The 72,089-nt window shown below is 46.1% G+C and overlaps 1 long non-coding RNA gene across 1 annotated transcript; it reads left to right on the forward strand.

Annotated features, from left to right (window-relative positions):
- The first annotated feature begins 10,740 nt into the window (after positions 1–10,740).
- On the forward strand, positions 10,741–30,327 carry LOC149324428 (uncharacterized). The gene is made up of 4 exons (XR_016286845.1): positions 10,741–10,807; positions 21,380–21,587; positions 22,153–22,189; positions 29,294–30,327. It is a non-coding gene; the product is annotated as an uncharacterized LOC149324428 (long non-coding RNA).
- The last annotated feature ends 41,762 nt before the right edge of the window (positions 30,328–72,089 follow it).

Raw genomic sequence — 72,089 nt, forward strand, 5'->3', positions numbered from 1 at the left:
GAAACAACCACGCAAGAATGGAAGGCTCATTCGGGCTGAAACTAGAATCAGACGTTAACGAACCGACCACCCAGTGGGGAACTGCTTTGAATTTGGTTTTCTCTGACTTCGTTGGAAGAGGGCGATTTCGTCTTGGGCCGAATAAGTTACGTACCTAACTACTTCACTGACCACAGGACGGTGTTTGTGCTAATTAAGAAGAGCCCAGAAGAAGAATGTGGATCCATGGATGAGGACGAAAGTGTTATAGAAGAAGACAGTTCGTCTAACCAATGAAGTGAAGAATTTGATGAAGATGTCAGTGAAGATGTTAAGCAGTGATTTGTATGATAGTAGGTTGCAATATGCACAAGTGAAATTTTTGTGAGTGTGTTTATATATGGGGAAATGAACGTACAAATTCGTATTCCCATTGGTGTACCTCCCTTTAATCTCATTCTTATCAATTCTAGTGAACCAACCAGCTAACGCTTGTTACTTGGACGTCTTCCAGGCGGTGGCAGCCTTTTTTGTTTTTAAACTGTGTTCATTTTGCTCTTCCTTTAAAAAATTTGTCCATTTGGCCTATATATATGCAGCCAAACTTATTTACAGCAAATACATCCCGTTTAGCCAGCAATCTGGGAACCGATTTACATCTTTAGTGGCACGTGGTATGATGCTTGAATATTTTACCAGTACGCGTGCCTTTAATAGCTTGCATGCGATTGAGAACACCATGCTAACTACAAACATCGTCGCTAAATTTTTGAACACTGCGTAATACTTTATCAGGAAAGAAGGGGAGCTTGTTTCAGTCTGCACGCTTATTTCAGCATTTTTAACAGTATTAGTTTCTTTTTCGCCACCCTTCAAACACACTCCCATTGAAACGCAGAGGTACACTGCAAAACGCACGCACTCGAGCTGGCACTGTATGCTTTTTAGAGAATTCGTACTCAGCGGAGTTTTTCAGGGCCGACATAATACACCCCGAAATAACGCATTTTTTTCACTGCTTAGAAGGGGAACTCATGTAGAAAGGAAGCGCTTGCTTGCATCTGAGAGTGAGGGACTAGATAATTCTCAGTTCTTTTGAAACCAACGGCCAGTCCAGAAGCTGAAGGTGTTCGTCCCTTGGAAACTAACTGACGGCATGGACGCCCCAGGAAACAGATGAAAAATGCTTAGAATCTCAAGGAGAGTTAAAAAAAATCTTGCGCTTTAAAGTGCATTCAAGAATACCGTCTAATAGTAGACACATCACAGACACGTGCACTACTCGTACTTTTAAGGCCATGATGCAGATAGTTGTCGAAAAGAGGCAGAAGAAGGTTGCTTGACACTAGACCTATGTGTAACCGACGTCTTCCTTTGAGTATAATACTCGCCGTTTAAGTAGATACTTCTGAATTTCTTGCAAATATATGAGAGCTTTAGCACTTTGTAGAGGCCAAGTGCATTCCGGAACCTCAGTTGCCCGCAAAAGCTGGCGTTTTTCCTGACGAGGGCGAAAATTCCTTCGCCTGGAATGGTATATGTTACGTATTCAATATCAACGAATAAGGCTGTGGCAATAATTAATAGCGCCTTCGAAAGCATTTATCTAACTTCTTTAGATTTTCATAGAAAAACACTTTTCTTCTACTAAGGACGTGTTCAAATTCTTCTTGAGAAATTTGTGACCTTTAAGGGCCATGTGACCGTTCCAGAGAAAATGAAGCAGAAAACATAATTATCTTTCCGCGCTTTTGTTGTGAGGAACACTCAAAAGTCTAAGTTTACTTTTCTCTAAGGCCCCTTTCAGCTGAAACAGCATAAACGCCATTAAAAGCTCCGAGTTTTTTTTTAAAGTTCATCGGTCTCCACTGGCTTGATGTTAATCGCGTGAATCCCCAGCGGTTTGCTTTTAGCTATGGACACAGCCACGCGACAAGCGACAAAGGACGAGGACAAGCGCTTAACGACTGAAAGTTTATTGAAAAAGACATGGATGATGTACACTCAATCTACAACAACGGAACATGCGCGTCCCCAACAAGATACAGAATGCGCTACTGATGAAAATCTCGATACATAATTTCGCAGTCATGGATAAGAAGAGATGGAGTGCTCACGCACGTGTCTTCCTTCCTAAGCGCTTGTCCTCCTTAATTTCTTGACGCGGCGCTGTGTTTGTAGTTAAACAGTGCACCAACTAGCTGAAGTTTTTGTTTGACTACCTTCCTTTTGGTCAGACTCTGCGGCAACGGCACATGGCATCCTTTTTAGTGTGACTAGATTTCAGTGAGGTTATGTCCTTCAGAAAAATGACAACCTTCCCGACAAATTCCTTAGAAGTGGCGCTGTGATTAAAAGCCGGCTGAGGCAGCAGACCGCTTCCCGCACGCTTCGTTCCTCTTTCTTGTTGCATCACTGTCTCACTATTGCGGGCACAACCCAGAGCAAATAAGATGGCTAGCTTCGTCGTTCTTAGCATTGCTTGCGGTCTTTTTTGAAAATATTTAGAAAATACACTGGAATGCTGGCTTCCCCGTAAGTCGTGACTAAAAGTGAAGTTTTTATCGGCGTCTTGTGAACGGGTGTGCAACATAATTTGCTTTCACGGAATTCCTATGCCTACCGAACAAAAAATTATAGAAGCTCACTATCTTCTCCTCGAAATTCATAGTTCGCAGCGTATTTTTAACCTTTCAGGTATCATTACATTCATCGCATACAATGAAATCGGTACCCACTGCTCTAAAACCATTGTGAAGAGTTTACAAGCAAATATATCACGAGTTCCCGGTGGCCTCACTTCTTTAACGTACAGAGGCTACACAGCAGCTCTGCTCACAGATATCATTGTCGTGTCAAAGATGCATTGTAAAAATCGAATGTTGCTCTGCTGCTGATCACCATTTGTTTGGGAGGGAAGGGGGGCGGGAGCAGGTGTTTTATTATCCAAGAATTCTTCCACGAGCCTATGCTGCGTCTTCGAGCAGTGCTCATTGGTGCTCCTTTGCCGTGCGCCCGGCAGATGTAGGGGACCGTTGAATACGAAGACTTTTTTCGCCGCCCAAGGTGTCTCTACGCAAGTGTAGGCCGAAACGGCGAATAACATCATTTTCAAGGGCTGTTACTTAGATGCTGCAGAAGCTGTCCCTCTATTTTATGGCTTTTATTTTTGTCGTCGCGCTACAACGCTATTGTTTCTACTACGCCTAATCAGTAAGTAGACAACATGATTGCAAGTAGCTTGTGAGATTTTATAGAAACATCATTCCCGTTGCGAATAATAGTTGCAGCACCTTTGCCGCTAGCTGTTACAATTTTACCTTTGTATTCATGTCTTTCCGGCGTTTTTAACGGTGCTTGGAACTAGTGCACTGCACGGGCTCGGGCCAGCCCGAAAGCCCGGGCCCGGCCCGGCCCGCGGGCCGGGCCGGGCCGGGACATGAGTTTTTTGCCGGGCCTGGGCCGGGCCCGGGCCTGAAGTTGCGGGGCCGGGCCGGGCTCGGGCTTAAAGTTGCGGGCCCGCGCCGGGCTTGGGTTCGTACAGAAACGGTTGGTGTCCGACTTTTCATTCACTATTGCAGAGTGAAGTACACAACTGCGGCATTAAGCAGCGACACGGATGAGCTATGGGTTATAGTACACGCTGAGAAAAAAACTAAGCTTTATTCATTGACTTATTTATTTTCTTATTTCCACTCCGCGGTGCAGTAAGAGTAAAATTCAACCGGCCTTAATTGGCCATTGATCGTTCGTCATCCCAAAACATACCTATACACTATTAGAAATGTATTCGGGAAGAACATACTAGTTTAGGACGCTTATAGTCTTCAAACACACACCGTGAAATACTCAAGCCTTTTAGCTTTTCGTTTCTGCTGAAAGGCGACCAGTTCGGCTATGAGTTCTACCTGTGAGATCGCGAATCATCCCATTGCGTAAAAAAATATCATCCCACTGCTTGCTAGGCAGCTTTAATGTTTATACTTTGCGGGTGGCAAAATATAACTGATTAAAATCATGGGGGAATGCAAAGTAGCCTATTACGCGTGTATGCAGCCCTTTTTGTTTGGCTCTCGGAACTTCCAAGTTTATTTTTGCACACGCACACGAGATCACTATCCAAAAGACGGGCCTGGCGAGCACTACTCTCAATCACTTCCTTCTGGGTTAAAAAGGATCAACTTTCTGCAAGCCAAACTGTGGTTTCAGAACCTTTGTCGGCCAGTTTCTTATCGGTCTAGTAGCGGTCTACTTGCTCAGAGTGAGCAGTATACCTCAAGCGTTACTGTGAAACGGGCCGGGCCGGGCCCGGGCTGGGCTTCACTCCGGGATTCACGGGCCGGGCCGGGCTCGCTAGCGCGATAGCTTAGCGGGCCCGGGCCGGGCCCGGGCTTGAAGCCGCGGGCCTGGGCCGGGCTCGGGCTTCAGGTCTCGGGCCCGGGCCGGGCTCGGGCCTCAGATTAAGGCCCGTGCAGTGCTCTACTTGGAACACCAGGCACAAAATTGATTCCTCATAATTGCCAGCTGTTGGGGTTTTTCTTTATATTTATCACTTATTGCATTGCTTCTAAAAGGGCCGGCTGCCAATTCTATAATGCTTCTCGCTAAATATTTTCAATCTTTCTGACGCATGCGTAAATAGTTAGTGCCGTTGTTTCCCAATCAGAATTTTCAAAAAAATTATCTTGCTTTGGTAATCGCACGTCTCTACTGCATCTGCAGTCGAAGAGATTTGCCTGACCCACTGAAGAGACTCGACTGTCATTTATTTTGCAGGAGTTCAGCTCCTACACGAGTTAGTTTTCATTAGCATCTGAAATATTGTACTGGTTTGTTTATTCCTTTATGTTGAAAAGCCTATATAACACTTCAGAATTTTTTTGTGAAATATTTGTTGCTCATTACGTATTCAGCTCGTAAAATAATACTGGCTTCCTTCACTCCAAAGCAGAAACCGGACTCTACATTTATCCTGTAGACCCAATTTTCTTTTCTCTAGTCTCATTTGTAAGGAGTCATACGCTATTTTCATTTGTCTGTTAATCAAATCCGTAGGCTGATTTCCAACTGTTCCTCATAATCTACTTTCTCGCACACTATGGCGGCCTTCATTTCTTGGTAGGGATTTCACGCTTTTACGCGTGTTGTGTTTCGTCGGAAGGTCTGTTACCCGAAATTGTAATTTGAATTTTCTAAGCATGCTTCTGAGTGCTTTTTGGCTACATGCTGTTATAATTTGTCGGTTGCCTAAATTAGCTTTTTATTCGCAAAACATCCGCCGTTTTCCTTTCCGTGGAAACGCACCTCGCCTACACGCTGTTTAATACCCCTGTCACACGGCCAGTTTCAATGACCGTTGAGCCGAGAGCCTTCGAGATACTCAGCCGCTATCGAACTGAAAGCAGTTTTGTTGCTGCTGGGCTGCCACAATCGCTACTTTAGACTGTTGCGCAAATCATAGAAATATTTTTATATATCTAAACTAACTTTTGAAACGCACTTTTTGAAGTCAGTGGAGGTTTTTAGTTATTATTAAAAGTTAGTTGCGTTGTCTTGAAAGACACTGCCTTTTGTAGGATTTTCTGTTTCTGTTTTGTAACGCTGTGGCAACACTGATACCGTTGGCGTTACCGTCTTTTGTGATGAAGAGTATGAAATGAATGCAGTTTAAACCATTCAGATACAATTTATAAATTATTGTACAGACTAACATTTTACTGGTTGCAATAAAGTTTAGGAGTACAATCTTTGTTCTCGCTTATGTACAATGCACAAAATGGCGTGTTGGCTCCGCTCGAAGCACCACTAGACACCTTGGACAACGCTCGAAGGCCCTCGAAATCTAGATGGAGTTCCGCGCTGCTCCGTTGACTCGATAGATTATTGACTCGATGGTCATTGAAACTGCCCATGTAGCAGCGCTCAATAGCCTTTGATTCGTTAGACTATCGGTTGAGGGCCTTCGTAATGCTCATCTGAGAGGGGTATAAGATGGGCGTCGGGTAGGCACCTTATGAATGAACTGTAGGACTGTTGGTTCAAAGGGGATTTCAATGAGTGCGCCTTATCCACTGCTGACGTCTAGGAGATACGAGCACGCGTGCCCTGCTTGTTCTTCGCTGGTATGCAATGAAGACGAGTAGAAAAATTCAATACGCTTCTAGGCGCCACAGACCAGCCCAGAAAATGATGCCTTGTCCGCGCCAAAATTAGTTAATCCATTATCTATTAAAGATGGTTCGGGGAGCATGCGAAGTCCCGTGGTGTCAGTCGGCGAACCAAAAGGCTTCAGAATGTTGTTGTTTGGATAAATACTGATACTTCAGGCGCTTGTTCTAACTGAAGTAGATTTTAAGTCGATCACCTAAGTCCACAAATCAGTACTCGGTAATATTGGCGTTCGTGACGGGGGAAGGAGCGTCGCCCTCCAGGAAAATTCGCAAAATTCTCGATTGCAGTGCGACCACTGTTTACATGGATCATTTGGCTCTATTTCTCTCAGAACTCGCTCCAGCGGCTCAAGGCCCAGAAAAAACAACAACGGTGAGCTTTGGTTGCTTTGCTCCTGGTCTTTCTGGAAAGGCACCGACAACGACAGAGGTTAAAGCATATCCTATATCTTTGTATTTCCTGTGCATTGTCTTGATTGTTTCACGGAATTGCTTCAAGTTACTTCCAACATCAGAAAATATTTATCAGCTTAAGCCTGCAACGTACTAGCGATATGAGTTTGTCTCCAAAACTGCAGTCTTTATTCGCATTTCCTTTGATTAGGTGCTCACATGTTTCATGAAGCAACTTTACGGAATAATTTGTGCACCTATTAGAGCCCTCATTGTGATATGCATCGCCTCGGTACTTTGTTTTCTTTGTGCGATATGCTTATATACATATAAGTATTACAGTAGGAGGTCTTAAAATAGACATTCTGTGGAACGTCCTATACAAAAAATCGAAGTTTAGCGGTTAACTTTCGAGGAAAATAAATAACAGCAGAGCACACCAGAGTACAAAACCGAAAACATATAAAACATTGGTAACGAGAACAAAAAGCATATATTAAAAATGCAGAATACACAAACATCAGGACGAAGAAAAAAAACGAAAAGCTAGGAAAACGCACCAGTTGCGAGAGCGCCACATCGAAGAAAAGTATTTATTGAGTGTTGAAATGAGCGCAGATTATGATGCGATCTGATTTCTGATGGCAATGAATTGCACACTAAGATTGATAAGTATGCAGTTTGTTTTCGAGAATTAGTCTTGGCCGTCACTAATAGCAAGTTCTGTTGTACAGCGAATCTAGTGTTGTTGCTATACAGCTTTAAGGAACTGAAAATTCTATGAGAAATATGATTATTACGCACTCCAAAACTATTTGATGCCAAGCTAAGATGAAGCTGCAGCAATAATGGGAAGTATTAAGGGCAGTAAAAATTAAAACAGATAAGCGGTAATCGTTCATAAACAACGCTTTCATTCTTGGACCAGTTCATATCCGTTTCGCATTCGGCCTTACTTTATGAACATACTTTTTCCAGAAAGCTAAGATTAAAAAAAATTTTTGACAGGGCTAACTTTGCAGTACTTTTTTGGTGTTTTGTTTCCTAACTGCGCTTCCGCACTGTCAGCGAAGCAACCTTGTTGTTGCTGTTGCCTTGGTAGCGTGGCACACACCAAGGCAACAACAACCTTCACCGGAGTCCTTAAACCTTGCGAACAGCTATTTGACAATAAAGAATCGCGTGCATATTACTTTCTCTCATTCTGCGGCTAATACCAATGCCGCTTTCATGAAAAGCTGTTTCTACCTCATATCCCTTGTTTACTGTTGTTGATCCAAATCACATCGGATGCCTTCCAAGCAGATTTTTAGTTTTGAGGCTTCTGCGTGCATTCCTAATTGCTACGATGGATCAGTTCAGAATCTAGTCACCAATTTAGCTTCGGTATTAGCTGCAGCTAGTGCTTGTGCGCGCTAATCATTTCAGTTATTTTGAAGTGTGTGCAACTTTAGTAACCACACTGCTGCCTCTCGAAGACCTGAACACTCTCTATGCAGGTTACGCTAATATATGACCGATTTTTCTCGCGTGATGAAGAGGAAGGTCGAGATCAGTGTGGCCATAACGGGACCCTATTTCTTTGTGTAGAAGCATGCGCGTCCAGTACGCGTCCTTTTCTTGCCACATGTGCATTCAAACAGACACACATGCAATACTGGCAGGTTCTTCGACCAGAGCAGTTAGTAGACACCGGATGATTGCGGCGGCTGCTGGCACCATGAAGCGAGTTCGATAGAGTTTCGCAGTTAGGCAACAGTATAATAGTGGTGCAGTTGTCCTGTTTCTGCCCATCGTGGTTACTGCAGCACCCGGATCGGAGCAGAACTCTAGCTCTGTGAAAGCGGGCCCCTGCTGAAAAGAAGTTTTACTGTGCAATAACAATAATTAGTTTATTTCCCTCAGATCAAATACAAGTTGATGGAGGAGAGGAGAAAAAAAGCGGCATTCCGCTTGACAGAGTTCTCATTTCCTGTTCAGTCGGCAGTGACATGGACGAGAAACATAACTGTTAAGGAAATTTTTCAGTATAACAGTCAGGCTCAACATGCAGCGGTATACAGTCAAGAAAGCCTTATAACCTCGCAAGGCTCGTCATAAAAATGGCACACAATTTGTATCATACTGTGTGACCTCTTTGACAAAAGTGCAATTTTCCAAAACTGAATTGTATTTGTATGGTATTTGCATCATAATTGTACGGCATTTGTATGAAAAACTGCCCGCAGTTTTTCATCATACAACTTTGATCATTTGATCAGTACAGTGGAGGAAGCCGCGCCGAGCCGGCAGTCGAACATTTACGCAGCATCCGGCGGTGCAACGTAGACGAAAAGCCAGTAAGGAGTTGCAGTTCAGTGCTGCGTTTGTCCCATTCTTTCATTGTCTCTCCTAAAGTTTCGTGCTCAACGCCATCGATTATGAACCACCAACTCGCACAATAGATTCGCTTTGCGCGAGGCATAAAACACACTAGAGCCGAATCGGCCATCATTGCCTGCTCCTTGGGCCTCACTGACATTCTGTTGCATTGAGCTGCGATTTGAGCAACGCTGTTTTGTTCAAACCACCGCAGTGTTTACTCCTCCCCCATCCTCTCTGTATAGTAGTTTTGCCTTTAAAGAAATTATGTCGCTGGCACGACGCCGGGTAGGTAAAGCACTGGGTTGTGTTCCGTTTTGAATTCCTACATTCGTTACCTGGCGCTTTTGAGCACGCGCCACGATGACCTCGCGGCATGAATGTTTTGAATGCAACAGACGTCCGTTTGGTGTGCGGTGTCGGTGCAGGTGTAAAGCCCCGAGGTTGTAAAAACTAATCCGGCACCTTCCAGTATAGTCCCTGTCTTAGCACATGACAACTTTCACAAGGTTAAACATGATGTAAAATAAACTACGTACCGATCATTTGAACGAATTTTGATGGCCCAAAAACCACCTCATTTTAGCTTTCGTCTGTGATGGCGGTGACGATGATGATCGTCTATGACGGTTGGAGGAGAGACCTGGGCTCGCGAGCCACAATGCTTTTAAGAGACGTGGAATTCAGTTTTTAGTGTGCCCCGGAGGAACTGAAGCGTTTTTGACTGAAAAAGACCGTGTTTTTACAAAATTCCAAGTGAAATTTGGTATACAGCAACAGAAGAATCTAAGAAAATCAGACACTTCTTCTAGTAAAGAACGTGTTTCATTAAATCAATCAATCTTCTGCCAACCATTTTCAATAAATATTTCATGTAAAACGGATGTAGAAACCTTACGTCGTAATGAGCTTAAAATGTATTTTGTAAGGCAGACATGTAGAGTTCCAAATCTATAAATATTTATCTTTTTTTTACTGCAAGTGCAAGACTAGTATTGATTTATTGTATAAAAATGTGTTAGGCTTGTAGTTCAAAGTATGTCTAGTTTGTGCTCGTGCTTAGCGGTCTCGTGCCATACTACGTGCTGTACACATATGTGGTCTCAGACAAACTGAAGTTGCTGCTCATAGTTGTTTGTCCCAGCGTTTTTTTCTTGAAACGTAATGGTAATAAAGCTTTCGTTATAACTGAGAATATTATTTTCCCCTTCCCCCGTGCTGTGTCGCCGTTCATTGTACGGCTGAGAAAATCGCTGACTAGGTTTTATGCTCTCTGCACTGAAAAACAAATTATCCACCGAACCGGTTTTAGATTGATTCCGAGAGTTTTAGCTTTATTGAACCCCTTTGAGAATTTTGCTTATACCTATACACCTGCATATACAATATCATGTATAGCCGGCTGTTTACAAGGAAAATGACAGCTTAATAAAGAAAAAAACAGCTTTCTAATAAACTATCAATCTGTTGTTTGCTCCGACGGACGGCAAAGTAAAATGCAAAATTATCGGTGCGCTTTTTTGCCGAAACAGTCTCGAGAGGGCCTCGATAAAGCAAAAGGAGCGGAAAACAAGCCGTATGTTAGATTCACACCACTAGGGACCTACGCGCTGCTTGTCCTGGCAGCCTATTGTGCGCTTAAGCTCTTGATGCGGCCTCTGTGTTTCTGAGCGTCACAGAGTCGTCCGTACCGGGCTGCACACGGAGATCCGCTAGAATATTTGCTGCGGCCTGATATCTTGCTGCCGTTTTTTTTTTTGCTGTGAAGAAACCAAAAGTGTCCACGTGAAGCTGGCAACCTGTAATTGATAGCAAGATCATCACCACGGGAATCATACATCCATCCGGCCTGGCCGCACACATCGCTCAACACTCATCGTGAGCGTTCTCTATCAGAAGCAATGGTGAGGAGGACAAAGTGAAATTAAGAAATCGTAACAATAATCCAAAATAATTTTGGCAATGTCTGCGTCAGTTAACAGAGCGAGCATACAGCGCCGACATGTAGCCTCTGCCAAATGAATATATATATATATATATATATATATATATATATATATATATATATATATATAAGGGAAGGGGTATGAGGGTTATAAATATGAGGGAAGCCAACAGCCCCAGAAAGGAAGAGGCACAGGGGTTTTTTACTTAATTTCTTTATTTTGTGGTGTTGATCAATTTATAATATAACCAAATATGTTATCTCTTAAAGCTAATTGATTAGAAAAGGAGAAGAAAAAACAACCACATGCCGCCGGTGGGATCCGAACCCACGACCTCCTAATTACGCGTCCGGTGCTCTACCGCTGATCTACGGCGACGGCTGTTTAACCTTCTGCTTTCGGGGGTATAGTTATTTGTAAACATAAATACCCCCGAAAGCAGAAGGTTAGAAAGCCGTCACCGTTGCTCAGCGGTAGAGCACCGTAGCTCAGCGGTAGAGCACAGGGGATCTTTAAATAATTTCTTTATTTTGTGGATTTGATCAATTTATCATATAACCAAATATGTTATCGCTTAAAGCTAATTGATTAGAAAAACAGAAGAAAAAACAACCACATGCCGCCGGTGGGATCCGAATCCACGACCTCCGAGTTACGCCCCTTGAATTCTGTGCCTGTTAACTTCTCTCATATATATATATATATATATATATATATATATATATATATATATATATATATATATATATATATATATATATATATATATATATATATATATATGTGTGACAGAAACCAAGGGGCACAGGGGATTTTTTTATATATATATATATATACGATTTTTAAATGCAAGAATGCTGCGCAATTTTATTCTGCGAGTTGCTAAAGAGTAAAGTACGAAAAGAAGACCACTGAAGAACAAGGATCTAAATGATTTCGCGTTTCTTTCTATCTGGAAGCAGGGCACATGTTTAGATGGTCAGATCCGACGTCAAGTGCCTGACGGATGCTACCAGACAAGGTCTACCTACGTGACTGCAATATAACAAATAACTAACTTCATAAATGTTTGGGAAAAACTCAATCTGCACTCCGCTTGTTACGTAGTCGAATGGCTCTCGGCGGACAGAAGCCATGAATAATTGCTGGCAGACCACTTCCTCAAGTGGTAGTCACACTTTTAGAGTTTTCAAAAACGTCTGTTTAGGATATTTTGGGGTGTGTTAATGCCACCAATTAGTGGTGTTTACTGACATATAAACGGGTAATATGGAGTGGATCTAGGTTATACACGTGCATTAAGGCACAAATATATTGCACGTTCTTAGACGTTGAAAATGAGCAAAACCTTTTAAATATAGCGGGAATACATGGGTATAGGAAGGATTTGAGGACAAACAGCGGCTGATTTCTCTCTTGTCTTATGTGTTTCGGCTGTTTTTCTGGTCATGAAAACTGTACCAACCTGCCCAAATTTCTGCTTTACAACAGTTAATTGCTAGTTGTCGGGGCCCTTTGTTAAACAGTGGCTCCAGGTTAAGAGCAAATCGATCGTCGAACTAAATCTGCACTTTCCTCTCACTTGCAGAAGAAATATTGCGGAAGTATTTCAGTGACTACTGCCCACTCTCACGGTCTCCTTCTCATGGTCTTTTTATTTTTGTTTATTAGTTATAGTAAGTATAAATTTTTACATTTCGATTACGAAGTTGTGTGCTAAGCTAGACATCGCTATTAAATATTTTTTGCTTCTTGGAATGCAACTAATAGTTAAAAGTTTGAATTTAAATTATTTTATCCAAACTATAGCCTCTAACCTTATCTTTTCTTAAATGCTTATGTCATTACAATGAATACAGCAGCTGGGGAGATATCTGCCGGTAGCGCTCGAGGGATAAAAACACACACATAGGGGTGGCTGCTTAAGTTTAGCACCTCATTGCCACAGTTGCGCAACTTTAGCTGCTGTGTTCCCATCCTAAATCTATGCCAGGTCTTCCCTAGTATGTTACGTGCCACCACTATACTTGCTACCACCAACTCTCCCAGAATCCAGGTTTACTCGATGGAGCATCTTCGATTATGCACTTCTGTGTTCGTCGAAAAGTTCACCAGGGCACTGTCGGTTATTTTGGCAACAGTCACTCTCAAATTTCTAGGACAACATGCTTCAAACTATGGCCCATAGGTGTCGGGAGCTGTACTGATCAGTGATCAGCTTTGGACAAGAAGACAACCGAAACATATGTAACATAGGTGAACCAACAACTGATTGCTGCGCACCGAAATGTTAATTCAGCTCAAGGGAATTGCCCCTGTCGGAAGTGCTCACTGACACCAGCCCCACTACAGATGCGGGAGGTACATCAATTTGCATAGAAACTGCATTTCAATTCCCGGACGCGGTTGCGTTCATATATGCGGACCCTGGCAGCAAGCAGAGTGAGCGCGCTAAGCTGACGCTAAGCTGATGTCGCATGCGTATTGCGTACTACCGGCAACAAACCAAATGAGAGCACCGCCAGGCATTTTTGTTCCTAGCGGGTAGAGCGATATGCGTGTGATACCAGCTTAAAAAAGTAAATCCTCCGAGGCGCCTTTCAGGCAGTTGCGTCAAAGACGCGTCTTTCTTTCTAACGTTTACGTTAAAGGAAGAATAATGTGCGCGGTTTTTTGCGGCACTCACGCGCTGATTCCGATCACATAGCGGCTTCGTAAACACTTCGATTAGAGCTAGCTTTTGATTGGGATTCCCTAACTTCTTCATATGGGTAATCACCGAATATAGGAGAGGTATTACAATGAAACTTGTACAACTTTTTCTTGCCCACACGAGCTTGTATATTTGAGTACTGCTCTGGAGAGCGCTAGGAGCGGACCGATTAGGGCTGCCACTCCGCTGAAACAGAATTCATTTGCTGCTAAATGGTTAAACATTGCAGAAAAATCGTCGAACAATGAGTAGGGGGCCTGGCACCACCGCACTCTGAAGCCGCGACTTAACCAAGAGGCGGTGTAAAACTGAGCTTCGAAAATAGAAAAAAAACAAGATCCGGAGAATAAGAAATATAGCAATAAAGTGGGAAAAGCCAGTGTCGTGGAAACATCAGGTTTATTTAACGAACTCATATGGCGCCTTGAAAATAGAAAGCGACTGTGGCGCTGTCTGTTTCAATTCATAATAAATAGTTTTTAGCGGTAAACCATTTTTAGCGCTACACAACAAAGACGACAACACGGGACAAGCGCCCGTGTTGTCGTCTTTCTTGTGTTGTGTCCCCGGTGCGCTAAAAATCCTTTGTCTGAAAACCAACTAGCTCAGCAGTTAACCCTCTTAAAGTATACTCGCAATTCGTTATGCGAAAAGAGTTTTGTTAAGCGGCCTTGTGCCTCACTAATTACTGAACCTTCTTAATGTTAAAATTAGTCGTAGCTAGCTCCAGTGTCGTTCCTGGCGTGTAATGCCAGCGCGTTACCGTAGTCTGTGAAACTACTTCTGAAATGTCTTAGGCTAGCGACTGAATCCGCGATTTACACCGATCAATGTCGTGTAAAAGCCTGTGCCTATAAAATCTTTTTGTGGACAGTTGTGGCTCGATCAAGAGATTAGATGTGCTGGATTTGCCAAAAATAAGTTTCCAGAACCATCACTTTAAACATTCTACGTCGATCATCCGTTCTGTTTAACACGGCTTCGTTCTTGAACACTTTTCGCGGTCGTGAATTATACGTTGTTACTGGAGGGTTCATGCCTAGTTACCGTGTCACGGGGTCTCTGATTAGTTGATTTTTGTCTTGAGCTGAAGTTAGTCAAACATTCTTGCTTGAGAAAGAAACACGAATACAGCGTTTGAGATGCGGAAAGTATAACTTCCGGTGCTGTTTCGAAACCTTTAGCCCACATCGCGGTCATTCTGTCGTGTTTGAAGTAGTTTGCCAAAATGTTTTGAAACTTCTATATTTTTCGCAGTGGCTAGCTTGTAAAAATGATCAATATGTAATATTTTGCCTAAATTCGATTCAGAACTCTCTACAAAATCTATTCTAAAATGGTGTTATGAAAAAAGGTTAAAAATCATGCATAAATCAGTCGCAGTGTTCCACGTCTACTCAGAATAGAACATTCGCTTGTAACATTCCGGGCGTAAGAAGTTTGGTCTCCGCAAAATAAATGCGCTCTCATGTAGATACTTTTTTTTGCCCGTTTGAGACGAGCATTCAAAGCGATATCCGATATATCTGTAAAGAATGGTTTATAGAAGCTGCCTTGATTGTTTGGCACTATGTAGGCCGTACTTTGCAGGCTCTCGTTGGAGCATTGCAGGAAATCAATGTGGGTAGATATGAGCGGACAAGGTAGGCCCTGAAAAAGGTGGCAGTTTGGGCTTGTCGGTAACACATGTCAACAAAAATAGCGCAGGAACAGAACAAGGACAAGCAAGGGCACACACACGAGTGCTATGTGTGTGTCCTTATATAGCGCTTATATAGCGCTATAGCGCTCGTGTGTGTCCTTGCTTGTCCTTGGTCTGTTCCTGCGCTATTTTTGATGGCCTGAAAAGGCTCTCGTGCGAGTTGAATTTCAAACTGATTTATATCGCCCGCGTGGATTGACCAAATAAGTACAATTTAGAACCGGGACCGCATTGGGGTCATTGGGAAGGGTGGTGTTTGCCCACGTGATGTCTAGTTGGTGCTCAAGCCGTAGTGAGCATACTGACAACAAACAAAGGCTGTTCTTGAGCTTCTTATTTGTTGAGGCTGCGGTCTTTTCAGTAGGCTGCATAATAGATTCCAATGCTGGCTGCAGTTGTCATTCTATACATGCGCTCTAGCCATTATTACTTTGGTACACTGGTTGATTACGTGCAAAATTCGAACTTCGGCAGTGAATTGATGACGTTAAAATTGAATCTCTGCGCATTAATAAATTTACAACAGCCCCATATTAGATTTCTTTTATGCGCACAGAAAGACGACACAATAAGACAAGGTAGACAGGACAGAGCGCAACTTTCAACTGATTTTATTGTGTCTTATTGTGTCGTCTTTCTGTGCGCACAAAAGAAATCTGAGTATGAACCAACTAGCCCCACAACGCATATTACTGGAGCCCCATATTACCATGCATTTTGCAGGTTGCCGAATGCGAACAACACATATTTAATGGAAATATAGATGGAACTTTATTTTTGTGCTGCTGGTACCTTTGGGATCTGCTCACCCCAATTCTTATTTTCACCCTTTCTTCCCGCTTTACACACTTAAAGCTCTATCAAAACCTCTGCATCCCAAATGGTACATCAAGATGGTCAGCTGCGAAACTCCAATTATGGAAACTGTTGGTGAATGCACTGTAATTATACTGAAGTACTTCTTCAACAAGACATCACAAATGTGCGAAAGCTTTTTATGGAATGGCTGTTTAACAGAAGGTGTCTTTGATACTCGGCTAGACTGCATGTTAAACTGCAATCCCGGTAAGTACATCGTTATCGTATGATTTTGTACATCGTAAGCTATTTACTGAAATAAAATGTTCATTATTAGCCTATAACACTACTTGGAAGTTACCAGCAAAAATTTTCTAGTCGATAATTCTAATCTATAGCTCGACCGTAAGCATAAAATTCACTGCTGGGAGAATACAACACACTGTACGACGGCTCACATATGTTGGTGGCCGCACTCGCTTATAATCCGGGATAAGTGGTCGCTGACGATAACCCGATTTCACTTTGCATCAGTTTTTTTAGCTAAGCAGCGCGCCTGGTCACCATGGCTGCTATTGCGGCTTGAGGACCCGCTGCGTACGGCTGCTCCTGCTTTTTATGCTCGGCTGGGCACACACTATCCCTGGCCTAAAATAACTCACAGCCCAGGTTCTGGACGTCGATCAATATCTCCTAAGCGCAGTCGGAATACCACCGTCGACTCATCCACATGTGACGCCAGCAACGCAACCGGACAACCCGCTGAAGAATACCTGCGCTCAGGCTTGAAGCAGAGCGCGACGTGGTACCGCTGAACCGGAAGCACGTGACCATCACGCTCATTCCAAAGGCAGGCAAGCCCCATTTCCTCAGGAACTTGCAGCCGGTTTCCTTTACGTCGCCATCATCCACGTGTTGGGTCTATGGACTCAGACTTTGGTCTGCGACCAGGAGCAGGGATGAAAATACATTGTTTTCTCTCCGTCGCCTTCGGCAAACACATGCAATCTGCAATCAAGAAACGAATGGCGCAATTGGAGCGCGTGTACCAGTTCCTGCCACACATGTGTGTGGTTTGTGGGAGAAACACACTACCCAAATTTCCTCCCCCAACTCGAGTATGATGTTGTAGACAGTCATAGGGTAGCACAGGGAAATATCATACTCGCTCCAGACTTAAAATATGCCTTCGACGGCGTTACGCACGAGCAGTCCTTGACAGCCTCAAAGCTACAAACTGTGAACAGCACGTGCACTACTACGTCTTCTTTTATCTGCGCGACCCCTCTGCAGCAAGTCAGTTCGGAGACAAATGCTCGAATGTCTTTCAGCCTTCCAGGCCCGGCACGACGCAAGACGCGGTGATCTCGCCCTTGCTCTTCAGCATAGCAATGGCGGGCCTGACTGGCAATCTCAATACCATCGAGAGAACTCGTAATACCTCTTGATACACAAAAACCTGAGCGGCCGGCAAGCCAAACGGTACACCTGAATGGATAACCAATCCCCCTAAACGATCGGATCCGTATTCACCAACTATATAGTTTGCACAACAGCAAAGCACAATTCACGTTGGAGTTCCTGAAGAACAAAATCCACACCGAACAGAAAATGTGGATTGGGAGTGACGGACATCCTTCGAAACAAGCATTCCTCACTTACCAGCTCCCGCACCACCGCCTCATTAACAACAAAAAGCACAAGATGAGAGTGGGGGTCTCAAGAGAACGAAGACTGCGCTACGTCTCCCGATTCACACTGTTACCGTGGAACGTGCAGACGGGAAGCCAAAAACAGCGCCTACGTGCGACCCCTTAGTGCTGATATGTCCTCGCGCCTCTTCGATTAGCCGGTGATCGACACTACCGTTAAACACAGAGCACAACTCACTCGTGATTAGCCCGATTGGATTCCTGTCATACCTGTACTGCTTAATCTTAATTGCAGCCAGACAGATATGAAGACCGATGAACCCTCCGTGCACGCTAGATTGCGCAATGCGTCAGACGGACGCTAACACGTAGTATGCACTGACAGATCTCTGCTGCCTTGAGGCTGGGCAGGAACCACTGCGGGATCCGAAAGCAATGGTTCTGGTAGTTGTGGCTATTGAAATTTACGTCAGCACCGCTCCGGACCGCTTGGAGCTCGCCTTGGCTAGAGTACAATTGTTGCATAATACAGACCAGCCGATATTACCGGCCAGTCAGTTCTAATGCTCACAGATTTCCAGGAAACATGTACACGCTTCAAGCAGGGAAGGCTCAATCACACCGCAGCACCAGTAACGAGTCGCGCACTGATTGCGTCTGCCTGCTGCTAATAGACCGTCTAGGACCCTAGGCGCTAGGTTGCCCGTGGGAACGAGTGTGCACATGCTGTCACTTCCGTGTAATATAACCCTGGTTCCTCCCTTTACCGTTAAGGGTTCTGCTTTGAATTCGTGGAAGATTTCGAGCTTGAATTTTTATTTGTCATCATCATTGCCATCAGTCTGCCTATGTTAACTGCAGGAGAAAGGTCTCCCCATATGGCCTCTCAGAAGGGACTGCCCGGTTGGACGTCTGACAGGACCGCTTTGGCGTTTCTACGTTCACGCGCATACTCGGACTTCTTTCACTTCAGGCCTTCGGTTCGACCTTCTTACAGGCACAATTTATGTGTTCCAAGTTAGACACAAACGCTCACTGAGGTTACTGATGCAGAAGCCGTCGTTGCTACAACGCCGTGCTTTCACTATTCAGTACACAATTCAAGCTAGCCGGGATGGCTAGCACATGGTAGGGCGAGATCGCATTGATCAACAACTTAAGAGGAGAACAGTGTTGTTCATATGTTTCGGGAAATCCCGCAAGGTGTAGTAGATTTGTAATAAGAGAATAATTACTTATTAGCATCCACCAAAGCGCAGCCATACGGCTACAGAGGAAAGCTATAGAGCTTTACACCGAAATTTCATAGTAAAATAAAAAGTCCTTCTTCGGAGTTCCAAACCGGAACCACCGCTTTATCTAAACAGTCGCTCTACCAACTGAGCTAGCCGGGACGGCTAGCATCTGGTAGAGCGAGAGCGAATTGATCTATTGCTCGAAGTGGGAACATTGTTTGTGAGATGTTAAAGGGAATCGCCAAAGGTGGAGTAGATTCTTAATGATGAAGTAATTACAAATTGAGATCCACCCAAGAGCCGCTATACGGCTACAAAGGAAAGCTATGCAGCTTCCAAAGAAAAATTCGTCCTGGTACCCGAATCCATTGACAGCGTCTTGAGAGGGGCTTGTACTGCGAAGACAAGATAGCCGAGCGTTGTCTAGGGTGAGATAATTGATTTTAAGTGAGAGTGAGCATCGCAGCTGGCGGCTGGAAGTCGGGTGGGCAGATGAAGTTAAGAAGTTTACGGGGACAACGGGTCCGGACCAGAGGACACGTTGAAATGGAAGGATATGGGAGACGCCTTTGTTCATCGGTGGAGGTAGTTAGGTTTATGGCAATGATTAGGATGGTTTTTAACGGCTTTGCACCTGCCCCTTATACACTGTGATTTAGCAATGGCTGCATTATTGATTTTGTTTCACTGAGTAAATGCTTGTTCAAAACCTAGGAAGACTGTATAAAGAAATTCGTTGTATTCTGAACTTTCCTTTGCTTGTGTGAGATCTAAGGTTGTTCGAATTATCTCAGCGATTCGCTCCGTTGCATCAAATTTAGCGTATGCTTGATCCTCAGCAGAAAACCTGTTTATGTGCATTACCTTGCGCTTATTGATTAGCCTAGGCAGTTCGGCCTGTTTTTCTATAATGGGGTGCAACGTTTTTATGCTTCTGGTGCGGTCCATGCACAGCTTGTTTGCTGTGCATGGACAACAAGAAGCTGTATTACAACTGTTTAAAATATATAATTTTTGTAAAAAAATTAAAAATTCTGAGTCTTAGAATTATCTAATACTGTCTGTTTCTCCTGAAACAACCAGTGCCTGATGCAATAGGCCGGGAGAAGAGAAGTTTCAAATGACACATCGAGATACTCACAATACCTTACTTTGGCATTTCATAGTTTGCTGCCTAATGTCAGCAACTTTATTTTTAATTTAGACTACCTTCTATATGGCGTCATAAAAGGCTGTAAGTATCTAGAGTAGGTCGTCGAGGCTATTCTCTTCTAGATGCCTGAGCAGGCTCTGACTCTTAGCGTTTTCCGATAGCCATAAGAGGAGATGTTTCTCTCTTCTAGCTGTAAGTCGAACCTCCAGTAATAATGACTTACGGCTGCAAGGAACGAGTTATCAGTATATAGGAAGTAGAGAATTTAAGAACTTTCAGATTTCTTTCCCTGCGCGATTATCAAGCACTATAATATAATTACCTGCTACACACGGCAAGTCTTTTTTCAAGTGTTACATAGAACGCGTCTTAGGAAATCTCTTGGTTTTCTGGAGAGAGAGAGAGTTTGCTTAATATTTTTATGTCTACAATTATTTGCCGATTTTTCTCGCCTGGCAATACGATGTCACATAGGAGTGACGTATTTATTCCCCATCTGGTTCCGTAACCTATTGTTATTACTATCTGCAGTACCTTCGAATGGGAAAATTTTGAATTCCCTGCACTGATATAAAAAACGCGATGACTGCGAAGTGAAGCGCGTGTTCTTTTGTAAGGCAACATAAGATGTTCTAGAATTCGATGAGTTTAAAAGAGCCGAATATGTGAAAATGCCGTTAAAGCTTGGGAAATAGTTTTGCCCCTATCATATGAAATGGCGGTGCAATCACCCAATAAAGAGGCGTCGGCGTTGAGGCCTCTCTGTAGCGCACAGCGACGGGCAGAGGTGCAAATAATGACCTCACACAGCGACGTGCAGAGGACGTCACATGCGGCGCTTCGTTTCCAGTGAAGAAACGGTTGTTTCATGGAAGAAAACCAACGTCATAAAAGGTTAACCTCACAAAGCATTGTCTGGCGGCATCGGATGACGCAGTGAGCAGAAGCCTGAATTTCGCCGCGATTTTAAACGATGATTGCGTCACTACTTTAAATGCTTGTGTAAAAATACTTTGCATGCTTTTTCTTGGAGCTCTGTTGGTTCGAATGCTTGAATAACCTCGAATTTTCAGAAAACCATTTCAGCTTCCCTTTAAGCAAGATCGCACATTGACACATTCGATGGCAGAACACTTCTTTTATTTGGTCGCTGCAATGGGAGCTTTCACTTGCGAAACTCAATGCTATGATTCTTTATCATCTATTACCTCTCATGCTGCTTCTGAAATAAAACTGAATTATTTCCTACTGTGCCAATTCTTTATCAACATCCGAAGGTGAACAACCAGGAGTGTGTGCCAAGCAACGGCCAGACAGCTGTGATGAACGAAAGAAAAAAAGAGAAGTGGTGCCACCCTCCGATATGGATGCATACTATTACGACATAAACAAGACGACATGCGAGAAGTTTAAGTTCTGTGGACCATCCGCAGCATCGAATACAAATTTATTTACAACGTTAACAACATGCATCATGCAATGCAGGTGCGTCTGAAATACTTCTTTGGCAGGAATCCACTTATCCGGTACAAAATTATGTCACTAAGCAAAGAAAATATTCGCATTGCAAACAGGGGGTTCATTAACGCACTTCCATTCGTTATATTAGGCGCTTTTAAAGGTTTTTGGGAAGTTATTTATTAATTCCTATGGAACGTTCTTACTCTGGTTCTCTTCAAGCAAAACAAAGTATATACGAGGCTTGCGCAAGGATTCATAGAGCAAAATTTTGTAACTAATATCTGCCTATGTGCAAGGTACGCATCAATCATAACCGCAAAGCTTCTGGAGAATCCGTTTGCAATTTCACTTCAAAAGGAATATCCACTTGTCTGCAAAATTGCATCCTTATTTCATTAAATGTCTCAGCTACAGTATCTGCAAGAGCGTCTATCCAGTACAACTGTAGTCACAAATTTAAAACCATGAACGATACCGTAGCAAGCGGCACTAAATCATAAGACATAAAAATTCTAGGAAATTGATCAGCTGAGACCGTCGTCCTAAATTTTTCAAATTCGTTCATTTGCACAGCCTGGCTTCTTTTCAGGGGATTTTCAAGGTCCAGGCAAAATGGTTCTGAATAGGTAAGTATTGTTGCGGAGTTTCGCTACGCGTTTGCAATTTTTAAGGTTCACAAAGATGGTTTTGCACCGAAATATTGAGAATTAAAAACTGAGTTCTCCTAAAGAATGCGTTATATTTCTCAGCCGATTCTTTTTGTTCGAAGCTAAACATTGTTTTTCATGAAGCTTAATACATATCACGTATAATACAGACGCTGAAGAATATATCCAATGGTTGTGAAGGAAATACCTTTTACATTAGTAACGAGTGTTTTCATCTTCGCCGCACTCTGTAGTTTAACTTTACTTCCTTTTGAGCATAGCTCTTGGTATGAATAAACAGAATAAACAATAAGCAGTTGTAATGGACGTAGTATTTTTCTTGAAGTGCACTATAAAAATTACGAAAATCTATGATGCATCAGGGAGTTATGTCTTCGTCTAAAAACAGGCTCTTGCTTAAGAGAGGGAATAAAAATGCAAAAAACAACGGCTTCCACACATGGCTCTTTAAGTGTATGGCAGGGACTACTGAGATATCACAATTGATGTGATGTACATGTACATATACATCAACATTTTTCAGAGTACTGCCGAAATAAAATTCGTTTTTCTCGCGATTTTTTTTTTTTGTGTTAAGTGTGCACCACTGTCTTCCGGAAATAGAGCTCCGCGGGTTTTGGGACTTCATTTGTAAATGCTACTGCACCTCTTTTAGCTTGTGTTCCGTAAAGCGTCCCTCCGAGCCACGTTGCCCAAGATGCCATGCGTCGCTGGGAGGAGTTGTGATAGTTGTTTGGGATCGCGATCCTGACACCTTCGGCAAGACATCTGCGCATTTCCTCGTCTACAATACTATATCTCTGTTCCCTTGGAAGAACACCAGCATCGCGTAAAGTATGCATGTGTGTACTGATTACTTTATCTGGGGTTTGTTCTTGTGACATTTAAGAGCGCCGTGCGTCTGTGTAGAAGTGCTTCGTGATCATTTACTGCATGGGGCTGCAGGCGCGTTCAGAGAACAACCGAGTGCGTCCGTTAGATGCTGGATTTGGCTTCTCTGTTCTTTACCTCACTTGCGCGTCTTCAAAATTCTGCTTATCTGCGCCTTCTACTCGCCATTACAGAGTTTATATCACTCTTTTTACGTGACAATGTATACAGCTGGTTTGGTCGAAAAGCCGCCGGCGTAGTCAGCACCTCAGCACCGCGTGTCGAAAATAATTGGGGGCTGCCTAAAAACTGATCGTGTCATGCCAACCGCTTGCCGCAGAATGTTCCGGATAGGGACATACAGTTCAGCGCTTCGTGCAGCATAAACTTACTTGATAAGTTGGAGCCTAGCTCGTCGCTGGGATTCGAATCGGAGACATATATTTAGGGGCTGCATAAAAAACCTTATCATGGTAATTTGTGGTTCCTGTAATCGATGATTGATTGCTGTGTGACAGGCGTTGATGAGTTAATGAAATCCTTGTAATTAATTATTTAAGGAAATCAAACATGAAAAAATAGAAAAAGTGGGTTCGAAGGCGTTAAAATGATCAGTTTGAAAGCCAAAGCTTAGTGATGCTAATTTTTAAAATTTAGAGTGTGTAATTGATCAAGTATTGAATTGAAATAATTGAAAAAAGTGCGTTCATTCGTGTAAAACAGCTGATAATAAAAAGTCTAATCGACTACGCTATCGCATCATACGCTTAAGGCGGAGCTTACGTATCTTCTCCAAATTTTGTTGATGTTTTGGTAGTTGTTTCTTCTGCCTACTTTCTGATAGGTCCCATTTCTCTGCTTCTCCGAAAAATTCCTCTCGATCTAATCAAATGATTTCATTACAAAAAGGAAAAAGTACAATGCAAATAAATGGATGACAGCAGTGTATAAGAAAATGACTGAGCTGTGCCGCTTTCGACGTAGGTCTGTACGTCGTACTAAGCGAGCATACAGCTCGCGGCCGTTGTAAAGTTTCTCTCGACGGGACAGCCATTAGGGCAAGGCTCTCACATTCCCAAAGGCCACGCTTCCGCAGTTCCAGGAGACAAATGCGATGTCGAAGAGTCTGCTCCTCGGTCCGCAGTGTTAACGATCCATTTATGCAGGTACGCTTGGAAATTACTATAGATGGCTCCGAGTTTGTTAAGGAAAGGAACGACCAAACTCAGACACATAACAGACGCGTGGGGTGGCTCGCAGTAGGCACTTGAAGTTCCGTGCACTAAATGATCAACAAAAACTGTATACGAAGACGCACGGTGCACCCTAATGACACAAGGACAAAACTGAAACAAGAAATGAGTACGCGCATGGACACTTTACACGAAGGCAGAGTTGATTCAAAGAAAGAAACATATAGTAAGACGGGCGAGGAACGCGTGGGCCATCTTTTCAAAGGAACGCGTGCTGCTGACCCTACAAGAAAAGCTCACCGAGGGAAAGCACGGCACCACGACAGCATGGCTCGGACGGGAACGTTACGAAACGCGAGCACAAAAAGGCTTACAACTATTTTCACATGACGCCCCTACAGTTGGCAAGCCTGTAGAACTTTACAATAAGAACAATTAGAAAAAATAGTTGGTGGTTAACGTAGTTTAACCAAACAGACCTGTGAAAGCAGGTGTTATTCTTCAATTGGAGGGGCACTTCAGCTCTGCCTTAAAGGGTATGACGCGATATATTTAGAGCGTTCATGCCCATATATGCATAATTGATCATTCTCTACTCAACATTCATAGATGGCGGAGAGTCCTGATACAAATACCAGCGCCATGGCGCAGTAATGAAGCGATGCGCAATTCTACTGGCAGGTGGCTGTCTCTATCACAGCCACCGGTATGGATTATATGACCAATGTTGCTTTTCCCAAGGAACCTCGCGCGCAGCTGGCGCGACGCTACCCCGAAAATGCCCGAGCTCACCCCAGTTACCACACGAGCTTACTCGAGAGAGTCGGGTAAGCTCGGTTTGTAACTCCGGTTGTTCGGCAAATGCACAAGATCGCACGTACAAACTACGTATGTACAGTCTTTGTCAAAAGTAACCAGGCTCCATGGTTTGCTTCTCATTCGTATAACAGAGCCCGCACGGCTTCCCTAAAGATCAAAAAGTTCTTTGAAGGTGTGAACAGGGGTTCTTCTTACCGTACAGAGATTTAGAGCTTCAGGGCTGGCATAATAGCTTGAATATACGACTGAGAAAAAAAAAAAAACGTGCAGCCTGGTTACTTTTGACAAGGACTGTACATACGGTGGAGTTCAAAAATACGTACAGTGACAAGATTCTTCGTCGTGTTCGTGAGCGTATGAATGCTTTCGAACTAAAACGCAAGTAATTTTTTCATATAATCTTGGTTAACGTTGGACCTGTTGAACACATCCGAAAATTTATAACTGTGAGTGAACAGTATTGGTTCTATTCGCATGCGTGAAAATGTCACCCGTCTGGAAAGTGGGCAGTGTAGAATCGTGGTGTGTGTTCCTGACTGCAGTTGTTTCCGCAGTAGGGCTGCAAAACCATATGTACAGTAATGATAAAAGGTAACAGCCCCTCCTCGTACCGAACCCCGTCATGTTGCGAAGCTTGCTGCCCTGCACGGGCACGCTATCTGACGAAGCCCTCCTGCTGTCAAGACCTGTCAAATGCGCACGTCTCGACAGCAGATGGGCTTCGTCGGGTGGCGTCCCCATGCGGTGCGGGAAGCTTCGGAACACGAGTAAGAAAATCCGCTCTTCAATTTCCTATATTTCACTTTTCATTGCTTAGTTTTCGTCAGTCGGAATGCAACCGCAGTTTCTTGTTTTGATAAATTATTAGAAAAATGTGTTTATCTATATTGTGTTCTAATTTAATTAATCGGTGGTATTAGGTTGGTGACTGCTAGAGTCATTTATATGCCTTGTAGATATCTAGACTGCTCTGTATGGTTGTGATCTGTGTACTACTGTTAGTTCCCTCCTCCAAATGCGCTGTTATAGCGCGCATGGCAACACAAAATCAAGCCATAGTTTGATGTATATGTGCTGATAACGAACTGTGAAGCAGTTTGGGAATACCTTGCAAGATACCTTGCGTCCACTGTTTTAAGGGTCGCAGCCGGAGAACAAGACTAACTGGAAGGATATGGGAGAGGCCTTTGTCCTACAGTGAACTAGTTACATTGTTGTTGCTTATTAACAAGCTGTTATATTACTACTAGAAGACGTTGGAGTGTCTAAGAAAAGGGAATTCCATATCTCCAATTGTTTGGCAAAAACTCCAGATATCTATTAAGTATTTGGGCGTTATAATGAAGGCGTCTTGGTGGCCTTTCAAAGATACATAGATGCCTGAAAGAAGTTGTATTGGCGTGTAGTCAAAGCTATTTTACTTGCTTTCTTATGAGCGCTGTGTGTAGCGAAATTTACGAAACCTCTTACGCAGCTTATGATGAGCAAGCTGCGGCTTGCCTTGATGGCTTCAAATATGTTAAATTCAGTACAAGTTCCTAGGTTTTTTTTTTGCAAAAGACTTTTTAGTTACCTGGTATCCTTATATTAGGCCTCTTTTATTAGCTTGGTGCCTTTTTAGAGTGTAGTAAACAACCGAAAAATACAGAAATGTGTTTCAAATTTTTCTCCCTCAATTTCAGAAACTTTCACACAAGCGCAAGTGTGACTGAAGAAGCCACACGAGTGTCTGAATGATTTCGTTTACACTGCTGTAGTGCTTATCTCGGATTCAGATAACATTTTTTTAAATCTTAGATAAATTAAACATAGATTTTTTTACACACTTCTTAATTTTTATCAGTCACTTTTTGGAATACCACTTTGTGCTTTATAATAATGTGAAACGACTTTGCAAAATTCCTCCTCATGTCTTCAAGCAAAAAAAAAATAAACATACCATTTTTACCCGCAAAGCAGAGCCATTGCTTCCAAAAAAATCTGTGAGAATTTGAGTGCGGTTTCATTAGGCGAAGGAAATATTCGAGGAAAATTTAAGCGCTAATATTAGGACAAAAACACTGTGCTTTAATAATTGAAATACTTTATTCGGTACGACTCAGCTACAAGGTAAAACAAAATGCAGTCTTGAGTACTCTTACTGTTCTCCAGAGCACAATCCATAACTCAGGAGTTAAACCAGCGCATACTGTATAAGCGCAAAGCGGGTCATCATGGTGTGTATAGCAAGCACAGCTAGACAAGTACAATTCACTTTAGCACAACATATGCCATTCAGTGCGTATGCCAGCAGCAAGTAGCTATGCTACAATTTATGTTATCTCAGATCAGACTGAAACACCTTTCTTCAGATTGCACATTTATGGGTCCTTTTTGCAGCAGAGTGAGATACCGCAGTGATGAAGTTAGACAAATGGCGCATTATATTTTGGCGTAGTTGTTCTGGCGGTCAGAACAGGGCAGCTGCTAGCATCACTATCATCAGCAGCAGACGCCTTGCGAAAAGGATGGGGTGTGTCTATTAAGTAAGAAAAAAAAAATAATTTTACACATTCATAGTGGGGGATGTAGTTTATTATGCGAGTAAATGCAGCATTAGCTGTCAAAGGGGCGCACTACCCACCTCACTGTAAGTGGGCACCTAACTCCGCTCTGTAGGAAGAGATGCATCGAGTAAACAAGGTTAATGAGAAGGAAATCCAGAATCAAGTGTCCAAACCTTTTCTGCTTATGAGTAAGGTGTCGCGACTCACTTCTAAATGTGTGCCCGCGAGACACCCCGGTAGCCACCTTCCTCTCCATATGCCCGAAACCTGTTACTTGCGTGTTCTTATTGGTACTGCTTTGCTGATTCCGTTGTTTTATTTGTGGAGGTTTCCAAACAAACATCGTCACTATTTTTTCATCCTGTGTGCGCCACATGTTCATCAAGATTTTGTTGTTGGCTAGTAGGTTCATTGTTTCATTGTTATCAAAAAGTAATCCAGCGTGAAGGAACAAAATACATGCGAGACCCAACACAGGAGGGACGCTATCCTGTGCGGTGTTTGTTTCGTGTCCTCAAACCTTCGCGCTGGATAAATCTTATGATCAATACCCTTGTCAACAGTATTCTTTTCGTTTCAAACTGTGAATACTACCGAACCACTAAAAAGTATAAAGCGGTACCTAGACTGGAAATTTCGTGCAGTTTCACAAAATGCAATGCACGGACATATTCTTGTATTATCGGTGTCAAATACGCGCCACCATCAGGGCGACTATGACTAACCTCACAGTATAAATACTAGCACTGTTACCTCAGCAGATGTCGGAATATGAGCAGTAGCCCTGTACGTCTGAAGGACGACTGCTACAGAAGCTACACGCTGGAATGAACCGCCTAGATTTCTTCATTCGCGATCACGAGCTACAACCGGCACCTGGTACTTGAGATTTTCTTTGGCTTTATTGGGTCAGGAAACATCCACTCATCGGAGTGGAAAATGTGCGCACTGAGAACCTTGCTGTGCGCTCTTAATTCACAGGACTTCAAATGCTTTGAAGCAGACTACTACGTGTAGGAAGTGCACACGTAAACTGAGCAGTGGAGGACATCGGACAAGTGACAACGAGCGTGTTACTGTTACTGAAGTTATCAGTCAAACTAAAATACATGTTTACTTAGCAATTCTTACTTATGCATTAATTATGGCTCAGTGGTACAGAGAGCGACAACACAAACAAACAAAAGAAACATATTTCTACACTTTATGTGTGCAATATCGCATATTCCCATCAATGCACGAGATAGTATTTCCTAAAATAGAACCTTCTTTCAGTTTGCCAGACTTAGAAGAAAACGGCTGAAACCTGTGTCCACAAACTTGTTAAAAAACAGGAAGGCTTTTCAAGACACATGTTGGGTAAAAGAGAATGATAGTTTACGGCACGTGAAATACGACGCGTCCAATTTTCTCACTAATTACGGTTTTGAATGACTGACATGCCTCATACCTACTTGATTGCATACTTATCCAATAATTTTGAATATAACCCTTCAACACAATAGTTATCAACAGTTTTAGAAGTGCATAGGAAGCGACTTCTAGAAACCTAGACCCGACTCTTCAAACGCAGTTTCTGGGTTTCACGTCTCCTTCATCCAAACTGAGAAAAACATGTATTTATGTTTTTGCAGGTTACGGCTTACGCCGTACGCCGTCCAAGAGAGCGCTGCGCCCGAATGAGAAGCGTGGAGCGAGCACGCCGGGCGAGCGCGACTAAGATCGAAGTGAACTGTCGCCGCCGGATGGATTTTGCCGTGGATCATGAATTCTTTGGTGATTTCTGCGGGCCGAGTTCATGCCCCGTGCCATTTTTGGTGGCAGCGGTGGGATGGCGCTCACCCGCGCCCAGATACAAGTCGCTGACGTGGCCGAGGACGACCGCCCACTACCAGCTGATGCAACACATGACGCGGGGGATGGCGCCTACGATCTCAGGCATTCCGACGGCCTGCCACTTTTCCCAACACTGGAGGCTGTCCTCCAGCGCTTCGCCCGACGACTGGATTTTGATAAAGGCTCCGCTTGATGCGTGCCAGCGTGGAGTACGGCATGCAGTACAGGCGGAATCGAACTGCGGATGTCCGGAGACTACAATCGACCGCGAGGACTCCTACCCGCGCCCGTTCGGCAGTCCTCGCAGTCCGACCGTGGGCTTCAGAGCGGGTGCGTCCGGATCTGTCTGCGGGCTGGAGTTGCTGGAATTAACCAACCTTTGATGGCACTGTTCTCTTTGGAGTCCTAACAGCTCCAGCAGGACACCACTGCAGTGGCAAATGGGCGGAGCGAGAGCACGAAGTCTGTCTGCTCATTGGCGAGCTGAAGGGCAGAGGGGCGGAGCTGCTCCCAAACGTGCCCCGTGCGGATCTAGGACGGTACGACGCCACAGCGGGTCTCCTCACCCGCCATTCCTGGCAAAAGCAGCGCCTGCGTGCTCGCCGGCGGAAGCCTGAGCAAGGCTACCAGGACCTCGCTGCAGCTGTCCTACGGTTGGCGTTGCAGTCGTAGCCGGGTGGGCCACTGACCACCATGGCCCTGGTCGGCACTGAAACCTTTGTGGATGCCATCCGAGAAAACGAGGTCCAGTGCCAGGTCGACCTCGGGTGCCCTGAGTCGGTCCGCGCCGCTGAGAGCCTCGCCGTCGAAACGGACATAACCCGGCGAGCTGCACCGGGGTCCACATGTGTGTGTGTGTGTGTGGGGGGGGGGGGGGGTATAAAAGGAGAAGACGCACGTCTGCGGGACAGTCGAAGATGAACCTGCGGTTTAGTGGCATTGCCATCGGCGTGTGTAGCTGTGCTAGACTTACCTGACCTCGGTTTCTTGCTGCGGCTGCTCCCGTTATCCCAGTTCCTTTAAATAAACTATTTGAGCCGTCGAGCCCGGCCCTCGCAGAAAACATTACCATAAAGAAAGTTGTTTTTGCACCGTCTCAACTCATTTACGTTTATGTTGCACCTGATCCAACGGACCTTCACCTTGTACGATATATATATATATATATATATATATATATATATATATATATATATATAAGGGATAACAAAATCTTCAAGGCAACTGATTAAAAATATAATAAGTTGGGGAAGTCACATTGAAAAACTTAACAGATTTATCCAACGTTTCGACCAGGGACTGGTCTTTTTCAAGAATCTTGAGAAAGACCAGTCCCTGGTCGAAACGTTGAATAAATCTGTTAAGTTTTTCAATGTGACTTCCCCAACTTATTATATATATATATATATATATATATATATATATATATATATATATATATATATATATATATATATATATATATATATTTCTTCTACCTCATTTTGCGCTTCTCCTATTTATCAGGTACTCAAAAATGTAGCCGTTCTATGTATTGTTATTGTTTATATAGGAATAATGTTACATCCTTTGCGCTTTATGTTTATGTTTTGTAGTTCTGTGTTATATATATATATATATATATATATATATATATATATATATATATATATATATATATACTGTTTACCTTTCTACGTTCTTCGCTATATATATTATATTAGCATAACGTGATGCATTCTATATTTTATTCTTTACACAATCTTGTTAAGGGGACTGTTGGCCTTCGTCTGGTGTTCACACACATTTTGCCTACTCCCCCTCGGTTTCCGTTGCTTTCTAATGCTGACGAAAATGCGTATTAAAAAAAGAACTGCGGTATAATCTTTGATTTGTCATTTTATTTCACTGCAATGCTAAAGCCAGCATGCCTCAACAGTCTGAATGACAACTAATGTAGAAGCAGCGATTGTACTTCACTTTTTTATGCCTTACATAGCCTGTAAGCGTAATTTGATGTTGCAGTCACCGTTTGGCTGTTGCAACCAAAATAGCAATACAAAAATTCTATTATATATTATTTAGCTGTTGTATGCGAGTACCACGTGATAATTCATACAGAGTAGTGTTTCCGCCTCATTGTAGAGAAGAAAATATGATAAAATAAGTGTTTATACTCTTTTAAGGGTAAAAGAGTTTATTCCAAGGCAGGCAAGCGTAGCAGGGGTTGTAGTGTATCAGATGGGCCGATTACATTAGGAAGTTTACGATGACAAGGTGGGTGTAGCTGGGCCAGGAAAAGGTTAATTGCAGGAATATCGAAGGGGCCATTGACCTGCAGTGGATATAGTTATGCTGATGATATTTTGCAGCGCATCATGCACTACAGCAGTTACAGGTTGCTCGAGAATCGACAACCTTTTTCTGCCATTTTCATGAAAAAGATAGTCACTTGAGCAATTTACATTGCTTACCGATATTGCTTATAGCCTTGCATCCTCGAGCATGAGGATCAAGTTTCAGTTGACATGACAGATGGCGTATCCAGGAGTTGGAGCTGAACAATAATGAAACCTGTGGACCGCCTTCATATGCTGATGATTTGGCGCAGTATTATAACCGCCGCCAACGTTCGGCACTATTATCCAATAAATGATGTGTTTTCTTTGTTTGATAACCAAAGCTAAAAACGAAAACTATGAATCGCTCAAGCAAACGGAGTTATGGTGTTAAAAATAAACGTTTCTATTAACAGGACATGAGATGTACGCCAACTTCACCTTCTGCCGAGTTTGTGTGGCTATGCCCCTTTGGGTCTCGCAGAGTATGCGGTAAGATACTTCGTCTACGAGACTACTTAAGCGTTTGGTGAAAAAACAATCCGAATGCTTTAGGCTGACCTCGAACAAAAAGTGAGTGTCACACATTTTCAAATATACTTATTTCGCATGTGCATGTATTTCTCATACGGTATTTACAAGCTTAAGCTATAGTAAAAAGGTAGTAGTCACATTCGATTACCAAATACAAACGCTACTTTTCGAAACGAATTTAGACTCCACTGCCTAATGTGGGTAAGTCTCGGAAGTAAAATTTCCTTTGGCGAAATATTCTTTACTGCTCGACACCTTTCAAACAACAATTACGTTCATTGGTCTTTCCGAGCACAACTTGAAGGAGAACTTTTACAGAGCGCATAGGGCTGGCAACCTTAAGTTCATTCCTAAAATTCCGAGTAGTCATTCGTTAGCGTGCCGAAGCATTCGCCAACTCTATAGGCATCGAGTTCAGCACGCTCTCATAAGACGAACATTGTGTGTATGAAGCCCATTAAACCTTGTTGAGGAAAGAGAGAACGCTGGAGCTCTCTGAGTTTTCCATGGGGGGAATTATGAATTATGTAGAGAATGAAGGAAAAGATGTAGAGCCTTGACAATTTCGACTACCTAGTGATGTGCGACGAGCACTGACATGGCACAGTACAGTCCATGCCCGGTGGCTCGAGATGACTTGATCGTTATCAAGATAGTCTCGTTATTTGAGCAGTGCGTTCCAAAACGCCTTGGAATCCTTCCAACTAAAATTTCAGCTTCATGACCATTCATGTCCCACATTACAAAGGTTTGAATGATACCTGTTCTTCCTCCTGCTTTCCACTAGGATGTCAAAACACGCGTTTGTTCTTAACCCATTGCCCTCTTCCTGTCCATCAACGTTACACTTATCAGTTTCGTTTCCCAGCTTGTTGCATTTTTTCTCACTTTAAGTTGATCCCTTTTCGCTAGCCTCCTGGTTTCTAGGTCACGACTCCATAGGTCACAACCGGTAAGATACCGCTGCTATATAGATTTTTCTCGAGTGACATTGATAAACTGCCGTTCAAAATCTGACAGTGCCTGCCATAAGGACTCCACCCGATTCTTGCTCCTCTGGCGTGGTCCGGATCCTAGATTGCTATCTGCGCTAAGTACACGTATTCCGTTACCATTTCCAGCATCGCGCTACGAATAAGCAAGCTGCTGTTCCCTTCAGAGACAGCTGAATATTACATCTGTTTGCTGCATATTACTTTGAAGACTCACCATTCTGCTTTTCTTATTTGTCAGTGATCATGCTTTCCAGTTCATCCCGTGAGTGATCTAGCAAGGCACTGTGATCAGCGAATTCCAGATGAATAATGTATTCTCCAGTAGCTCTCATGCCGAACTGTTCCCCTTCTAATGTCTGGACGCCTACTGTCAACAGGCGGGGAATATAATTGGAGATATGGTCTCTCTCTGCATCATATCCTTCGAAGGAACCAAGTTGCGCTATAAAAAAGACAGCCACAGGAAAAAGCCAAGGAGATAGACAGAGCGCAAACTATCAACTCAGTTATTTGTGTGAAAGTGCCTTATATAGTCAGAATCACAGCAAAAGAACAAGGGGAATGAGAGAGGGGGGTATAGCCAATCAACTCCTGGTCAACAACAGGTGCGCAGAAAATAGTTTTCCTTATTATACAGCTTGACAGAAGTGTCGCTTACACATTTATCACCGTTTTCTTTTATGTGGTAGGCCTCCAAAAGCTCCCGTGCTGTTTTGTTTTTACTTCTTCCTAGAATTTTAATCTGCTTAAGCAGAGGCTCGCATCCACTGCGAGCAAGGCAATGAGCAGGCAAGTTTGCTCCTTCTTTATTACGAATGCATCGGGCATGTTCCCCGGCGCGTTCATTCACGCATCGGCCTGTTTGGCCCACGTAGGCGCCTCCACACTTGAGTGGGATTTCATACACCACTCTAGTGGCACATTTCACATACTTTTCGGCATGTTTTATGTGGCATCCACTGCCTCTAGCTCCTTGGTTCCCGGTTCTCGGGCACAACGCTGCGAGTTTCCGTGGGGCAGAAAAAACCACAGGGACGCTATGCCTCTTGGCCACTTTTTTTACGTTGTGCGCCACTTTGTGTATATAAGGCACCACAACGATCTTCTTTTTTGGCAGCGACTCATCCACACTACTTCGACTTCTTCTTTTTATCTTCCTGAGAAGATTCTCGGCGACGGCTGATATGACGTAGCAGGAGAAGCCGGCTGAAAGCAACCTTTCAATTTGATTATTAAAACTTATATGCATTGCATGCGGGCATGACTTGGTAAGAGCGGATTCCAGGCACGAGCTTGCAATTGCTCTTTTGACTACCTTCGAATGCGCGGAATCAAACGGAAGCAACTCTTTCTTTGCTCGTGGGGCATAGTGCCAGCAGGTGTGTTGTGAGCCGAGGTTCAGGTTAATATCTAAAAATTGCAACGACCCACTAGAAGGACGTTCATGCGTAATGGTCAAACCTCGCCCGTACTGTCTAAAGCCAGTTAAAATCCTACTCACTGAATCAGTGTGGGTCAAGGTTATTTGTTTGGATAAAACAATAAAAAAACCGTCCACATATCTAAAACACTTACATACCCCCAGACTAGTAAACTCGTCATTTAGGGAACGGTCAATGGCGGCTAAAAATATGTTACTAAGAACAGGGGCGACGCAAGAACCGATACAAATTCCTTGTTTCTGAATGTAAAAGTTGTCTTTAAAAGATATGAAGATGGCTTGGAAATAAAATTCGAACAATGACATGAAGCTATCAGCTGATACACCAGCCAAGTTTTGGAAGCCTATTCATCCACTTCTTTCAATTCAATCTCGGACAGCAACAAACAACCCTTGATGCGGTAATGAATAAAACAAATCCTCGACATCTACTGAAAAGGCCTAGCCGATGTGGTCATTGGAGTTAAAGGAGGTTACAACATCAGTGGAGTTCTTTGTAAAAAGGGGGTCTTCAATTTGTAAATCATTACAGTGCTTCAGTAAATACTGGCTTATTAAGAACTGCCATGATTCCTTCTCGCTAACAATTGTTCTAAAAGGCATTGACTTCTTGTGCGTTTTTGCAGTGAAGAATACAGACAGCGCTTTTGTTTTACATGCAGTTATTCAGCTTGCGAGCCTGGACAGTTCAAGGTCTCTGCACAAAGCAGCAGCTCTGGTCTTGATCCTTGTAGCGCTGGGTTTCACCCGGACGAAGTTCATTGCGATGGCTTGGCCCGCCTTCTCGTTGAAATCTTTATCACGTAGTACGACAAAGCCTCCGTTCTTGTCTGCCTGAAGCAATTACAGTTCATTTTGCCTTAAAAACGAGACCACCCTTTTGGTTGCGTCTTTGGCACGCCTATTAGACGCCGTGTTGACCGTTTTTGTCAAAGCTTCAACACCTTCCAACAGGCACCTTTCTTGATCTTCTTGGTCAGCCTGGCTTGAAATCCGTCGGTTGATTGCTAGCAGGTCGTGGGCTGGGACTGCAGGCTCAAGACTGTACTTGGGGCCTTTGCTAAGAAAACATACTGTCACGGATGGGTCCTTAATCACACAGGCTAGGCGCAAGCCGCCAACAGAGAAGCAGAGTCCCAGCTCCGAGAGCACGCGCGTTCCTCACTTCTTCGTCCTTGCGGCGCCGCCCGGGGACACCTGGCGGCATTATTCCCCCTCCCCAAAAAAGAAAGCAAAAACGTGGGCGCACATTGAGTGAACGGGAGGAAGTAAGCAAGTGAACAAACGGTCACATGCCGCTCAACGGCTGCAGGCACTAATAAAAAGAACACGCGGAAGAGGCTACGTCCCTTACTGTGTACAGTAAGGCTTCATGCGCAGTACGTGCACGACCTCAGGCTGAGGTCGACGGCGCGAACTCGGTAGAGTGCCATCGGGGAGGACTTCATACGTCACATCCGTGATACGGCGCAACACTGTGTACGGTCCAAAGTAGCGGCTCAGGAGCTTCTCCGACAGGCCTGGGCGACGTACTGGGGTCCATACCCACACTTTGTCGTCGGGGTGGTACTCTACGTGTCGATGTCGTTGGTTGTAGCGTTGTGCATCTGTGGCCTGCTGCCGTCGGATGTGCACACGGGCCAGTTGCCGGGCTTCCTCTGCGTGCCGGGTAAACTCCTCAGCGTCCGACGTGAGGTCCTGGTCGTCAGGGGCGCACGGAAGCATTGCGTCGAGCATTGTCTGTACGTCACGCCCGTAGACGAGGCGAAACGGCGTAAAGCGAGTCGTTTCCTGAAGCGCCGTGTTATAGGCAAACGTCACGTATGGGAGGATCTCGTCCCAGGTCTTGTGCTGTACATCGACGTACATGGCGAGCATGTCCGCTAAGGTTTTGTTGAGGCGCTCCGTGAGCCCGTTTGACTGCGGGTGGTATGCAGTAGTCTTGCGGTGGGTCGTGTGACTCAGCTGGAACACCTCGTGCAAGAGCTGTGCAGTAAACGCAGTGCCTCTGTCGGTGATTACGGAAGACGGGGCGCCGTGTCGTAAAACGATGTGGTGTATGAAGAAATGCGCGATTTCCGAGGATGTACTGCGCGGCACCGCCTTGGTTTCCGCATAGCGCGTCAAATAATCAGTCGCAACTATAATCCACTTATTGCCAGATGCTGATACAGGAAATGGGCCCAGAAGATCAATGCCGACTTGGTCAAAAGGTGTGCGAGGTGGTTCAATTGGATGGAGCAAACCTGCAGGCTTTAGCGGTGGCGACTTACGACGCTGGCACTCACGGCAACCTCTGACGTAGCGATGGATGGTCGCTGCAAGTTTAGGCCAATAATAGGCCTGACGCACTCGGGCGAGCGTGCGTGCAAATCCCAAGTGGCCAGATGTGGGCTCATCATGACACGCTGAAAGGATATCGTCGCGGAGGTCTGATGGCACGACTAGGAGGTAGGTCCGGTCACCGTTACGTGAGTTTTTCTTGTAAAGTACGCCATTGCGAATACAAAAAGAGGACAGGTGGCGGGAAAAGGGTCGAGGTACGTTGGAAGCATGGCCCTCTAGGTGATCCATGACAGACCGCAGGTCAGCGTCAGCACGCTGCCTTGCCACCAAGTCCGAACTGCTGACCACACCTAGGAAACGATGGTCGTCCTCTGCGCTGTCATCAGCTTGCTCAACGGGTGCGCGCGAGAGCGTGTCGGCATCTTCGTGTTTACGTCCGGACTTATAGACAATTGTATAATCAAATTCCTGAAGGCGAAGGCTCCAGCGTGCCAGGCGGCCTGATGGGTCCCGGAGATTGGTCAGCCAGCACAAGGAATGGTGGTCTGTGACGACTTTGAAAGGGCGACCGTAGATATAGGGCCGAAATTTCATCGTGGCCCAGATGACGGCGAGACACTCCTTTTCTGAGGTGGAATAGTTGATTTCGGTGCGCGAGAGTGTGCGACTCGCATACGCGATCACACGTTCCACGCCGTCTTGATGCTGAACGAGGACGGCACCAAGCCCAATATTGCTAGCGTCGGTGTGTATCTCGGTAGCAGCCTCCTCATCAAAGTGAGCAAGCACAGGGGTAGTGTGCAGCCGTTGTCGCAGCTCTGTGAAAGCAGCCTCTTGCGCGGCAGTCCAGACGAACGGTGTATCTTCACGCGTTAAGCGGGTCAAAGGTTCAGCGATGTTGGAGAAGTCTGCGATAAAACGGCGGTAGTAGGCACACAAACCCAAGAAGCGCTTGAGCGCTTTCTTTGTAGTAGGACGGGGAAACTCGGCTACGGCGGCAGTTTTCTCGGGGTCGGGTTTTACACCGTCGGCGCTCACAACATGGCCAAGAAACTTGAGCTCTTTGTAGCCAAAGTGGCACTTCTCGGGTTTAAGTGTCAAGTCGGCCAACCGCAGGGCATCCAGCACGGTCCGCAGTCGTTCAAGGTGTTGGTCGAAGGTTTCTGAAAACACCACCACGTCATCTAGATAAACTAAACAGGTTTGCCATTTGAGGCCAGCCAGGACAGTGTCCATCATGCGCTGAAACGTCGCAGGCGCTGAACAAAGGCCGAAGGGCAACACCTTAAATTCATATAGGCCGTCGGGTGTGATGAAGGCAGTTTTTTCGCGGTCACGTTCATCAACCTCAATCTGCCAATATCCGCTCTTTAGGTCGATCGATGAAAAATACTTGGCGCGGCGAAGTCTGTCGAGTGAGTCGTCGATGCGAGGCAGCGGGTAGACGTCCTTTTTCGTTATGGCGTTCAGCTTACGGTAATCGACGCAAAAGCGCAAAGTCCCGTCCTTCTTCTTTACCAGAACAACAGGCGACGACCACGGGCTCTTAGAAGGCTGAATTATGCCGTCTGTAAGCATCTCCTTCACCTGCGTTTGGATGGCGTCGCGTTCCTTCGGGGAAATGCGGTACGGCTGCTGTCGTATGGGGCGAGCATCATCGGAAGTGATGATTCGATGCTTTGTGACCGCCGTTTGCCGCACTTTCGAGGAGGATGCGAAGCAGGTTTGGTATTGTAGCAGTAGGGCGCGTAGGTCGCGCTGTTGAGTCGCTGATAGCCCGGAGCTAATATCGATGCGATCCAGGGACGTCTCCGGTTGTACCATGCCCTCGGACGCAAAACACTCAGTAACATCTGCCAATTGGTCGGCCCACGCTATGGCAGTAGCTCGGAAAAGGCGACGAGGTTCGTTGGTAAAATTAGTAATCAGGAGCTCCGACCGACCGTTATGGAGGTGGACAAGGCTTCGGGCCGAGCAAATGCCGTGTGTCAGTAGCAAGGAAAGGTTGCCCTCGGCGACTGCAGGTCCATCACGTAGCCTATCATCGCATTCAACTCTTGCAAAAACACTGGCGCGCGGCGGGATCAAAACACTCTCAGTGGAAATACGAAGGGCGGAGCTGCGTTGACGAACATCGGAGGTGTCGTCGGCTTTCGCTCTAGAAAACGTAACGGTTCTGTTCCGCAGGTCGATAACGGCACCATTCTCACGGAGAAAATCTACTCCCAAAATCAGGTCACGAGAACAGTCGCGGAGCACCAGGCAGCTCACTACGAACGTCGAATCGATGATCTGGACCCTAGCCGTGCACTGTCCAAGCGGAGTAATGATATGGCCACCCGCCGTCCGGATCTGCATGCCAGAGCAGGGAGTCGTGACTTTCTTCAGAAGCGCTGCCAATTTGCCACTAATAATTGAAAACTCTGCTCCTGTGTCCACCAACGCGCTAATGCTGTGACCGTCGAGAAGCACGGGTATGTCGAGTGAGAATCGCTCCTTTAGATCACCGGCTGTCGTCGACGTCGACAAAGCTCTATCATCGAATGTCGGCGTCGTCAGGGGGTCCTTACAGCATCGATATCCAGCGACCACGCCCCCGGAGGTCGCTGTCTTCAGTTTTCCCGGCGAGGACTGGGCGAGCGGTCCGCTGTCGCTCGCGAAAAGTTCTGCGGATTCGGTGAAAATGATGACCGGCGAGGGGACGGCGATCGGGACTGACGGCGCGCCGTGGACCACAGGGGTTGCTGCGTTACGTACTCTTCAATCGCAGGGGGCCGTTGACCAAATCGGGGTCTTGGCGCATCGGGGGAAAAACCCTGCAGGCCAAGTTCACGATATGGGCACCGCCGGAACAGGTGACCGGGCTCCCCACAATGGAAACACAAACGTCGTCGGTCTGGGCCACGCCAGACGTCCGCTCTGCGCAGGGATCGTCGGTCACTCGGGATGTGCTGCACTGGCTGCACGGAGGGTAGCGGGACGTCGTGATGGGCTTGAACAAACGCCGTTGCATTTGGGGGAGGGCGTCGTAAAGCGTCAGCATACGTCGGGCGGCAGTAGTCCGTCTGGATAGACTGTGTAAATGCCGCTGGAGTCGGGGCAGGGCGTCGCAGAGCTTCAGCGTACGTCGGGCGGTTGTAATCTGGCTGTACTGGCTGTGGTTCGCCGCGTAGTAACTGTGGCCTGACAGCCTGCTGCACCTCGTCGCGGATAACGCCCATAAAGGAGCTGGCCGTGGTCTGCGACGTACCACAGATCTTCTGCAGCTCCTCACGGACGACAGTGCGGATCATGTCACGGAGGAAGTCGGTATTGGTGTTGAACGCCGGGAGAGGCTCCGTTATAGAAGCAGCAAGGACTGGCCGGTCGTACGCGGTGGAACGCTGCCGGAGAACCTGCTCCATCGTGACAGCCTCTGCTAGAAACTCGGCAACAGTGCTTGGGGGGCTGCGCACGAGGCCGGCGAAAAGCTGTTCTTTCACACCACGCATTAGGTGGCGCAGCTTTTTGGCTTCCGACATGGCTGGGTCAGCCCGCCGGAAGAGACGCGTCATGTCTTCGACGTACATGGTAACCGTTTCATTGGGCATCTGCATGCGGGACTGTAGGGCGCGTTCAGCTCGCTCCCGACGATCAGCGCTGACATACGTGGCGAGCAATTGACGTCGGAACTCATGCCATGACAAAAGAGCGTCCTCACGGTTTTCGTACCACGTCCGAGCACCGTCCTCCAAGCTGAAGAAAACGTTCCTCAGTTTGGCGGCGTCATCCCACTGGTTAAATGCGGCGACCCGTTCAAACTGGAGGAGCCAGTCTTCCACGTCCTCCAGCTGAGTCCCGTGAAAGGATTTTGGTAGCCGTGGGTTTTGGAGGGTGTAGTACGCGGCGCCTTGCATGACTGGTTGAGGGGCAGGCGCCGACGTAGTGTCAAATGGCCTGAGCTCAGGAGGCAGCCGGCCAGGTGCCGAGGTAGTCTCCAACAGCCTATGCTCAGGGGGCAGTCCTAGATTGCCGCGACTGACCCGATGCACTGGCGTGTCGATAGGGAGAGGTCTGGGGTCCTCGGTGTTAGGAGGGGTGTGCGACATATTCCAGGGCGATGTACCCAGCACCTCCACCAGAAATGTCACGGATGGGTCCTTAATCACACAGGCTAGGCGCAAGCCGCCAACAGAGAAGCAGAGTCCCAGCTCCGAGAGCACGCGCGTTCCTCACTTCTTCGTCCTTGCGGCGCCGCCCGGGGACACCTGGCGGCAATACAACATCTTCAGGCAATGCCACGTCATTCGGGACCACAAGGCTGCTGGTGCCAGCAGTCTTGCTCATTGATCTGCTGTGAGTTAGAGCCTGCTGAACACACTGGGCCCACCAAAATTCAGTCATCTGGGCAGCAACTTTTCTGGCAGCACGCAGCTTAATTTCTGCTAGCCAGGTCGGGTCCATCGCAAAGCAAATCGAGCGCAAAAGATCTTGGAACCTGCGTACTTGGCTCCAAATTTCTGATCTCCAGTATCTGCAAATGCGTTTCAGAATAGCCTGTTGGAAGGTGTTGAAGCTTTGACCAAAACGGTCAACACGGCATCTACCAGGCGTGCCAAAGACCCAACCAAAACGGTGGTCTCGTTTTTTAGGCAAAATGAACTGCGATTACTTCAGGCAGACAAGAACGGAGCCTTTGTCGTACTACGTGATAAAGATTTCAACGAGAAGGCGGGCCACGCCATCGCAAAGAACTTCGTCCGGGTGAAACCCAGCGCTACAAGGATCAAGACCAGAGCTACTGCTTTGTGCAGAGACCTTGAACTGTCCAGGCTCGTAAGCTCAATAACTGCATGTAAAACAAAAGCGCTGTCTGTATTCTTCACTGAAAAAACGCACAAGAAGTCAATGCCTTTTAGAACAATTGTTAGCGAGAAGGGATCATGCCAGTTCTTAATAAGCCAGTATTTACTGAAGCACCTTAATGCTTTACAAATTGAAGACCCCTTTTTTTACAAAGAACTTGACTGAAGTTGTAACCTTCTTCAACTCCAATGACCGCATCGGCTACGCCTTTTCAGTAGATGTCGAGGATTTGTTTTATTCATTGGCGCATCAAGGGTTGTTTGTTGCTGTCCGAGATTGCGTTGAAAGAAGTGGATTAATAGGCTTCCAAAACTCGGCTGGTGTATCAGCTGATAGCTTCATGTCATTGTTCGAATTTTATTTGCAAGCCACCTTCATATCTTTTAAAGACAACTTTTACATTCAGAAGCATGGAATTTGTATCGGTTCTTGCGTCGAACCTGTTCTTAGTAACATATTTTTAGCCGCCATTGACCGTTCCCTAAATGACGAGTTTACTAGTCTGGGGGTATGTAAGTGTTTTAGATATGTGGACGATTTTTTTATTGTTTTATCCAAACAAATACCCCTTGACCCACACTGATTCAGTGAGTGGGATTTTAACTGCCTTTAGACAGTACGGGCGAGGTTTGACCTTTACGCATGAACGTCCTTCTAGTGGGTCGTTGCAATTTTTAGATATTAACCTGAACCTCGGCTCACAACACGCCTGCTGGCACTATGCCCCACGAGCAAAGAAAGAGTTGCTTCCGTTTGATTCCGCGCATTCGAAGGTAGTCAAAAGAGCAATTGCAAGCTCGTGCCTGAAATCCGCTCTTACCAAGTCATGCCCGCATGCAACGCATATAAGTTTTAATAATCAAATTGAAAGTTTACTTTCAGCTGGCTTCCCCTGCGACGTCACATCAGCCGTGGCCGAGAATCTTCTCAGGAAGATAAAAAGAAGAAATCGAAGTAGTGTGGATGAGCGGCTACCAAAAAAGAAGATCGTGGTGGTGCCTTATATACACAAAGTGGCGCACAACGTAAAAAAAGTGGCCAAGAGGCATGGCGTCCGTGTGGTTTTTTCTGCTCCACGGAAACTCGCAGCGTTGTGCCCGAGAACAGGGAACCAATGAGCTAGAGGCAGTGGATGCGACATAAAACATGCCGAAAAGTATGTGAAATGTGCCACTAGAGTGGTGTATGAAATCCCACTCAAGTGTGGAGGCGCCTACGTGGGCCAAACAGGCCGATGCGTGAATGAACGCGCCGGGGAACATGCCCGATCCATTCGGATTAAAGGAGACCAAACTTGCCTGCTCATTGCCTTGCTCGCATTGGATGCTAGCCTCTGCTTAAGCAGATTAAAATTCTAGGAAGGAACAAAAACAAAAAGCGCGAGAGCTTTTGGAGGCCTACCATATAAAAGAAAACGGTGATAAATGTTTAAGCGACACTTCTGTCAAACTGTATAATAAGGAAAACTATTTTCTGCGCACTTGTTGTTGACCAGGAGTTGGTTGGCTGTACCCCCCTCTCTCTTTCCCCTTGTTCTTTTGCTATGATTCTGACTATATAAGGCACTTTCACATAAATAAACTCAGTTGATAGTTTGCGCTCTGTCTGTCTCCTTGGCTTTTTCCTGTGGCTGTCTTCTTTATAGCGCAACTTGGTTCCTTTAAAGCAATGCGCCAACTTGCCCAACAAGAAGTTCTTCTAAACTATCATATCCCTCCTTATTAAAATTTTACTCCTTTCCTTAAGAAGGACTAAGGTGGCTGTGCAGCCGTTATAGGTATCGTCCAGAACTTTTACATAATGCTGTGCTGCACAGTGGTACACCATTATATGATATTAATGTACACAAAATTTGCAACCTCCGAAGTGTGCTGAAACCGAAATACAGTGCCTAGCTGTGCGCTGCCGCGGTGGCTCAGTGTTTATGGCGCTCGGCTGCTGACCTGAAAAATGCAGGCTCGATCCTGGCCATGGTGGTCGCAACTCGACAGAGGCGAGATGCTAGAGGCGCGCGTACCGTGCGACGTCAGTTCACATAAAGAAACCCACGTGGCCGAAATGGTTCGGAGCCCGTTACTACAGCATTCTTCATTGGTAGAGTAGATTTGGGAGGTTAAACAACATAAAGGCAACCCAAACTAATTATGCCTGTGCTAAGCGTGCAGGTGGAACAAAGACTCCAATCATTAGCAAGATTTGAGCAATTTCCTCAGGAGAGTACAGGCGCTAAAAGCATTCTCCTCAAATGCCTTTGGGCGTTTTAAGTGATCTCTCATACCTAATGCTTGTAACACCAAGGTGCGGTAAAGTGAACAATATCAGTCGAGCATGTCTGCATGAATGTTCTACGACCTAGACTAATCGCCACAGGTTCGGATTGCGTGTGGAGAAGCTTCCGCTGTGGTTGCAAGGTCTGGACAAACCATGTAGGTGTTAGAGCCAGTTTACAGGATTGCATAGTGACAGAGGTGCGCGATATATTCGTTGCTTTCATTATATCATTCCGCAGTTAAATTCCAAAACCTGGTGAATCTTCCGGATTCCCGTGAAATGCGTGGTATAAGATTTGAGCCAGTAAAGGGGCTGGACAAATAGGAAAAAAAATGACACATTGAAGGAACACGTAAACAAAAAAAGTCAGTGCGGAAGTCAAGGCTGAAGATACTGCAGTCGAACAGGAATGTCAGCAGTAAGTGGTACAAAACAACAAAAAACTTTTGTTACTGGAGCACGTGCGGGAGCTGTGCATGTTGCACTGCTGGAGACAATACTTAAAGTTCCTGCGCGGCATCTGCCAGATGAGGATATGCTACAGCATCGCATAGGACAATCGGATCGGGCAGTAAAGATGGGAACACTGCTGATTATACAAATGTTTTGTTGTGAAATGCATGCGGAATGCCTCTGCTTGCGCGCAGAAAAGTATATTTTGCAAGTTCAGCATATGTCGTACAATATTTATGCAGAAGGTCAAGAAGGTCAGTGAACTTGCGCAAAAAGGCATGCTTTGCACAACAGACCATACTTGCACTGTAGAACGCGATAGAAGGGGCGCTGCATCCGCAAACAATGCTGAATAACAAGTGAAATGAAGGCTTCATTTCACAATATCTTCAGCGAACTTATTATTTGTGTCCTGCTCGCCGGCATAGAAAAAATGAACAGACTTGAAGTAGCTTCGGACCAGCTCATCAACAGCTCTATAAAAAAGTGTGTCTCTCGGATTAAAACTTTTCTTGCACTAATTTAATTATGATCTGCGAATAGTAAGAAGACAACTGGAAACTTCGTAGAATTTTACAGGCGTGCCGTAAGGTGGTAAGTCATTTTTGAGGTGTCTAATATGAATATACTAAATAGGCATGATCTTATGAAAGCGTCTATAAGAACACAGTACGAGCTTCAAGCTTAAGATTTTTCTTTTCTATGTAACAAATCCAATTACAATGACGAAATCTCCGAGAGAATCAAAACCTAGTGCACATTACTGATTGCGTTATCGTAGTACAGAAGCAGGCTATGAAAAACAATGGCATAGGCGCATGATGAGCAGCTGAGATCTACTAGTTTTATTGCAAAGTATAATAATCTGAGAATCATAGCCACTGAATAAGGTTGTCCTTGCGTACACAGAGTCGAGCTCTTTGATTTAATTACGCGAAATACAAGCAGCGTTCCTCATATCAAAGATAGAGGGCGTACAGGGCGCATGGAGAACACCGAGTAGGAATGAAATCCATTGTTCCTTGCGTTGTTCGAAGTGCATGTCCGAGGTAGTGACCGCTGTGAGTTGGGAGTCAGATGTTCGCGAAGAGGGCGCAGGAGAGAGCAGTGGCGAGCGTGACAAGGTATCAGCTTCGGAGTGCCCGCAGCCGGACCGGTAAATGACGTTGGTGTCGAATTCTTGAAGGCGAAGGACCCATCGGCCAAGGCATGACGAGGGATCCTTTCGCTAACCAGCACAGGGCGTAGTGGTAAGTAACTACGGTGAAGTAACGGTTATATAAATATGCGCGGATTTTTTTTTAAAGCCCACATACGGCGAGACACTTCTTTTCTGTCAAGGTGCAGTTAGACTCAGCTTTGGTGAAAGCACGGCTTCGTACGCAACTAGGTATTCAGAAAATCCAAGCTTGGGCTGTGCGAAGGAAACATCGAGGCCGATTTGGCTTGTCTCGATGTGCACCTAAAGACAGGCACTGTGGTGGTAATGTCGAGGTAAATGCGGTGAAGTTACAAGACAACGGAGCGCGGCAAAAGCGTCATCGAAAGTCGAGTCCTACTTAGACAGGCTGGTGCGAGCATTAACGAGTTTGGTAAGCGGTGCCACGATGGACGCGAAATTGCAAACAAAGCAGAAAAATATGAGCATAGGCACAGAAAACGGAACCGCCCTTTTGTGGAAACCGGTTTAGGGAAGTCAGCTACTGCAAGGAGTTTATCAGGACCTGGCAGTACGCCGTCTTTGGAGACGTGAGGGCGGAATATCGTCAGCTTCTGGGTACCAGAGGGACATGATTAAGTTCAGGGCCAGTACTTGTGGGGCGGCTCAATATTTGGTACAAGAGCCGGAGGTATGTCGGAAAATTGGAAGAAACTATGACGCTATCGACAAATGTGCGACTTGACACCGTGAAATATGCTGTCCATCAGCCGTTAAAACGTGGCAGGGGCGTTGCAGAGGCTGAATGACATCACGGGGAATTCACAGAGCTGTCAAGGGTGACGAAAGCAGCCACCGGGATTTATGAGTGGCCTCCTCGCCGGTCGAGGAAGGAAAAGAGCTAGGCGCCTCACAAGCAGTCAAAGGCGTCTTCAATGAGGGGTAGCTGATAGGCGTCCTTGCACGTAACTTTTTAAGCTGACCATAGTTCACACAAAATCGAATCAAGCCATCCTTTTTATTTTCACTAGCTCAAGAGGCGAGGAACAAGGACTAGGAGATGTTCGAAATTGGCATTTTGTAACATTTCGTCGAATTGCTCAGTGATGACGCGGCGCTATGCAGCCGACACATGGTAGGGGAACTGGCGGAGAGGAGCACGGGTACCGGTGTTGACGTGATGGACGACAGCGGTCGCACGGCCCAAGGAAGTTGTCTGATATTCAGATCAACAGCGAAACTGGTTTAGCAGCGCAATGGGCTGTGCGTGAGGAGCAGTGTCGAGGACGCGCTCAACGTGGTGGTGAAAAATGTCCGAAGACATCAGGTGGTCCGGAGTACCACTACACGGAGTACCCTACGCTCCCACTCGACTATATACCGCAATAACTATCTACCCACACCTAATCTGTGCATCCCATTTGTGCCCGTTGTTCACTGAAAAGAAAATTTATGGATCTCTTTCTACTCTCGTCTCACTGGTTCATAACTCCTTTTAGCCGTCGCGGTGGCTCATTAGTTATGGTGCTCGGCTGCTGACCCGAAAGACGCGGGTTCGATCCCGGTTGCGGCTGTCAAATTTCGATGAAGGTGAAGTTCTAGAGGCCCGTGTATTGAACGATGTCACTGCACGTCAAAGAACCCCAGGTGATCGAAATTGCGGAGCCTTTCACAACGGCGTCTCTCATAGCCTGAGTCGCTTTGGGACGTTAAGACCCATAAACCAAACCATATCCCTTTTTAGACAAATTCTTGAGATCTTACTCTCGCGACAATCAGACACGGCAGCTGAGTTCCGCTGGTCGCCATAAGCAGCTTTAGTAAATCGACATGTCTGCCTTAATGATACTGTCCTACAGTTTTAGCACGAGAGGCATCTGAAGCCAAGCACACAAATGGTTATGTGCTCATTGGAAGCTTCAGTGCTAGCGAACTAAAAAAGAAGCATGTTAATTTTGGTGTACAGTGTTTATCGTATTATTCTATTTGATCTTCAAGCTCATGCCGACTATTAATTCCTTAGATTATGCAAAAATGACATGGCTGGCTGTGGGGTGTCAGTGCACGTTTAACTACACATGGGCCGCTTAACGCGCCTTACGAGGATACTGCGGTATCGATGTGTTCTGGATATACTGCGCACAGATGGAAGTTGATGAAGACGACGACGATATGCAATGCAGAGCGCGAGAGAGCAAAATATAAATGCTATTGGTTGCGGCGATAGCAAAGTACTCTTGCGCAGCGACCAACGAAGCTCATCTGTTCTCGCAGTCGCGGGTTCGAAACCCTGCCTGGCCATGTTTACTCACAGTGACAACGGGTTCCTTCGAGGTTTGAAGCCTTAGTGTTAGTGCACTAAAAAAACGAAGCGTGTTGATTTTAAAGTAGAGGCGGCCTTGGACGCGCAAAACAAATTTCCAGCGAAGAACAAAGGGCTTTTTATAAACCTCTGTCTAACCCCGGCTCAAAGAGAGGGCACGAGGCGCCCGAAAACAATGCCATATGACAGCGCGCCTTCTCTCAGCGACAGTTTGCGACATTCTAAAACTGCACAGGCTGTTTGTGATTTAGTACACAGGCCATGGAGTGGCGAGACACTGCTTGAGTGAGTGAAAGACAAGTTTAGATGTAGGTTGTGTTGCAATCGAGCCACTCTCCTGCAGTGGCTGTTTCTGCGGGGTGTCCCGTGCTTTGCGTGGATGTGAGTAAACGCAAAGCTTCTCTGTGTCATTTACCGCTATGTCGAAATAGGACTGGCGTTTCTCTGTCTGTTGATGTGAACGAGCTGATGACTAAGTGATCCCTAGTTAATCACCATTAGATTTTCACCGGTCAAGGCTGAAGGTAAGGCACAACAGGCGTCAATGCTGTTTCTCGCCAGCAGGTATTGCAAGAAACAGCAAAGCGTGGTAAATTTTTTTCAACGCTGAGACTCAAATCCCCGTAGAAGGATCTAACTAGAAAACACCAATTAAACGCACCTGATCGAAATGCCATGGATGCGAACACGTGCTACTCATATACGATACATCCATAATGCACGTAGATTTACCAAACAACGTCAAGGCTAAATTATTTAAAATTTATTTTCTACACTTCTGCCTTTCCAAATGATGAAAACTCGAATGACGCCTCGGCAATTACAAGAACTGTAATACTCAGTTCTTTTGCTGCTATTCCTCAGGCTGTCCAACCTATCGTCCATCAATACAGCAAGTCGCACACGTATCGCATCTCGTTGACAACTGTGTAAACGCTTTGCATCAAGCAAAAGACGCGTGTTAGATCCCGGCTGCGGCGGTTGAATTTCGATGTAGGCGAAATCCTAAAGGCCTGTGTGCTGTCCAGTGTCAGTGCACGTTAAAAAATCCCCGGTAGTCTAAATTTCTGAAGTCCTTCACTACGGCGTCCCTCATATCTTGAGTCTGTTTGGGACGTTAAGCTCCCCATAAACTATAAGCCATAAACTTTACGTCACGCACGCATTTGCGGGAAAAATTGAGACGTTTATGTTGTTACCGATTCTCGAGAAAGAACGTATAGGTACATGCCATTTTAAACAAGGTTTTTCCAATTTTTTGTTAATCGAGGTTTAACGTCCCAAAGCGACTCAGGCTATGAGGGACGCCGTAGTGAAGGGCTCCGGAATAATTTCGACAACCTGGGGTTCTTTAACGTGCACTGAAATCCACAGTACACAGGCCTCTAGAAATTCGCCTCCATCAAAATTCACCCACCGTGACCGGGATCGAATCCTCGCCTTTCGGGTCAGCAGCCGAGTGCCATAACCACTGAGCTACCGCGACGGTTTTTCACAATTTTTAAGCAAAACAAACAATCCGTAGTACACGCTGTTTTCACGTTGGGGAATGCGACAAGGTGGACAGCTGTCACCCAGAAGTGAAAAAAAGAATAAGAATTTAATGTTATTAACTACAGGTAGCAGCCAAAATTGAGAAAACTTGGAGAGGGCGGTATCTCTTCACAGTTCTGCCGCCGCGGTGGCTAAGCGGTTATGGTGCTCGGCTGCTGCCCCGAAAGACGCGGGTTCGATCCCGGCCGCGGCGGCTAGAATTTCTTTGGAGGAGAAATTCTAGAGGCCCGTGTACTGTGCGTTGTCAGTGCACGTTAAAGAACCCCAGGTGGTCGAAATTTCCGGAGCCCTCCACTACGGCGTCTCTCATAGCCTTAGTTGCTTTGGGACGTTAAACCCCATAAACCAAACCATCTTCACAGTTCTATGTGAGAGAATCATTCTAGCAAGCCCAATTTTATACACATACACCTCCTAATTTTCAATTAAGACCGCGTAATTACGGATGTGAGACGATGAAAATTATTAAAAAATTCCTGCCATGGGTGGCGCAGCTGCTGCGTCTATTGTTTCATACAGAAACGAAGCAGAGCGACAAGTCACCTTCGGTAGGCAAGATGTAACGACATCATATGCATCAGGGGCGGCCCACTTGCGGGAAGTTTATCGACCATCCTCAAATGCGTAATAGCGTGGAATGAGTGCAGTATTGATAGGTCAATATTCCTGAAGGCAGCCGTCCTTGGAGGGTTCTTTTAAACTGAGAAGTCTGCAATACGATTCCTTAAATGGTGGAAATATAAAATAGATGCTAACTGGAGGAATTGGAGGCGTAATGTATGTTTTTTTTTTGAAGAAAGAGGGTTACAATTTCGTTCCTACTCTTTGTCTGCGTATTTTTCATAACGAGCAAGAAAAAAGTAGCTTGGGCATGATGCTCATGTTTTCATGAAAAAAATAGGTCGTGCATTGTTCTGAACACGCCATATTATTGAGACAGCAGCTGAAATTGCAAGACAGCTAAAACATTTGCAGCTGTGATGGTTTTAATCACTGGAGAAAAAATGAGTGTACTTGCCCATACTTTCTACTCTATGAAGCCAGGAAAAACAAACCCAAATACGGACGCGAATTGACGACGCCGGTTTTTAGTTGAGGATAACAAATTCCCTTTCTACGACTATATGCCTGTGCGCCATGCGGAGCACAACATAGATGAAGATCGCGAAGTAGATTCTTCATATTATTAATTGAACCGCATTTACAAGCGCGTGTGCCGCTTTAGGATAACCCAAACGACTTGTCAAAGAGAACTTAATGTTGAGGCTAGGAATTCTCTTTTACGCTGGCAATGAAGTCATTCTTCGCATGTTGGAAAAACCGCTTGTTCCCAAATATAGGAGTAAGAGATCAGGAAAGGCCTGAACTCCTAGAACACGAAAACAGCTTAGGAACTCAGGTGGGACATGACACAACCCATGATAACTGCGATCATTTGAGACATCGCACAGAAATGTTCGGCACAGATTGGTTATCATAGAGTTATCACTCGTTAAATTAAACTCTGTGAAACAAATAATTTTTTTTAATCTTTTAAAAATGATAGGTACTGGCGCGGCCATAAGTAAACGGAGCACGCTATTGCGTTATAAGTGCAATCTCGCTTTCTCCATTGGTAATGAAGAAGCGTTGTTTGTCTACAAGAAAGCCCACCAACCTCCGCTACCAGCATGCGCGCACCACTGCTGGAAATTTCAATTAGGTGACGCGTGAAAAATATTCGAAGACAGTTGCGTGCTCCGTTTACTTTTGTCCGCGCCTGTACATTAAATAAGAGATGCGATTGAGCTCACAGACGTTAAAAATTTAGAGCTGAGAGAGGTTTGCTTCAGGGCCACAATACGTGGCTCGTTATGCAGCCCTGGCGTTCCGATATAAAAGGAACTCTAGTCCTACCTCTTTCGATAGTGACGACTTCCATGGACGATACAAGACGACGACTACACGGCTTAGAAGCCGACTCTATTGGTGTCGTGTCCGGTCGCTGTGTTGAATGCAGCGAAAGACGCACACGGTACTTTAAGACTTCGTTTATTTAAAGCCGATGAGGGTGCGACCAGCGTCGACCGAGGCAGGAGCCGAACTGGCCGCCCGAAGAAAGGAGGGAGTGGAGAAGCGTCCACGGCAGGGAGTGGCTTCCCAGAACAGGAGGAGGGTGCGGGGGCGCACCGTGGGGGGGCATCCGGCGACAGCGTGCGACGAAGGGCAAGCGGTCGTTAGGAGGAGGATGCGAGTGGTCGTTAGGAGGAGGATTGAGTGGTCGTCAGGAGGAGGATGCGAACTGTCGTTAGGAGGAGGACGCGGGGGCGCACACACACAAAAGCAATAAGGGGACACAACACTTCCTTCCCCCTTAGAAAGTTGCCTGGTATCGTGCAGGGGGTCGGCGCTCACGCGTGGAGGCGCGCTGGCTTTGTGCGCTCGGGGGAGAAACACTTGTAGGCTGGCTGTTGTTCGCTGTGTCTCCTAGGTCTGTCCTGGGCGAAGTCTCTTCTTCCGGGAAGAGGTGCCAGGCTATGTGGGAAAATGGTGCACGTGTTCTCTCCGCTGGCGGACAGCTCTCAGACGGCGTCGTAAATCTACGCAGCTGGTTGAGATGTCGGCGTGCTACTGTGCCATGTATGTTGACGAGCCAAGAGCGCAGGCCTATGCGTCTGACAATTGTAGCTTCCTCCCAGCGTGGCTTTTTCAGAAACTGTCGGGCGAGGACGCGCTGCCCCTCATTAAGCGTGCCGCAGCGCGGAATTGCTTTTTCTTCCCGGAACGTCTCTGCCTTTGGCTCGGGGAGGATGGCTGTGAGCTGGGTTCGCATTTCACGCTCGAACATCATTTTCGAGGGGGTCTCGCCTGTTGTGCTCTGAACCGTCGTGTGCTGCTTGAAGAGAAAGCGCGCAAGGCGGCGCTGCAGCGAGCCTGTCTGATCTCTTTCAAGGGCGCGTTTTAGCTCGGCTACGTAGCGCTCGGCTTGTCCGTTTGTCGCTGGGTGGTAGGGGGCCGATGTAACTGATGAGATCCCGTTGTCGCGATAAAACTTGAGGATCTCCGCAGACACAAACGGTGTTCCGTTGTCCGACACTACCTTGCGCGGCAGGCCGAACGTTGCAAATAGTGATCGGAGGTTGTCAATGACTGCTGCCGAAGTCGTCTGTCCCATTTGCCTTATCTCAAGCCACTTTGTGTAGGCATCTACGACCACAAGGAAAGTGCAGCCCTCAATTGGTCCTGCAAAATCAATGTGCAGTGTGTGCCATGGTGTGTCTGGCTTTTCCCATTCTGGGACAGGAGCTTTCGGCGGGGCGCTCCGGCTGCTCTGGCAAGGCTTGCATTCTCGCACCACTGTTTCGATGTCGTTGTCAATGCCAGGCCACCACATGTAGCTTCTGGCACACTTTTTCATTGCAACGATGCCCCGATGTCCGGCGTGGATGAGAGACATAGCTTGTGCGCGTAGTTCTCTCGGCATCACAACTCGGGACCCAAATATGATGCAGCCGCGATGGGTGCTCAACTCTGTAGCTCGCCTGCGGTAAGCGTCGAAGTTGTCCCCTTTGAGTTTATGCACGTTGCCTTGTTGAACAGCTGTGTAAACTAGCCGGAGAGCTGCGCACTTCTGCGTAGATGCTGCAACTGTGCCTGCTGTAAGCGGAGGTTCTGGCAGTGCTTCGAACATCAGAACGTCTCCTGGTGGAAATGGTTCGTCAACAGTTGCGTCTAGTGGCAGACGGCTTAGCGCATCGGCGTTTTGATGTTTACTAACCATGTTCTGGCTCGGCGTCTGGTGTATGCCGCATATCATCACGCCTAGTGGAGAAAACCAGTTTCTCCCTAGAAGGCTTGATCCTGTGCCCTTCACAACAAGCAGAGGTAGCGTATGGGTCTGGCCGTTGTAGTTAACCTGCACGTTGGCAGAGCCCAATAGTGGCAGATTCTGTCCTGACCACGTTCGCAGGTGCGTGTCGTCTTGTTGCAGGGCGGGTGCGTCAGATGGCCATGAAGTTCGGAACGTGTCCTCACTGATCAGAGTACAGGCTGCGCCGGAGTCCACCTCGAACTTAATCAGCTGGTGATGTACGCTTACTTCTGTAAAAATCTTCGGTCGCGTGCCGAGATTCATGGTGTTCAGGTCGTACAACACAGATGGTGTTGCTGATGTTGTTCCATGGAGATCAGATAGCGGCGTATTCTCTGAGGCGTTGACGCTGTGATTAGGCTGGGAAGGTGACTTTATCTTGGCAAGTCTCCGTTTCGTAATGCATGCTCTTTCGATATGCCCTCGCTTGTGGCAAAAATTACACGTGGCTGACTGGAATCGACATCCCTGGGGGTTGTGTTGGTCGTCACACCGCCAGCAGCGTTGTGCCTTTTTGACCGATTTTACAACAACAGAAGGCTTGCGCACCTGGTTGCTTGTCTGGTGTACCGGCTCGGTGTTCCGGCGAATCCCTCTCTGCTGGTGACCGGCGCTCTCCGCTCGAACGGCGATGTCGTAAGCTTTGCTGAATGTGAGGTCCTTCTCAGCGAACAGGCGCTGCTGCAGTGACTCGTCACTCAGTCCGCACACAAATCTGTCGCGTAACATCACGTCCAAGGGAAGCATGGCGGTGTTAGCAGAAGAAGCTGCGTCTCCCTCCTGCCCGGTAGCTGTTGTCGACAGCGTTCCAAAATTGCAGTCGGCAGCGAGCTTCTTGAGCGCGGCTACGTAGGCGCTCACAGTTTCTCCTCCCAGTTGATCTCGTCGTTGGAAGCGAGCCCGGCTGTAGACCTCGGATGGCCTTGGGTCGTAGTGCTTTTGCAGCGCTTTTACGATGTCGTCGTAAGACACTGCCGCTGGTGTGCTTGGCTGAATAAGGGCGCAGACAGTATCGTAGGTCTGCTCCCCGCACAGCGTCAGCAGGTTGGCCCTCTTCAAGGCTGGGTCTGTGATGTTGTTAGCTTCAAAGTAGAACTGAAGGCGTCCAACCCACGATGACCACGATGAGCCGTTGAATTCTGGTATCTGATTGGGAAACCCTCGCGTAGCCATGGCTTGTCAATAGCGTTGCGTAGCGCGGGTCGAATCCACTTTCTCGTCGCCACTGTCGTGTCCGGTCGCTGTGTTGAATGCAGCGAAAGACGCACACGGTACTTTAAGACTTCGTTTATTTAAAGCCGATGAGGGTGCGACCAGCGTCGACCGAGGCAGGAGCCGAACTGGCCGCCCGAAGAAAGGAGGGAGTGGAGAAGCGTCCACGGCAGGGAGTGGCTTCCCAGAACAGGAGGAGGGTGCGGGGGCGCACCGTGGGGGGGCATCCGGCGACAGCGTGCGACGAAGGGCAAGCGGTCGTTAGGAGGAGGATGCGAGTGGTCGTTAGGAGGAGGATTGAGTGGTCGTCAGGAGGAGGATGCGAATTGTCGTTAGGAGGAGGACGCGGGGGCGCACACACACAAAAGCAATAAGGGGACACAACAATTGGTCTGAACATTTGACAACGGCTGTACATTTCCAGCGGGCTTGCATTGAGAAGGTTTTGGAATGAGTATGACATCCATCATTTTCTCTCTTTCAGGTGAAATATTGCTCAAATATGCCAGTGGGACGGCCAATTTCTCGAGGATTAGTGTTCTTAGCATCTTTTTTGTTTTGTCACAGCCAGCGTAAGTAGGCTTGCATACAAATGTTAACGTCCAGTCAGCCTCGTAGAGTCCTCTGCGAATTAAAGGACATGGCTGATGATTTGTAAAATAAAAAATATGCTAGATATCCACATCATTCATTCGCGAGAGATGTTTTGTAGTGCTCGATATATATTTCTACACTAATACGTAGACTGATATGTAGCGACACTCTCAGGGACCGTGATATTCTGACGGCTGCATGATTAGTGCTCAGCAGCTTTTAACCTCTTCCAGACCGTGCGTTAAGTGGAGGATCAATCATTCTTATATACATCCAAGGGTAACTTTAATCCGGGCTCAGTGAAGGAACTGAAATCTCGTTCTACGCCAAAGCAATGGACTGTCTTTGTGAGCTCCCACAACCGTCTTTCTCAATTTTCCTTTTCTTGAGGAGGAAGATGTGTTCTTTAATTTGAGGTGAAGCAGGGCGCCGCAGTTTGCGAGCGGTAATAAATACCAAAAGAAGACTTTATTAGAGGGCAACGGTGCAGGCTACCCGTTGGTTGCTTGTGGACAGGGTCCTAAAAATGCGCCCATGTTGGCTTTTTAGGCAGGGTTCGAAATATCTTACCACAGTCGGACAGCCCAATGGAGAAATATTCAAGAAAACATTTCCTTTATATCTTGTCTTCCCTGCGCATTTTAAAAACGACTTTTCTGACGGTAAAAGAAACAGACTCCGCTTTAACTAAATGTATGCATTGTTCTCCCAGCGGCCTTATGCCTTCAGCTTAAATTTTAGTGAACCATGGTGACATTGCACTGTCCAGTAAAACGTCGATTAGGAGGCCTTGTGTGACATACGTTCTCATTGGTAGGTAAAGAGCGCGCTCGTCTAGCGGAGATACCCAGCAAAATGTGTGTGCTGTGTGTATTTGGACTTAACATTGTTAAGCTAAAATAGAGCAAAACATTGCCCACGCATTCAATTCTTCCAGTAAATAAACGACTAACTTATATAAAGCAGAAACTGGCTACTAACAGAAGAAACTGTCAAGGGCTGTAGAATTAGGCTAAGCGAAAAGGCCTTGCCATTGTACATTCCCGTATGAAGCCTCCACTGCTCATGCCTTCCCCCATTGATATTATTAAGAAATGAAAGTGCCTCCGCCCCTAACGCGGCTTATGCGGAGTATCATATTTCTCAACATCTGGTCAATCCATGCTCTTTAGGATACCACTCTGAGGGGGCCATTAATAGACGACGCGGGAAATCCTACTGCGCCTTGCAATGGGAAAAGCCTTTTGTTTTCGGCTCCAAGCCTACCGTTTATCCGTCACGTCATGACTTCGTGAAGCGGGGCGCCCGGGAAAGGACGTTCTAAGTAGTGCTGAAAGCTGGTGTACATCTGGGGGAATACTTTTATCTGGAAGGGAACTAGGATTACTTAGGGGCTAAACCATTACTTTGTTCTACACTGCACTTACATGCAGCATGTTGCAGTCCGTTAGCTCATTCGGCGCGCCACTTTGTGCCTGGTTTTTTAAAGCCTCCTCATGTATATTCCTTACAATAAAAACACCCATTCTATCCATCAAGGCCTTCTAAAAAAGATGATTGTGGTAATAAATGTCAATGCCTAGAAACGTTTTCCTACTACGAAAGTGTTGCAAATATAACTGTTGTTCGAAGACAAAGGGTGTGACGCAGGCCCTTGAAAGAATCTACGTAGTATCTTCTCGTTAACAGTCTGAGAGATTTTATTGGGCTGGCTGTCTTTCGTGACTATTTTTCCCTCATATTGGCAATGTTGAGCCGAGCGATCACCATGCGTATAGTTAATGGGCGTTTTGGAATATTTCGAGATAAATTCTAGCACTTCCAGTTATCTTGCCATCTAAATACCGGAAGAGTTTGCAGCTTAGACGACTATTGCCTCGAGGTAAAGTATACCACCCAAGTGTGCTCTGTAGGAATGGCAAGGAAATCAACCATGACTGTGGAGCGTTGCTCAAGCAGAGAACAGAACATATGTTATTACCTGTAATTGCACTTGAGCTGCACCTTTTACTACTTCCTCTTGTTGACATCGATGTGGCGATAACGGACTGCAGTGAGGGCAGGGTGCTTATTCCTGACTTTGTCAAACGTCGTCGCCTATTGCGAGAAAGTAGCGTCCATCTTGCTTAATTGACAAAGAGACGTCATTGGCCGCTTCACTGCAGTAACTGTCTTCTCGACATCTGGTTGGTTTGTATCGCTTTTTAAAGAAAACAAATGGCGCAGTAACTTCTCACTTCTCGGTGGACACCACAACCACGCCGTGAGGGAGGGGAGGAAGGTGGGAGTAAAGACGAGATGCCGTAGTGGAGGGCTCCGCAATAATTTCGACCACCTGCGAATCTTAACGTGCACTCACATTGTGCAGCGCACGGGCGACTCTTTGCGTTTCACTAGCATAGAAACGCAGGTTCAATGACGCATTGGGAACCGTACGCTAGCCCACTTTCAAAGGATGAAAGCACGAGGGGTGGCGCACGTTGGGAGAGAGCGCCAAGCTTGTCCGAGAAAGTTTCGCTTATTTTTCTTACCTCCGTGAAACGCATCCTTCGATGAGATCATGTGACCACAGACAGGAGGACGGTGAGAGGAAACACACTCGCGAGAAAAGGATCACTTGCAAACCTTTTCTTCTCCGATGGGTCGAAAAACTTGAGACAATACCTCATCATCATCATCATTAGCCTGACTACGCCCACTGCAGGGCAAAGGCCTCTCCCATGTCTCTCCAATTAACCCTGTCCTTCGCCAGCCGCGGCCACCATATTCCCGCAAATTTCTTAATCTCATCCACCCACCTAATTTTCTACCGCCCCCTGCTACGCTTGCCTTCTCTTGGAATCCACTCCGTTACCCGTAAGGGCTAGCGGTCATCTTGTCTTCTTATTACATGCCCTGCCCAAGCCCATTTCTTGCTCTATGATTTCAACTAAGATGTCATTATAACCCGCGTTTGTTCTCTTACCCACTCCTCCCGCTTCCGATCTATTAACGCTACACATATCATTTTTCTTTCCATAGCTCGCTGCGTTGTCCTTAACTTAAGCTGAACCCTCTTTGTTAGCCTCCACGTTTCCACCCTATAGGTGAGTACCGGTAAGATACACCTGAGTCTACTTCATGCCAAGCTTTTTGGACATCAGCATTTAGCGTCATCTATTGGAAGCCAGTAGCAAACAGCGCCTAAAACAGCAGCGATATTTTTATCCTGCCATTTTGAGAACGTTAGTAAGTGGAGCGAAATTCTGCTAGTACATTGCAATTCTCATGACCCAGTGTTTCTCGTCGCAGCAGAATTTGACGTATTAAAGGCTTCCTGCTAACACACTGACTTTTTACGACGTCCATAGATAACACTTGGCTGTACGGCACATTCAAAATTAACGCTGTGATTTTGAGTACTAAGCGCACATTCAGCGTTCAGCGCCCTATACGGGGTTGGAGTCGTGCAGATTGGAAGTGTTTGTCCAGAATATTTTGGCTTGAGCGATGCAGATGCCTAACCTTGCAGTACGAACAAGCTTTGAGCCCAGCACAAAATGGTGAACACATCGCGAATCGTGAGCTGAGGGTCCGCGAAGAACTATCTTCAGTGCAGCCGGACCCGGAAGAGAGAATGTCAGCGCTGGGCGTTCATGAATGTAGCCGAGATGAAGCATTGCGCTCGGATCGCTTCACGTTACCGGGATACCAAGCCCACAAACATGCGGAAGGTAGAATAAAATACGAGCATGCTCGGAATGCTGACAGCGAATCACAAGATCGACATCTACTTGCGGCTGATGCCAAGGCAAAATTGCTTAGTCATTAATATTCAGTACGTCGTGCCTTCCAAGCCGTCGCCTGAATTTGTTTTATGGGTGGTAAAAATCTCGTGATTTTGTTAAAGCAAGCGTCAAAGGATGAAGAAAGCCTATGTAGTTTTTCTGCAGGCAATTGGCATTTACATTCTTTCATCTTTATTCGACATATTTACAGAGGTCTGGAGCACAGACAAAAAGCTGAAGAAGACAGCTTGACGGGGTCTGTGACCCTTAACAATTCATGTGCGTACAGATATATAGAAATGATATTTGGCATCGTCAGTTGCAAATTTGTAATTCAGAACATAAAATTCATGACTGAAAACTAAATGAACAATTCTGTTATTAATAAGACGAACAATTGCGAGATGCGAGGACCTGGCAACGTGCTAGACTGGGCTAGGGATAGGGCGACTACCACGGCATTACTTTGCTACTTGTCCCGACAAACCGCAAGAGTAGTAGAGTGGGCAATCTCCTGCACAATCTAAAGATTTTAATTTATGTGACTGTGGTCGGAAACGAGGCGTTGTCGTTCGTACAAGTCCCTAAGATGAAGCGCATGCCGGTAGCCAACCTCTTGCAACGACGGCGGCATGCACCGTCGGTTCAGCGACAGGAGTGGGCTGATGGGCGAATAGATAGGTCTTCCACCTGTATTTTTGTAACATATCAGCCATCTTATTTCCGGTACTGTGACTGTTTCGCAGCACCTGCAATAAGTGAGAGTACAATTCGTACATAATCTCAAAGCTTACAATGTTTAGGAGGGCTTCGCAGCCGCCGCCCTTATTGCACCCAAATAAACCAGTGCAGCGTAGTTGTGAGGAGCCTCAGTATACGCGGTATTTCTCAGCTTTAAAAAAAATATTAGCGACATCAGCAACAGCGCGCTGTGTACACACTACCCGCACTGGGTAATGGGTCAAGCTCAGAACCTTCCACAATATGATTTATATTCTAGGTATCTCATATTTGGCCTTCACTCGCTTGCTAATGGCTAAAACCTCTCTTTGCACTCTCGAAACTCATGTGGGGACCATCTAAGCAAGTTTATTAGCCCGCGCCAGGGAAGAACTTGGTCTCGATAGCATCTATCTTCACGGATGTACAGTGTGAAGCAGGTTGACGCCGTTGCTTCAGAAGGCATGATGCGGCGGTTGCTTTTAAAGGAGGGCATGGTGGAGCAGCTATCCTGTACATTAATTGATATCAGCCTTTCTCTCTCGAGAAGCTGAACAACTCTTGCACCAGAGATTGCGCGGTGAACGAGCAGAGGTGTAATAGCCTCAGCGATTTCGCGGAAGCCATAATGCACGAAGCAGGGACCTGATTAAACTACGCTAGAAGGGAAACTTCCCTGTGCCGGTGAAGCGTCCATTGGTGCCGTATGTTTGGTTGTTTAGATAATGTGATGAAATTTTAGTCATGCCGCACGCCACACTACGCTACCTGCTGAAAAAGGCCTCACTAAAAAATGTGTATAACGATTAGTGGGGCAAATTTGCAAATTTCGCAATTGAACAAAAAAACTGTATATATTTACCAGAATGGTTTCGTGAACAGAATTATTGCTCAGTGCAAAATAAATTTTACAGGGGTAGGATCTGTCACAGCGCTTGTGGTGCCGCATTAAGTAGGGCAGATAATTCCTACGAAGCCATGAGCGCAGTTTCAAAGCGGAGCTGACTACTCATTGGTAATGCGGTTCTCTTTCTTTGAAGCAAGCCGCCGCGGTGGCGCAGTGGTTATGGTGCTCGGCTGCTGTCCCGAAAGACGCGGGTTCGATCCCGGCCGCGGCGGCTGAATTTCTTTGGAGGAGAAATTCTAGAGGCCCGTGTACTGTGCGATGTCAGTGCACGTTTAAGAACCCCAGATGGTCGAAATTTCCGCAGCCCTCCACTACAGCGTCTCTCATAGCCTTAGTCGCTTAGGGACGTTAAACCACATAAACCAACCTTTCTTTGAAGCCCGATGGATGACACTTACCGGCCACTGGCAGCTGAAGGAGATCACCTGCGAGCAACCACTCATGGATCCCGTGGCGGACTGCACTTCAACTCTTCTCAAGTACTTCTACAATAAGACATCAAATCTGTGCGAACGCTTTTTGTGGAATGGCTGCATGACCGACGGCGTCTTCGAAACCCGCTACGATTGTTCATGGTGCTGCAACAAAGGTAGGTGCATAACAGCTGGTAGATGTTCACCATGCACAATTAGGAAAATGTGAAGACCGTCTGAAGGTGCATTTTGATAACTATGCAGTATGTGAATGCACAGGCATCAGGAACCAAATGTCACTGTTAACGCATTTTAAGCATAGGTGAGACTATAATCCGCTACAGTGAACGAAGCTATAACTTAAAATGTCCACCAGCGAAAATTTCTTGCTACAGACCGTGCGGTTAGCGATATAAAGTATTGCACCGTAGATTTTCATGTGGGCTCATCCCTTGCGATGGTGATCACTATATATTATACTGTTAATGCTTGTCGATCGAGGACGATGGAGAGCGCTGTGGCAACTAGTAACGGCTCGTACCCCAGCTGGATATAAAAAGTCGTGTGTTTGTGACATTGAATTTCAACAGGCAACATCAACTCGAAAGCGTGCAGAATCTACTGAAGATTAAAATTCACAGTCAACATCCTTGAGAAACACTTGAGAAAACTGTAGCATTAAACTCATATTTTACGTGGTACCTCTAACTCTGTTTTCATGAAGTGATCCAAATAAAGCCCTCCTCAACCCTACTTTCAGTTAACACTTCAAAATTCACTTGCAGTGCTGTTGGGCATAATATCTGTAAGATTTAGTTACTATACGTGTGGCCTGCGGTTATTTATTACAAATATGCGCATAGGTTTATTTGCGGCGAAACCCTCTTTTTGGTGCTCTTATTCTACGTAAAGTACTGAGACTTTGTGCGTAGAAGAAACACTGTGCGCATTCTAATAGTCATTAACTTCGAGGTCAAAAAATGGAGATGTAGAAAATCTTTGGGCTTCTGACAGCAACAGCGGAACAAATGCTCGCTAGAACGAAATAGTTAATACATCTGTGCAGTGCAAGACCCAAAAGACCCGCTATCACAATTACTCCTGACTGACCGAAAACCGGGGAAAAATATTTAGGTTTCTATTTTCGCAAAAAAGGGAGCTAAGCTGATTGCTTCAATTCCTGCCATTGTTTAGGGAAGAGATGCCTCCATTAAACTGGCACTACAGCTAAATTTTGTAATAACGTGAAACAAATGGCTTCTTGCCGTCCAGAGAGGCATGAATAAAAAGCGGGTCGTGTCAAGTGCGACGCAGGCTGCGTCAATAATTACTGAAAGCGAGGACGTTAATTACTTGTGAAATCAGACCTGTGTACTCTGTTTCATTTTCGAAAATCTAGTGTGGATCCCCCAAGATATTGGATTACTTTGCAAACATTTGTTGCTCTGAACGACGCAGTCTTTGCAGCCCGAAATCACCCTCCCCCCCTTTCTTCCTTTTCTAATGAATGAACGAAGAATGGACGCTTTCATCACAATTATTTGAATGAGGCCAAGTGCTCTTCTTGTGTTACTATACAGAAATTCTTAAAAATGCTCCTCAAACCGCATTTCGAAGAAGTAGTGAATACGATTAAAAGTTTAACAGAAATCGATGCTTGGAAGGCCACTGCTGTGTGTCTGCGTAAAGGTTAGTAACCACCGAAAAAATTGGATTTGCAAGGCATGATGCTCTCTAGGGACTTGCAAGGCTAGGTCGCTAAACTTTGCCAGATCGCATAAGCCGCATTTCGTGCCTGGTTGCAGGAAGTATTGGGGAGGATTAGGGAGACCTGCCCGTATAGGACTTTTAATAGAAGCTTGAATTAGCTCGCATTCCTGTATTATATTTTATTTCTTGCGCTTTACGACAGCCACGTTTGCGTCCGAAAAACTTATTCATATTGGAAGCTGTCGAGCAGCACATGGTGCAGTTCCTGCATTCCGTTCTTTTGCACTGCTGCTTGGGCATCGGCGCAGCCGTCCTTCATATTCAGAACGTCCGCGATGGCCCCGTTTGTTCAGCAGAGGGTTTCTTTTCGTCTAAGCGAGGAAGCTTTAAGATGGAGTCAAAGCCCTTCTACGAAAACAATCTCTGCGACACCCTACGCACGCAATTATTCCACTGCGTTGATGTAACTTTCCCGGTGTTCTAACTCGCCGTGAGGAGGTCGCGGTTAGAATTAGAGAGGCAGCTGTGCTGACTCCTGCAGTCAGTGCGTCCATAACAACACAGAACCGTTCGCTGAAGCATCCTTTCTGACCCGCCTCCTCGACGGGCACGATGCCCAACCATTTTTTGGAACTTGCCCAAAACGTCGGGCAGCGCGTGGCTGTCAACGTCGCAGCCACGGCTGCCACTGAAGTCCCCTACCAGATGCACGCACATGGACATATGGGCCACAGCATTGAGCATTGCTAGCATTGTTTTATGAATGCGGCCTGCACGTTTTCTTTCTTTTATGCTAGTGCGCGAATTAACACAGAAAAAAAACGAGCCGCGAACAACGCGAACGATTGATTTCGGTACACCATTTTTTATATTTATTGCATTCGTGCTACACTTCAACATTTTTTTTTACTTTTAACTGAAGAAAAAATGCGTTTAAGTAATTACCAACGTTAAATTACAATTTAAGATAATTTTCATGCATAAGTTTAGTCTTTATTTTTGTGTCTTCCTGCTAGAATCGAAGAGGCTGGCGTAAAAAAAAACGAGCTAACGGTTGCGTAACAGATCATCCAAAACAAGATGATACCTATTTGCAAGCCTCGCTGAACTGAACAATGATTATCGCTAGCGCTCGCCTATGGTGCTGTGCGTGTGCGCTCGCTTTTTCATTTTTATTTTCGCCATCAGTTTGACTCTTGTGATCAATGACTGCGTGCCTCTTGAATCGGTAGACGGCACCTTTTTTTGGGGCAGAGAAAATTCGACAGAAGGGAAAGAAGCAATTTGCCATTAGACCTTGTTGTGCTCTGAAGTCACGCGAGTGGTAACTGAACGGAAGGAAATGCCTGAAACTGCGCACTGCTGCGGTAACCGCATCTACGATGTCGATGCAAGAGGTAACACTGCAAGGCAAGAATATTTGTGCTTGAAAAAAAAAAGGTTCGTAATTAAGAGAAAGAGTGTCTGCGTCTTAGCGTCGTCTTACGCTCGTACAGCTAGGTCTACTGCATAAGCGATATGGAATGCTCGAAAAAAGAATAGAGATGAGCACACTTCTTTAGAGCACGCGAGCTGTGCTCTACGGAAAAAAGGGGGCGAATGTTCAGAGCCGGCGATCATTGCACTCAAGAACAGCAATATATGTAACCTGTACAGGAAAGACCAGGCTCCTCACCGTTATGAAAGCAGTTGCGTGAAATTTCACTTTGTTCTCTATGCAGCCCACCACTCTAGCGCTCAAGACGAGCGTACTCAGTTTTGTACGTCGAGAGAAAACGGTGACTTTGGGTGTTGTGGTGCATGTATTTCGCTGTATGTGTATATTGTGTGTCGTGTTTGTCGTTTCTGAAGCAGCCATCTGGTCCAGTGAATGATTTTTGATTGCACCTGGTGCTAGTTATTTTTGTTCCTATTGAAAATACTGGCCCGCAGAGGTTTAGTGGAGAAATGCTGTAAAAAAGCACATAAATATTCTTGATTCCCTAAGATGTTCCTAGGAAAATACGTATTTTTGCGTTCGGGCCTCCGTAGGTCAAAGCTGCACCTGATCCATGATGTTGTTGCTTCGGAAGATCCGACGGACGTCTGCTGTTTTACGTAGTTCGGGTAGAAAACAGATCTTCCGAATGAGGTCCGTAAGCTCGAAGCCGGATAACAGTTAGTTTTACGTCGGACTTGAAACGCCGTGTGGGCGGTTGCCGACTTCATTCAAACGTTCAAGACCTCTGTAGACATTTAGGTCTTCACAGATATTTTTCAGTGACATAAAAACATGGCAGTTTGCTAACGTAACTGAAAGCATATATGCGTGCATGCAAACACATGCGCTCGAACCTCACACATTCTATTTCAAGTTTGCTGAAGTTCTAAATGCCCTTTAATGAAAAGCATAGATGACCCTATATGGGTGACTACATACACAAAATGACCACATGCTCAGGCTCCTAATTAAAAAACGGTATATATTGTAGTAACGTTACATATATTCTTTTTTTCCTGATATATCTCTTTTCAGTTTAGTATTAGCAGTAAATAACATTAGCGGTTGGTACATCTCCTTTTAAAGAGTGAAGACACTTAGTGATTTCCCACAGATTCTCGATAACAAAAATTTAGTGCTCTATGTTAAGAAAACCACGATTTTTTATAGTAAGCCTATGACCTTAACTTTGATAATACATTTCATTTCGATGTGGAGGTTCTGCCACCTCTTATATTCATCTCTATCTATTTATCAATGAAATAACCCTTCTTCCAACTTGCTGCTTACATCATGAGTGCTTTCCGCTCGAATAAAACTGAGCAATGATGAGCGAGAAACTAATAGAGAATTATTTTTTCCTCCACTTTATTACACCATCTGTCTTGTTCTCGGGAACAACGCTTGACAAAATCTTTAAGAGATGACTCTACCGTATATATCATAGTCCTTTGTGAGACAACAAAACGGTTTTGACCAGCACTGGCTTTAAGTACAGTGCTGGAACTTATATAGTGCCGTTGTAGAACACGACTGTTTCTGGTAATATTTCAGGTGAAACACCATCAATATGCGCAGACAAGCGGCCAGCAAGCTGTGATGAACGAAGGGCCAAGAAGGAGAAATTGCCCGGATACACTATGGATGCATACTATTACAACATAAACAAAAGGAAATGCGAGAAGTTCGTGTTTTGTGGACCGCCTGTGTCAGTGGAGTCCAATTTTTTTCCTTCTTTACCAGCATGCGTGATGCACTGCAGGTGGGTGAATAATAAAGTGTATTATAAAAATGCGATGAGCTAGAGTCCATGTCATCTTGAGTAGAAAGATAGCCTTATTTCGTACTGCGTGTTAATAATTACTTTTTTCTCGGGTTGTGTTGGTCTATGTGCTGGTGAAGTGCTGTTTGTTGTAGCGTGTAGAAATTTGGAATGATGACACTTTAAGTGAGTTACAACAACTTTCCTGAGCATAATGTACCCTTTCCTCACATAAGCGTTCAGGGCTAATGTTAGTTCCCACTGTAGCTACGTGTCTACCTGCTCTCTGTTTACGACGATAATTGAAGAAAATGAAGTTTGTCGGCTAATATATACGATATGCATCAGTAAACATAAGAGGCCATAGAAGGAGCGATCATTTAATTAATCATGAAAACACGGAAATGTTGCGTCAAATAACATTTGGGAGTATTAGCAACATCGGCAATAACCAAAAAGGCCCTGAAGAATCTTTAACAATATAGGAATCAGCCATTCAAAGTATTCAATGTATCTTTATGGTAACGAGTGTCTATACAAGGAACATGCGTTTCTTATTTTACAGAGGGTTTCCCATGTCCAGGCCCGAATAGGCATGTCTAAAGTTTGTTGATTTCAAGAAGTGTAACGGTGGTCTTTCCGGGTGTATAATAAATCATAAAGAGTGTGAAATGTCTGTCTTACTTGTAAGACACCTAATAATCCTCTGGACTATAATAAAATATATTTCTACTTTTTGTGTTTTTATAACCTAGAAGAACAGGCGACTCTTTTCTTCGACGCCGGAAATAAGGGATTGAACTAATGCGCCACATATTTTTGCTGCGGTAACGCCATCTGAGATATCAGAGAATAAGAGCCCAATTCAGAATGTGGTTTTCTGCATTACGATAAAATGCTTACTGAGCTTCTGCGTCCCTGTGCCTAATGATAGCATGTAGTTTTGTTCAACTAAGGTTGTGCTGTCCCGAGTCCAGTTTGAATTTCCCGCCTGGGCGCCAGCCTCATCTGCGAACACTGGACTTCTCTCCTCCCCGCTCTTTCTCTTCCTTCTCCCCGTGCGCCTTCCCTCTCGCCCGCGTGCTTTCTCCCTCTTTACACCTCCTCCGGGGTGTCATGTTACGTAACTCGTGATTCTTTCGTTCCTTCTACCGCGCTGCACGACTGGCAGCACCGCGTTTTTACAAGTTGTAAATGCGTGGATAAATGTTCGATTTTCCTTGTGTTTGCAACCTGTCATCTATCTGAGGAGTGGCCGCATCCCCAACGCGTGCCACGGAATCAGAATAGTAAAAACGCGATGAACGTCGAGTCGGTGTCTCGCGCAATCTTCGAAAGCACCTAGGCTCCGCTGGCTGGCTCCGCTCTTCAGAAGTTCCGTTTTCGCATCGCATCCACGGACGACATGGCGTCACAAGACCGCAAGTCGCCCGCTGCTCAAGTGAGTCCGGACCAACCTCATTTTGCATGCTCTGAGAACACAGCAAGCTATGTGCAGTCACGGCATTCGTCGCGCTCAGCTCGTTCGGAGCGTTCGGCCGTCTCGACAACGCCAAGCATGCTGGCCGCCAGAGAAAGAGCGGAGGCCGCCGCGGCGCGAGTACAGGCTTCTCTCAAGAGGAAAGAAGCCGCGGTGAAACTGGAAAAGGCCAGACTGGAAGAACAAGAGAAAAGTGCGGCTGCGGCAATCGAACGCAAGAAAGCCGAGCTAGACACAGAGTTACAAGTCATGCAGTTGGAAAGAGAAGCGGCCGCCGCGGAAGCGCAAGCGGACGTCCTGGAGGCTGCCGTAGATCAGCACGGCGGGGAGCATCACATCTGTCGGACTGTCTCCGAGGCATCCGAAGACCGCGCTCAACGTACCTTTGACTACGTGCTTGACCAGGCTCACGTGCGCATCGGCTCGCTCCAGCAATCGCAGCAGCATGACGGCGGGGAGCGATACGTCTGTCAGAACGCCAATAAAGCACCTGAAGACCGCGCTCCATGCACACCAAGCACTCGCAACCATGGCATCACGCAGAACATTGCTAGTCAGCAGGGAGATGAAGCTAACGCCCCTGAACTGACCGCCATGGCAAAGTATCTGATTCGGCGCGACCTTGTGAGTACCTCGCTTACGAAGTTCGACGACTGCCCTGAAAACTACCGGTCGTGGAAATCTACGTTCAAGGGAATGGCTCGGAGTCTCGAAGTCACGGCAAGCGAGGAACTTGACCTTCTCGTTAAATGGCTTGGGACCGAATCGTCAACCTACGCGAAGAGGCTGCGTTCCGTGCACTTCGACAGACCAGAGGCCGGGTTAAAGGTAGTTTGGGAAAGACTTGAGGAATGCTATGGTCGCCCAGAAATTATAGAAGAGGCCATCTTTCGAAGAATTTCGAACTTCCCCAGACTGACCGACAAAGACACCCAGAAATTGAGAGAGCTGGGAAGCCTCCTTCTTGAAGTTGAGGCAGCAAAATGTGACCCTCACCTGACTGGGCTCTCCTATCTGGACACGGCAAGAGGGGTAAACCCCATTGTAGAAAAGCTGCCCCGACGCTTGCAAGACATGTGGATCGCGAAAGGCTCCAAGTACAAACAGAATCATCAGGTCGCCTTTCCCCCTTTCTCGTTCTTTGCCAGCTTTATCAGGGACCAAGCGAAAACGAGAAACGATCCTAGCTTCAAGCTCAGCTCCGCAAGCAGCACCCCTTCAAGGCTCACAAGAGCAGACAGATGGGCATCGGATGGAAGCCCGAGAAGAGCACCCATCTCAGTGCAAATGACGGACGTGGAAGCAAGCACTGACCATCCGCCCTCAAACGCATTAAAGTGGCATGATGCAACCAAGTATTGTCCTCTGTACAGGAGGCCTCACCCCCTCCGGAAGTGTCGCGCATTCAAGGAAAAGCCGCTGGATGAACGAAAATGTTTGCTGAAAAATTTTGGGATATGCTACAGGTGCTGCGCTTCGACAGACCACTTTGCCAGAGACTGCAAAACAGTTCTGAAATGTGACGATTGTGGTAGCGATCGGCATGCCACGGCGCTTCATGCTGGAAATGTCAGCCACAGGCCTCCTGTAGCTCAGAACGTTGCTGAAGATGCAATTCTAGACAAGGATTTTGCACTTGAGGTGTCATCTAAGTGCACAGAGGTCTGCGGTAAAAGCAACGGTGTCAAATCCTGCTCCAAGATCTGCTTGGTGAAAGTAAGTCATCCGACTCAGCCTCACAAGACTGCAAAAATGTATGCCATCTTAGACGACCAGAGCAACAGGTCCCTTGCAAGGACAGAGTTCTTCGACATTTTCGGACTCAATGGTCACAGTTCCCCCTAGACACTAAGGACATGTGCTGGAACTACGGAGGCAATAGGAAGAAGAGCGTCTGGCTTTCTCATAGAAGACATTCATAGCTCCGTGAAACTTCCCTTGCCAACGCTTATCGAATGCAACGAAATGCCTAACAACAGGAACGAGATTCCAACACCGGAAGTGGCATTGCATCACCCTCATCTCAGAGCTGTTGCTGAATTCATTCCTTGTTTGGACCCGGAGGCCAAGATCCTACTTCTCCTCGGGAGAGACATCCTCAGAATACACAAGGTTCGACAACAGCGCAACGGACCGGCTGATGCGCCATTTGCTCAGAAACTGGATCTGGGATGGGTCATCGTAGGAAATGTCTGCATAAGTCGAAGTCGCACACCGGACTGTGTCAGCAACCTCAAAACAAACGTCCTCGAAAATGGACGTCCCTCCCTTTTCGAGCCATGTGAGAATCATTTCTTGGTCAAGGAGAAGCTCACTGCCATGCAGGGGTCGACACACTGCTTCCAACCAGCTCAGCACGCTGCTATGAAACACAGCTATGACGATGGGATCGCCGAAACGCTGTTCCAGACAACGGAGGATGACAACAGACCTTCACTTTCTGTCGAGGACAGGAAGTTCTTGAAGCTGATGGACGACGAGTTCTCAAAGGACGAATCCAACAGTTGGATAGCGCCTCTCCCCTTTCGTTCTCCAAGGTCATGGCTTCCGAATAACAGGTGCTTGGCCGAGTCGCGGCTCACAGCTGTCGTACGGACCTTGAAGAGAAAGCCAGAACTCGGAACAATTCACGAGCTTCATGGACAACATGTTCAAGAATGGCCATGCCGAAGAAGCTCCACCGGTTAAAGAAGGAGAAGAGTGTTGGTACCTCCCCATCTTTGGTGTTTGCCACCCACGAAAACCTGGCGAAACACGAGTTGTGTTCGACTCCAGTGCACAGTTCAAAGGCGTGTCTTTAAACAGTGTGCTGCTTACCGGTCCAGACTTGATCAACAGCCTGCTCGGAGTGCTCATCCGATTCCGGAAGGAACCCGTGGCCATAACTCTGGACATAAAGCACATGTTCTACTGCTTTCTGGTACGAGACAACCACCGAAATTATCTGAGATTTCTGTGGTTCCGCAACAACATCTACAGTGACGTGGTGGAGTACCGAATTAAGGTACATGTGTTTGGAAATAGTCCTTCACCAGCAGTTGAAACCTATGGGCTGCGGAGAACAGCACGAGAAGGAGAGGAAGAATTTGGCAGCGACGTCAGGCAGTTCATCGAGAGGGATTTCTATGTGGACGATGGGTTTAAGTCTCTCTCTACAGACAAGGAAGCCATCAGCCTGATACGCCGCACACAACAGATGTTGGCCGCGTCAAACCTCAAGCTCCACAAAATAGCCTCTAACTGCCCTACAGTGTTGGAAGCATTTCCAGAAAAAGACCGTGCCAAGGACTTGAAGGATCTTGACTTGTGCAATGGCACGCCGCCAATCCAACGCAGTCAGGGAGTTTCTTGGAACCTGAAGAAGGATGCCTTCACATTTACGACTCCAATCCAAGAGAAGCCATTCACTCGGTGCGGTGTATTGTCAGTGGTGAATAGCCCGTACGACCCACTTGGGTTTGTTGCTCCAGTCATCGTTCAAGCGAAGTCCCTCCTCCGAGAGCTAGTCGTCGGGACATGCGACTGGGACTGTCCACTTCCTGAAGACAAGAGGGCCGCGTGGGAGACGTGGAAAGACTCCTTGCAAGTACTCGAGCAGCTGGACATACCGCGCACCTATTCCCCTGCCTCACTCACTACCGCACAGCGCAAGGAACTTCACATATTCTCCGACGCATCAACCAAGGCTGTGGCTGCAGTGGCTTACCTCAGAGTGGCATATCCAGATGGTGCGTGTCATGTTGGGTTCGTCTTAGGAAAGGCTAAGCTAGCACCACATCCGGAACACACCATCCCAAGGCTTGAACTGTGCGGCGCGGTGTTGGCAGTGGAGCTAACAGAGCTCGTCAGTCGTGAAATAGATATGGAGCTTGATGCTGTAAATTTCTACACTGACAGCAAGGTGGTCCTAGGTTACATACATAATGAGACTCGGAGGTTTTATGTGTATGTCAGTAACAGGGTCGAACGCATCAGGAGCTCTACACGGCCAGAGCAATGGCACTACGTTCCTTCAGACGTGAACCCTGCGGACCTCGGAACAAGGTCTATGCCAGCAGCCCAAATGGCAGGATCGGCCTGGCTGACAGGCCCGGAGTTTTTGTATCATCAAGAACACTGCTCGCGGGTATTGAAGGGCAAGTTCGACTTGGTCGATGCTGATTCCGACACGGAGGTGCGGCCCCAGGCAAATGTTCTCGCAACCAGTGTAGACGTGCAAGAACTCGGCAGCAGGCGGTTCGAGCGCTTCTCGAGTTGGATTAAGCTGACTCGCGCAGTTGCAATGCTCGTGCGGCTGGTGAGCAAATTTCGGGGCACCTCTCACAACGTGTCAGACTGCCCGCATAACAGCTCATCTCGACAACTAGGACCTTCTACAGAACACCTAGCCCGAGCGAAGGCAGTCATTATTCTGTTTGTCCAGAAAGAAGCGTTTTCAGACGAGTTGAAAAGCTTGCAACGAGGAAAGCGACTTCCGAAGTCAAGCCCTCTGTGGAGGCTGCGCCCATGGGTTGATTCCG

Source organism: Amblyomma mixtum, unplaced genomic scaffold, assembly GCF_055824585.1.
Source record: "Amblyomma mixtum isolate Tamu unplaced genomic scaffold, ASM5582458v1 scaffold_35, whole genome shotgun sequence".
NCBI lineage: Eukaryota > Metazoa > Arthropoda > Arachnida > Ixodida > Ixodidae > Amblyomma > Amblyomma mixtum.